The following is a 72089-nucleotide window of genomic DNA, read 5'->3' as shown; positions in this document are numbered from 1 at the left end:
GCTACTGGTCTGAGGAGGGATTTGGGCTATGGGTTCTACAAATTTTTAGTACGAACACTACAGCGGCCAATTCTAGGTCGTGGGTAGGGTAATTCTTTTTGTATTCTTTTAGTTGACAGGAGGAGTATGCAACAACCTTACATGTTGCATTAACACACATCTTAGTCCCTTCTTGGACGCGTCACTATAGATTATGTACCCTTTTGAGCTTTCAGGTACTGTGAGTATCTGGGTTGTTACCAATCTCTCTTTTAGGTTCTGGAAGCTTGCCTCACGAGCATCATTCCATATAAATGATACCCTTTTCTCGTTAACTGTGTTAAAGGCGAGACTATCCTAGTGAAGTCCTGCACAAACCATCGATAGTATCCTGCTAGTCCTAAGAAACTCCGTACTAATTTTATCGTAGTTGGGCGTTCCCACTTTGCGACCGCTTCGACCTTAGTGGGATCTATGGATACTCCGTCCTTTGTCACCACTTGTCCTAGGAAAAAGACTTGTCGTAACCAATATTCACACTTTGAGAACTTCGCGTATAACTTGTTCTCTCTTAAGGTGGCAAGGACTTTTCAGAAGTGTTCCTAGTGTTCCAAGTCTGTTTTTTAGTACACTAGGATGTCATCAATGACCACGATCATGAAAGTGTCTAGACAGTCCTTGGTTAGGCCAAATGACATCACTACGAACTCATAGTGATCGTACCTTGTCCTAAATGCTATCTTTGGTATGTCTTTTTCTTTAATCTTTATTTAATGGTAACCTGACCGCAAATTTATCTTAGAAAATATCGTTGCCTCTCTGAGTTGATTGAATAAGTCTTCCATTTGAGGCAGAGGCTATTTGTTCTTTATGGTTCTCTTATTTAGCTCTCTGTAATCGATGCATCGATGCATCGATCCATCTTTCTTCTTAACAAACAACACTGGTGCACTCTAAGGGGATACACTAGGTCGAATGAACCCTTTATTTAGTAAGTCTTGTAAATACGCCTTGAGTTCCTTCAACTCTGTTAGCACCATGTGATAGGGTGCTTTGGAAATAGGCCCAGTTCCTAGCTTGTGTTCGATGACGAAGTCGATCACTCAAGAAGGGGGTATTCCAGGTAGATCGTTCGTTAATGCATCTGAAAACTCGTTTACTATTGACACGTTTTCTAGGGTCTTTTCTTTTCCTCTTACGTCTACGACACATGCTAATATAGCTCATCCGCCTTGTTGGACTAACCTATTTGCTTTCATCATCAAGACTACCTAGGGGGTAATCCCGGTACTCGTGCCTTTAAATTTAAAGGTAGGTCCCGCCAGTGGCAAATATGTTACTTCCTTTTTACAACAGTCTATACTAGCATGGTTTTCGGCTAGCTAATCCATGCCTAGTATGACGTCGAAGAACATCAAGTTCACTACCATCAGGTCAATGCTTAGAGTTTGGTTCCCTATGATTACTTGGTCATTTTTACTCTATCCCTAGCTACTATTTCTAATCCCAAAGGGGTGCTTACAGACATTTCATGCAATAAGGGTTCTAATTCAAACCCCATCTGTGATCCTTCTTGAGGTGAACTCTTTTCAGCCTCACCTCGTCCTCTACCTCTAATAGGACATCGTCCCCTTCCTTGTCTTACTCTTTCGCGTGGTTTAGGCAGCATGGTTCAAGAAACCAAGATAGCATTTCTTAAGTCTAAGGTTCATCACTATGCATATATATTATTAAAAATACATATTCTAAAGTCTCATATTGCAAACAAAATCACTCAACATACAACAAATCACATCATACTCTATAATAAATACATGAAATATCACAACAATTTCAGTAATATCACTAGAAAAATGCATGCGAGTTCGAAAATGTTTCTCTTTTCTTATCTTATGCAAGACGTACTTGATGGTGACAGGACATCGATGTTGGGACCATGGAATGTGCCAAGCCTACATCGTAGGCTAGTCTACAGAATCTAAAACCTAGAGCTTTGATATCAACTATAACGACCCTAAATTTCCACATACTTAGAGTTGCTACTAACGTCTCATGTTCATCTATAATGTGGAAATATAATTCTTACATGAACATCATTTATAACCTAAACTTTGAAAAACGCTTAAAACAACTTCTTATCTGGAAAATACAGTCATGGTCTTCCATCTAAAGAGGAGGGAAGAGAGATAGGAGAGAAATCTAGAGCTAAAAAGGTGGTTTGTTTTATGACCCTCAAGAAAATAGAGTGTTTGTATCAACAAACACTACATTCTTAGAGGAAGACCACGTAAGAAATCATCAACCTCGTAGCAAACTAGTATTAAGTGAGATTTCTAAAGAAGCTACTGATAAAACAACAAGAGTTGTTGATCAAGCTGGTCCTTCAACAAGAGTTGTTGATGGAGCTGACACTCCTGGTCAATCACATCCTTCTCAAGAGTTGAGAATGCCTCGACGTAGTGGGAGGGTTATAACTCAACCCGATCGATACTTGGGTTTGACAGAAACTCAAGTCATCATACCTGATGATGGCGTTGAGGATCCATTGACCTATAAACAGGCAATAAATGATGAAGATAGAGATCATTGGATTAAAGCCATGAATCTTGAAATGGAGTCAATGTACTTCAATTCAGTCTGGGAACTTGTAGATCAACCAGATGGGGTAAAACCTATTGGTTGCAAATGGATCTATAAGAGGAAACCAGACCAAACCAGTAAGATACAGACCTTTAAAGCTCGGCTAGTAGCAAAGGGTTATACCCAAAGAGAGGGGGTGGACTATGAAGAAACCTTCTCTCCTGTTGCTATGCTTAAATCAATTATAATACTCTTGTCTATTGCCACATTTTATGATTATGAAATTTGGCAAATGGATTTTAAGACAGCCTTTCTAAACGGCAATCTTGAAGAGAGTATCTATATGACTCAACCAGAGGGGTTCATTGAACAGGATCACGAGCAAAGGGTTTGCAAGCTTAAAAGATCCATTTATGGGTTGAAGCAAGCATTACGATCCTGGAATATAAAGTTTGATATTGCGATCAAATCTTATGGCTTTAAACAGAATGTTGACGAACCTTGTGTTTATAAAAGGATAGTCGACTCTACAGTAGCTTTCCTGGTGTTGTACGTTGACGATATCCTACTCATTGGAAATGATGTGGGATTTCTGACTGACGTTAAGCATTGGCTAGCTATACAATTCCAAATGAAAGATTTGGGAGAGGCTCAGTTTGTTCTTGGAATCCAAATTGTTCGGAATCGCAAGAACAAAACACTAACATTGTCTCAGGCATCGTACATCGACAAAATGTTGATTCGATATAAGATATAGGACTCCAAGAAAGGATTATTACCTTTCAGGCATGGAGTTCATTTGTCGAAGGAACAAAGTTCTAAGACACCTCAAGAAGTTGATTCTGTTGGGTTTTATGTCCTAAAACTCATAGTTTGTAAACAAAAACATATTCTATTTTCAATAAAGTTATTATTGTTGTTTATTCAGTAAAGATTGTTATTGAATAAAGTGAACTTTACGATCATTAATCTAAATCCAATAAACTAAGAACACTTTGGCTATAGTTTGATTACTTGAACTATATGTAGAGACATAAGAGTGGATCAAGTTCAAGTATATAGTCAAAATGATCTATAGTATAAGGATAAGACTGAGTACCTTATTCTGGGGACACTATGGATGTGGCCCACTTTTGTATATGATATAAACAATGTGATCACTAAATTGTACATGTGGAGACATGTGAGTGGGGGCATCCTATGCAATGAGTATTGCATAAGATCGGACCATGAAGAAAACCACTCTCACTTTATAATGTCGTTTACTGTTGAGACTGTTTTTCTTTTCATTCGATAACCTAGGTAACTCGGTTTTAATCCTGAGCTAACCATGAACTCCTGTTTATTCGGAATTATCCTTAGATTTTCATGGGTGAGAGTGGCTCTAGTTCGCCGACTCAATAGGCCTCCCATTAAGCACTGACTCTAGGTCTTGAACAAGGGGCCCCACTCTCTCATTGGCCTGAGAGGGATTCGGTTTACTGGTTGGACCACAAACCAATTGTTCATTAGAGGATCAGTGAGACATAAGGAACAAGAAGTAACTTTAGGGGTAAAACGGTAAATTGACCCATCTCTAGTTACGAACAACCTGTGAAGGATCGACTTACTAATCATGGTTATATCAAATGGACAGAAATATATCTATAGTGAGGGGAGTGCTACTACTAGGCTATAGTGGAGTGTCCTAGTGGTTAACGAATGTTGATTAACAAGGTTAATGAGTTTAGCCGGTTAATCTTGGATCGTTGGAGCCCATGATCTATAGGTCCATTAGGTTCCTCTGCAAGCTCAATCGGACTAAACCATAGAACAGTGTGACGAGTATGTTCGAGGTGGTTTGAAACTGGTTCGTGAAGAAACTTGAGCGACAAAAGGTTAGTATTCAAACTCATTGAGTTTTAATGCTTTTGAAACATGCTAGCTAATTTACTATAATTGATGTACTTAGAGTGCCTAAGATCCAAATTGCTTCCGCATGTGTTATATTAACATCATCACAGTTGTAATGAAAACTTTATGGTTATAGAAACTAGACACCCCAAGGATTGTGTCAAAGAAAATTTGAAGCAATTAGGATACCAATTTCTCGAGAACGGAGGTCCCGTACGTCAACTACGAGGTAAGTAACCATCTTAGACTTTTCTTAAGAAATACTTGTAGGAATTGCTTGAATTTTTATATAAACATTAAATCAAGTATGAATTAAAGATATATGAAAGAAAAATATCAAGAACCATGAGTTAAGACCCTCAACCGATCAAATTTCTTGAGATTTAAGTAACATCAAAATAACCCACTAAATGAATTCCGGCCCAACTTTTAATTCTGAGCATACTATGGTATGTTAAGACTATATATGCAATTTGATAGTCATTGCACAAAGTTGAGTAGTTAAACCAAATAACGGTATAAAATGACCATAATGCCCTTAAGGCAACTTACCTTCGGTTCATGATCTAAATGGCCTCTGAATGCTATGAAACTTTGTAGTAGGCCCCCTTTTTTTTTTCTTTTTTTTATTATTATTCTTTTATTATTTTTTATTATGATTGATGACATTGGAACATTTTCCGAGGTCAAACCAAGAATTAGGTGGTATAATGACCAAAATGCCCCCATGACCTTTTAAAGTATTTCAAGGTCTAAACCCCTCTAAATGACTTACAACTTCTTACAAAGCCTATAAGGGCATAAAGATATTTTCAAGATTTCAAGTGGTTAAAAATGAGAAGCTTTGATACCATGCTAAGAATGAGAAACATAATTGGGATCGAAAGTCCAATTTTCATTTATGTTCATGTTTAAATAGGATACAAGCAACCAACTAAATCGTAGAAATAAAAGAAATCCATAATCTCATTGTTTCATTTTTTATTCCCAATAAATATATTTATTTTCAAGCACGAGTTTTTGCCGGTAAAAAAGAAATCAAATGGATTCAAGCGAGCTTTTCATAACGTATCAATAAGTAGACCCATGCTTCGAGTTGTTTCATGCTATAAATAAAAGCGAACACTCAAGAAATCCGTCGTACAGGCTAAATGATGTTGAGAAGGCTAGTGACATTGATCCACAAGACTAAATGAACTAATTGGTTCTATAGGATATACTATAAATAAAAATTAGTACATTCCCCCATCCACTAACAACCAATTTCTAAAAGAGAGGAAAAATCCTAACTGATTATTTCTCTACAAACCTTAGAATTTACATAAGGTTGACAACTACCATCATATCAATCAACCAATATCAATGTTGAAGACTGAGAACCAAGAAAAATACTATACAAGCTCTACAACTACCAAGGTAAGAAAAACATTAGGTAGCACTCAAGAATAAGGGACCAAGGTCCTTAAACTAAGAAACTCAAGACCTCCCACGGTATATCATGTTCTTGTAGGTACCACTCAAGAATAAGGGACCAAGGTCCTTAAACTAAGAAACTCAAGAAACTCTTAAGACCTCCCACGGTATAGCATGTTCCTAACTTAGACTTCGTAGCTTTCAACGTATGAAGCCTTGAGTGTAGATATTGAGACTATGCCGCTTGGAACGTATGAAGTGCAATGATTGACTTGTTTGTAATGATTATATCAATTGATACAACTTCTCCTACCGTGCATAAAAGTGCAACTCTAAATATATAGTTGAGTGACCTATAGTTAACAATAAAAATTTATTAATTAAACGGTTTAATTATTTAATTTTGGGTCCTTGAATCTTATAATCTATATGTTCATAAGGTCTCTTTGATAACTCATATGCTCATTACACTAAAAGGTTCACTTTAGTTAAAAGAAAAATTAAAATTTAGTATATTAGATATATTAAATATAAAGAAGAAAATAGATCTAATTTAAAGTGTTCAAATAAATATTTAATATATTAAATACAAATAGAAAAAAATATATTTAGTTCAAAGTTTTTATTGAATATATTAGATATATTAAATATAAATAGACAAAATAATAATAATAAACATAAAAGCAAAAAATATATTTATTGTATCACACTTCCATTCTTGGCTGAGAATCTCCCGATTATACCCCGACCATAACTCCGCATCATTTTTCAACATAAATGATGCACATGTCACCTTTTGATCATCGAGACAGTTCATTAATAAGAAGATTGTCTTAATTGATGATTGCCACAATTGTGTCTTTGTTGGGTCTCGTGAGGCACCATTAAAGGTACGAGGATCTATCCCTTGAAATCCTGTATACAACACTTCTCGCAATGACTGCGTACTGTTGGTCTGCTGGGTGGTCACCACCATTTGCATCCGAACCTAGAATGATTCCCACATTATGGTAGTCATGGGGTCCATTCTAAGCGTCGGTGCCACTAGGGGTGGCACTGCTGTGTCGGTTTGAGTTACTGATCCTTCACGAGGTGGACTCCCTCTACCTCTACCCCATCATCTAACAAGGGGTCATCTTCTTCCCCTACACCCTCTTCCACGTCCTCTAGGTGACATGATCTATAATCAACACGTAATTACTCTTAAGTGAGGATCTCTCGGTACAAAAAATATGTCATACACTATATTATTATAAACACACAACTGATTCAACAATAACACACTTGACAATAACATTCAATATCTTTTTTTATTATTTTACGTATGACGTACTTTATGGCGACAGAGCATCAGCGGTGGAACCATGGAATGTACTAAAACTACGTCGTATGCTAGTCAACAGAATCTGTAACCTAGAGCTTTGATACCAATTGTAATGACCCTATTTTTCTACTAAAATAGAGTCGCTACGATATGAATGACCTGACCTGACCTTTTTTTGCGAAAACATTCATTTAAATAATTCATAACACACTAGATGACTTTCACCCATTCTCATATATGGTAAGTAGATGAGTAGTTTCCTTTAGTGTTGATTTTGAGATTTGAACAATGGAGCCCACCCTTCTTACGTGCTCAAGAGGGACTTAGTTTATGATTGAATCTTAGACAAATGGTTTATTAGAGAATTAAGGGCATTAAGGTGAAAGATATAATTAGGGGGTATAACAAACTTTTGACTCAGTTGTAATTACCAAAAAAATTGTGAATGATTGACTTGCTTGTAATGATTATATCAATTGACACAACTTGTTCCACCGTGCATAAAAGTGCAACTCTAAATATATAGTTAACGAATGAAAATTGATTAATTAAGACCTTAATTTAGTTAAAAGAAGAATTTGAAGGGTACAAATTAAAATTTAATCTAAGAAAATAGATCTAATTTGAAGGGTTGGAATAAATATTTAATATGTTAAATAAATACAAATAGAGAAAAATATATTTAATTTGAAGTGTTTATTTAATATGTTAGATATATCAAATATAAAAAGATAAAAAATAAAAAATAAAAAATAAAAAATAAAAAAACTTAATCTGAACAGTTCACATTTATATTTAATACATTAACTAGATTAAACATAAAAGCTAAAAGTAGGTTAATTGTATCACACTTCCATCTTGGCTGAGAATCCCCCGGTTATTCCCCCGACTATTAACTCTGCATCATTTTTTAGTATAAACGATGCACAAGTCACCTATTGGTCATCCGGACAGTTCATTTATAACAACTCAAAATTTTCTACTTAAATTAAGGTCGCGACTGTATACATATCATAAATATTGAATGCGGAAATACTTCATTTAAACTTTCATGAATCATAACCTTCAGCTTAAAACACAGTCATCGACTTACGTGTTTCGAAAACACCTTTAAAAACAACACAACAAAAGGCTAAATAAAATCAATGAACGTTTAAATTAAAAACATCCTATCCTAGTCTAAGTCTAAGAAAATAAATACGACTACTCTATGCATGTGTCATAGTCTCCAGTTGCGATGCCGTCGTCAGCCGTACAGGAAGCCTTGTCTTAATCTGAAATAAAGGTAGCATGTGGGTTGAGTATTTTAAGAAATACCCAGTAAGTGACCCTACTATTAGGGATTAAATGCAAGAACATGCGAATGCAATGACGGACCTATCATTTAAATCCATTTTTCGACGGTACTGTCCTAACGGGTAATTTGGATGTGTATGATATACTCTACACATAGCCCATACGTTCAAGTATGGACTCACCAGTCAGTTCGCACACCGTTGGGCCACCTTCCTTGTGAGGCGAGCATACTCCGGAAGCTCCTTAGGCTAGACACCCGTTAGAACTAGTAACCGTCACGACAACATTAGGTTAACCATAATGATCGTACCCCTACCTGACCGTCGCAGCATTATGATAAACATAATGATCATTTTCCTGCTTGGTCATCGAAGCATTATGATAACCATAATAATCATATTCCTGTCTCATAACGTATTCGTCCGTACTATCGTGAAGGGTAAAGGGTATCCCCCAATGCATGAGAACACAATAATGCATGAAGTCCCAACATTTTTTCATTTTCATTATCATTTAATACAACCCCACTAGCGTTCCGTACATCCCATATCATTTTTCATATCACTTATCATATCTTTCATGCATACGCTGGGGTTGTATTTCATGCTAGTTCGTCGTTTGGCATGCCAATCATATCATATCATTCAAATTACATAAGTGTGTCACAATCATAACATTTCGTGCTTCCAAGCATAATAATTTTCATCATATACGTATCATGCCATAACATATCGCATCACAATATTCATATTATAAACATGTCAATTTTATCACATATCTTACCATAACATATTTCATATCGTCTTTATATCATATCACAATATATATACATCAATGATTCACATGTCGTATCATAATCATAACATATCGTAAACACTTCGTGGTCATATCGTTCCCTAACTTATCATAGCCTTAACATTCTTATACCTATCACAGTCATGTCGTTACATAAACGTACCCTGACGTTATCGTTCTATCAATCTATCATAATCCTATCTCTTTCTACACATAACCTAACTATATTCTTTTATCAACCACTCATATCCATAGTACTTCAAGATGTAACCTAACCTTCACGTTTCATGAACAAATCTTACTTCTATCGATTCACAATTAATGCACACATATCAGTATATATGACACGTGCAGAACCACGGGCATGTGTCAACATCAAATATAACCATGTCAATAGTAAGGTCACTTACCTCGTTAGCTTAAGTTGTTGTCACGAATATATCCTTAATGAAAGTTCGATTATGTCCCTTGAAATCCAAGTCAACCTATGTGAGCTCATGACATCAGTTTCAAGTTTGAACCCAATAAAATTATTTCTATAATTTAGATTGGTCCATGGTTAAAAGTAAATGTTAGGTACCTAATAATTATATTTTTATTTTTATTAAAAATCTTATTTTCTATGATTTTGTATAAAACAATTGATAGAGTTATTTCAAGTTATTTTGGGTCTGTCTTTACTTTTCTTTCTATATTTAGTTTAAGTTTTTTAATACTGGAATCTTCCTTCTTTTTTGTGTGAAAAATTCATTTAAATAATTCATAACACGATGCCATGGACTTAAACATTGGCAATAAAACCTTAAAAAAAATAACGAAAAATAAACAACGTGAAATTTATATAAAACAAAAAAAGAATAAAACAATGTCCTAATCTAACTTAAGGACTACAAAATAAATAAAATGCAACTTATCGTAACACAAGTTCCATGGTCTTTAATGTGACGTGTGGGCCGTGTGTAGGAACCCCTGTACTCAATAAGTGGCCCGACTATTGGCGTTATGAAATGAAGTCACATGAAATGTAGTCATCAACTGTACAAGAGTTCATTTCATTCTCTTGAAGGCTTTCTAGTTCAGGCTAAATTAGATGTGTAATACTTCTCTACACATGGCCCACACCTACGAACGTGAGCCCACTAGGCAGGCTCGCACGCTCCCTAGGCCTACTGGTCTGGCTAGCACTCGCTGAGAGTTGTTGCTGGACACCCGTAGGGAATAATGATTGTCGTAGCATTATGGCGAATAAGATGATCACAATCAGTCTCATGAAGTACGCGTCCGTGCTCATCATAATGGGGCAGTATCTCGATACACATGAACACACAATTATGCATCAAGTCCCCATACTTTCCATTACGGTATGATAAGTAGGAATTCAAACATAAAAGTATAAAAATATATATTTATATTAATGTATTTGCATAAACTTTAAAAAATGATTGCATAGCGCAGTGGATTAGCGCGTTTGACTTCAGAATAGAAGGTTGAAGGTCGTGGGTTCGACTCCCATTCTAGTCAACATAAAACTACATTATAGTCACTTACGTGACTCCTCATCCACTCACTTTAACTTGCAATTACGGGACCTAAGCCTCCTTTCATTCTCTAGTAGCTCTCAGTGGGGGACACCCATTATTAAGGGGGTACAAGGTCACAAAAATTTTTTTCTAGCAAACATATCATATCATTTTTCATATCATTTCTCATATCGTTTTATTTACGAATCTGAGTCATACCGTTATAGGAACGTATAGCATCCTAACCATATCGTTTTATTTACGAATCTGAGTCATACCGTTATAGGAACGTATCCTAACCATATTGTTCTATCATGCCGATAGTAAGGCCACTTACCTGATTAGCTTAAGTTGTTGTCACTAATTTAAAGTTCAATTCTATCCTTTGAAATCCAAGTCAACTTATGTGAGCCCATGACACCAGTTTTAAATTCGAACTTTTACAAAATTATTCCTTTAATTTATAATGATTATGTTAGATTTCACGTGAACATTATAATATTTGCATGAATAAAAGTCCGAGATATTTAAAGTTCAATTTTTTTTTTGCTGGGTTTAGTTCTTTTCACCCTATCTCCATTTTTCTTTTTATATTTAATTTTAAATTCTATTTATTGAATCTTTCCTCTTTTTTCTATTAGTCTTGGTCTGTATTTTATTTTTTCCTCGGGTTATTTTCTTTTCTCCCAGTATTTAATTTTAATTTTTAATTCTTTTGTTTTATGTGGAGCTCTTTTCACTAAATCTCCATTTTTTTATATTTAGTTTTAATTTTTAATTGTTTTATCGTAGAGTTTTTTTTTTTCACCAAATCTTTGTCTTTATTTTCTTTTCTCTCCATATTTAGTTTTAGTTTTTAATTCTATTAATTGAATCTTATCTTTGTATTTAGTTTTAGTGTTTAGTTCTATCCACTGAATCTTCTTTACTTCTAAATCTGATTTCTTTTTTTCGTTTAATTTTGTTTAGCAGTTTAATTCTATTGGATGAGAGTCCCACAGCTAATTTAGGGAATGATTATCGGTTTATAATCAAAGAATACTATCTCCATTCGTATGAGGCCTTTTGGGAAAGCTCGAAGCAAAGCTTATGCTCAGAGTGGACAATATCATACCATTGTGGAGAGTCATGTTCATCTAACATGGTATTAGAGCCATTTTATTCTCTCTCTAGCATAACTGATAGTTGGAGTAGGGGCTATTTTTTTATTCTTTCTCTAGCTTTGTATTCGAATCTTTTCTAATCTATTTTTTTATTCTCTCTAGCATAAATGATAGTTAGCGTAGGGGTTGAAGAGTGATATTTGAGGAAGGAGTCCTAAGATATCAGTGAAGGAAGGGAAGGGTTAATTATTTATTTATTTCTTTATTATTGTTATAATTATTATTTTTTGTAAGTTGTTACAATTAAAGAGTTGGACCTATTGCTCAAAATAACAATGAAAGCCTTCAAATATTGCACAATTAATTCTAGAATAACAAAAAAATTTAAAATTCTAATTTTATCATTCTTTTTACTCCTGGATTTTATAACATTATATCATAATATAGAACAAAATTTGCACATCATTTAGTCTTGTGGTATAGTTGGTTATCATGTTAGTCTAACATACAAAGGTCTTCGTTTGTTCGCTAGTAATATTGTTCTTTCTCATGTGGTTGAATGATTTTATGCATAATATTTTAAATATAGGATATGAATAGATAAAACGATAACTTGGTCTCGCCATTTTATTTTGGGTACACTGCAAAGCCTATGATATCTTTGTTGACTCGAAATAGAGTAGACGAGTCAAACTGTATTCTTATGTATATGAACGAATTTGTTAACACCAATTTAAAAATACTCAAGAATAAAATTGAAAATAAATTGTTTATTTAAATATTGAATTGTATTATATTCATATTAGGAAATGTCCATAAACAAGAGACTTCAAAACAAAATCGAAGAGAAAAGTGATTTAAGAGTATTTTTGATTTTTTTTTTAAATTATGAGTATTACAAAATGTTTGAAAGTTGAATTGTATTTTCAAACAAGATATTAACGGTTTCATCTCACTAACAATAAACTTATTTTTTATTTATTTATTTTTTATTATTATTATTTTTGAAGAATATTGATGAAACATTTCAGGGTTCTAAGGATATTTTGTTTAAACACTAAAATTTATAATTATTAGCTATTCTTTTGATCATGGACATTATGGACATCTAGTTGTTGTGGTGTAGTGGTTATCACTTGTTAATTCTACAAAATCTTTTTTTGGAATCCCATTCTAACTAAAATGGTTCGCTATACCAAATTCTATGACATTGATGCCGATGGGAAACATTTTTGTTCATCCAAGACTCATACCCTGAGAAATTTGTGTAACGCTCACTATATAGAACTTTAAGTTCGATTAAGAGTTTGTCCAATTATTCCCTTTAGAATTTATTTAGACCATTACAAACTAGTTTAAAAACCTTCTCGAAGATCTAGTTCATTAAATTATACAAGTTGTGGGTATTAACGAGTTAAAATACCTCACAGTCACTCATAACTACCACATTGAAACTTAAAAGAAAATCTTTGAAACATTATCTTTCTTCAACTCCTATACTTAAGAGAACTTTCTTCAACTCCTATCTCTTGACTTTTGTTACCTTAATTTGTTCCTTATATTTAATAAATAAATGCACGAGGCTTCATGCATTCCCCGTGACATAGTCTTAATATTTGCATCCAAAGCTTCATGTGTTCGGTGCGATACAATTTACATACCTATGTCCAAGGATTCACGGGTTCCTTGTGACATAGTTGAAGTACCTACACCTAGGTGTTCATAGTTTCCTACGACGTAGTCATTGTCGTAAGACCATATTGCACTACTCATCGGGAGGTCTTTAAAATATCTCGGGTTCTCGTTCAAGAGTTTTTTTGTTAAGTCTTGAAATACAACTAAAGAAAAATTCTTAACAAGTACACCCTAATCCATATGAGTCATAAATATTTTTCTACATGCATAAATCTTTCATATGTATCTTGTCACTTAGTACTCATAAAAACCTTGATTCCTTATCAAGTGTCTTGAGGGGTAGTTACATACTTTTTCTCTTAGCTCATATCCCTAAGTTGTTATAATCTCCTTAAAATCTTTCATACTTACCCTTATTTTGTAAAGGAGTCTCAAAAATTTTCGTAGTATTTTGAGTATTTAAGATCTTGAAAACATCTTAGAATTCTTATAGGGATATTTTTGTTATTTACCACTGCAAATCTTGGTTTAAATCCTCAACATATTTTAATGGCCTTGTAACATAAGTCTCATTCAATTAAATGTCATTTAGGGGTCACTTTGCTCCTAAGCCAGCTATATATAATTATAGGGGAATTTTAGTCATTTTACACGTACCCTTGGTTTAGCCTTTTATCATAATCTAATTATTATCAAATTTGATACATAACCTTATCATATCATATCATATTGAGTCTTCTCCTAAAATTTCATGAAAAATAGAATCCATTTAGTATGATTGTGGCTTAGGCACATTGTAATCAATTTCAACCTCAATTTAGTATTGGAGAACTTAAATACTTACCTCAACCTCAATTTCAATTTTCTCACTTTCTTCTAGATGACTTGCTTTCTTCTGTCAACAAGATCAATAGTTTAATCAGTTAGTGTTAGGCAGGGTGGTTTTCTACATCTCACGACTTCCTGAGCTTAGCTCACATTAAAGTCATTTATGTCATTCATAAATGAGTTTAGGTATACAATGTTTCAACTTTTACTGTGTTAGCTCTTTTTTTTTTTTTTTTTTTTTTTTTTCACACCGATACTTAAATTTCATATTTACATACTTCATAGTGACGAAATTTCCTTTCGACACTACCACTTTTAATATCTGTAGCAGACTATAAGATGCTGTCATCTCTCAAGTTTTCTTGGTCGTTTTCATTTGAATATATTTAATCGTCAGTATACGTTGATACATTTTTCCCATCTCTATGGTAATAACACTGCATATTTTAACTATGTTCAAGACATCTGACATAAATACTAAACTCTAGCTCCCCATTCATGGTACAAACCTTACTAATCTAAACACTATCAATATTAATTAACATTCATATTCCATGCTGGGTAAATCATACCAATTCTGTATTAAAATAAACATATAACTAAGTCAATAATAATACAGTCAATGGTGTCAAAATTTAATTAGGAGTTCTAGTTGATAATGACCAAGCAGTAACAACATATGAAATCAACAACATTTCCTTTTCTTATCTTATCCATGACATACTTGATGATGATCGGGGGCATAAGATGTGGGACCATGGAACATGTCAAGCCTATCTCGTAGGCTAGTCTACAGAATCTATAACCTAGAACTCTGATACCAACTGTAACAACCCTAGATTTCTACTAACCTAAAGTCGCTATCGTCATCACGACATACTCTCTTATGCGGAAATAAATCTTTAAAACTTTATCATAAAATACTGTCATGGACTTGCGTGTTCGAAAATATATTTAAAACAACATAACCAAATATTGAATAGAAAAAATAAACATTAAAAGTAAAAACACCGTGTACTAACCTAAAGTCTAAGAAATGAAATACCATTATCCTATGCATGTGCCATGGTCTTTACTTGTGATGTCGTCGTCAGCTCTACAGGGGTGTTTTGCCTTTACCTGTAATAGAAGTGGCACACGACTTGAGTATTTTAGGAAATACTCAATAAGTGACTCCACTATTAGGGTCACGGAATGCAAACACATGCAACTCATGCTTAGGGACCTATCATTAAAACCATCGTAGGGGTGGCTTCTAGTCTGGATAAAATTGGATGTGCGTGCAAGTGTGAGTCTTCAGGCGGTTCGCACGCCCCCTAGACCCATCATAGTCGAGCTGGTTGTCCATAGCCAGACGTCCGGAGGTCAGCAAATCTCGAGTGTCTTGCGAGGCATGATCATGATCATCGCAACATTATGTTAGAAATAATGATCATTTTCTTGTCTCATGACGTACGCATTTGTAACATCGTAAAAGGAGACATTCCCTGATGCATCTAAAAAACTCCTTCCATTTTCCTTCATATCATATCATTTTTCAACATTGTCTTTAAGACATGTATCGGGGTTGAATACCGTATCATTCCTATCATACATCATATTATGTCGTACCATGCACATAACATGTCCTTCAACATATTATATCATAGAAATATCATATCATAGACATGATGTCATAGACATATCACATCATATCATAATGCATGTCTCATCATGTATTATATCGCCGAACGTATTACACCATAACATAAATCACATCATCAGCACATCACATGTAATGGTCCTAGATTTTTACTAACCTAAAGTCACTACCATCATCATAGTCTATGCTCTTGTGTGAAAGAAACATTTAAAACATCATCGTGAAACATAATCTTTATCTTAAAATATTACTTCAACTTAAAACACTGTCATGGACTTACGAGTTTGAAAACATATTTAAAACTATATAAGAACAATAATAAATAAAGCAAGTAAAAATTCTAATGAAAAACATCCCATACTAGTCAAAGTCTAAGAAAAGAAAATATTACTATCCTATGCACGTGGCATGGTCTCTGATTGCAATGTCGTCGTCAATGGTACAGGGGTGCTTTGCCTTTACCTAAAGTAGAAAGAATGCAAACATGTGTAACTAATGATCTAGGACCTATGGTTAAAACGGTCATGGGGTGTCCTCCAATTTAGACAACATTGGATGTGTAGTACTTCCCTACACACAACCCACACGTGCGAGCTCGATCCCAGGCAGTTCACTCATTGATGCTCTGTCACCATTATATACACAATGCATAAGATTAAAAAAGGAAAATGTCATGATGATATTTATTGTGATTGGCTCTATGTTTTAAATGTTATGTAGCATGAAAATTGACGAGCTTTAATTATATTATATATTGCAGCATGATGCTTGATTTAATTTCGCTATTATATGCTTGCAATGTTGTATGAATTTTTTTTTTGTGTACTATGATATTGTATTGTTAGTAAATGATAGACCTAAATAGAATTATCTTGATTTTTAGAACCATGTCACCTAGAGGATGTGGAAGATTAGATGTAGAGGAAGAGGTGAGGCTAAAGAGAGCTCACCTCGAGAAGGAAGAACATACCTTTTATATGCAATGACGCATGTGAGGCCAGCATCCAAGACCTAAAATAAAGACTAGTGTCAACTCCAATGCTCATGTGATCATAAAGCTCGGAGGGATACGTAATCTACAACGATGCATCTAAAAAAAGATTAGGGTGCGTGTTGATGCAACATTGTAAGGTTGTTGCTTATGCATCACGCCAATTGAAAGAATATGAGAAAAACTACCCTACGCACAACCTAGAATCGGCCGCAGTAGTATTCGCAATTGTAACGACCCGAAATTTTCTACTTAATTTAAGGTCGCTACTGTATACATACAATAAACATTGAATGCGAAAGACTTCATTTAAATTCCATAAAATATAACCTTTAACTTAAAAACACAGCCATGGACTTACGTGTTTCGAAAACATCTTTAAAACGACACAACAAAAGACCCGAAATAAAATAAATAAGCGTTTAATTTTAAAACATCTTATTCTATCCTAAGTCTAAGAAAATGAATACCACTATCCTATGCATGTGCCATGATCTCGAGTTGCGATGCCGTCGTCAGCCGTACAGGAATGTCTTGCCTTAACCTAAAAAATGTAGTAGCACATGGCTTGAGTATTTAAAGAAATACTCAGTAAGTGACCCCACTATAGGGTTAAATGCAACAATCACATGCAATAAAATGATGTACCTATCTTTCGTTTCGTTTCATTTCGTTTCGTTTCGTTTCGTTTCTTTTTCGTTTCGTTTCGTTTCATTTTCCCTACGGTGTAATCCTAACAGGTAATCGTGGACGTGTACCATATACTCTACACGCAGCCCATACGTGCGAGTATGAGCTCACCAGCTAGTTCGCACACCGCTGGGCCACTGTCCCTAGCTGGTAGGCATGCTCTAGGGGCCCACCGGGACCCGTTAAAACTAAAACCGTCACGCAATGCTATGCAGGGCATAACGATCGTTGTCCTGCCATTTGGATGTACGCGTCCGTACCCTCGTGATGGGATAGGGGTATCCCCCCAAATGCATGATCACACAATATGCATGAGGTCCCACTAATCCTACAGTCATCATTTAATGAACATAACCCCGTGTCACGTTGTCATGCTTACATGTCATTCTCATTCTCATTCTGTTACATATCATACATATTCCTAGCAGGGTTATGTATCATGCAATTTACCGTATTTCATGTCATACAATTCATTCAGTTACATTCCAATACTCATACAACAAGCCATAATCGTGCAAGGGTCACACATCGTCACATGCATTCATATCACATCAACTAAGCAACATAAATAACATACATTCACGTTCACATGATTTTGTACTTAAGCACAATAATCTAGCATACAATGTATCATATCATAACCAAGTCATAACGTAAACACTTCATAATCATATCGTTCTCTAACTTACCATAGCCTTAACGTTCCTATACCTATCACAGACATATCATTACATGACGTACCTTGGTCATATCGTCACAAGAACGTACCCTAACGATATCGTTCTATCAATCTATCACAAACCTATCCCTTTCTACCCATAACCTGACCGTATTCTTTCATCAATCTCTCCTATCCATAGCACTCCGGTATGTAACCTAACTCTAACATTTCATGAACGTATCTTACTCCTATCGTTACATTTCGTTTTGTGCATCCTTCTCGTACCCTATCTTTAACATCTCCTAGAGCACATCGTACCATAATTATTATCATACAATCCACATATAATAACATAACATAACATAACATATAGGAAGCATATCGATCTTCAGACAATTCACACATATCAATATATATGACACGTGCAGAACCACAGGGCACGTGTCAACATCAAATATAACCTTGCCGATAGTAAGGTCACTGACATGGATAGCTTAAGTCATTGTCCCGTATATATCCTTACTGAAAGTTCGATTCCGTCCTTTGAAATCCAAGCCAACCTATGTGAGCCCATGATATCAGTTTCAAGTTTGAACTCTATACAATTATTTCTCTAATTTACCTTGTTGAAATTATGATATGTACTATTAGACAGAATTTAATGGAGTTTCATGCCCTCTGATATCTCCTGTTATAGTTTTAAACAAATCTTCCCTCAATCTTCCCTCCTCCCTCATGGTAATTATTTTCATTCCCATTCTGTAAATAGATTCTCAGTTTTGTAAACATCTGTAAATAAATATGACTCTAATTCTATATTTATTTAATTTGGCCACTATCTTACAAATTTATGGATCTGCCAGCTAAAATTATATTGATTCTAACCTTATTTCCTATAACTTCCGATGCTAAAAAGAAATCTAATTAATTGAACATGGGATCTGATTATTACATACGGTAAGATAGGAAAGAATATTTAATCCTAAATTAATTTCTTATAAGCATAACTATAAAGGAAAAGGAGTTCTCAGATAGAATTTTACCGTAATAACTGACAAAGATCTCTAAATCTGCAATCTATTCAAATACTTCTTCTCAAATCTGAAGATGGTTGTTTTCTGTTTTTTTTTTTGTCAGGTTTTCTTTTTTTTTTTTTTCTTTTTTTTTTCAGCTTAGATGGGCAGAGGAGAGATAATTGTGGGAAAGAGGTCAGTGGAGAGAGATGGGGAAAGATTTATTTTTTTATTTTTTTATTTAATTAATTAATTAAATTTATTTTTTTATTATTATAATTTTAACTATTTTTATAATTATTTTTATTCTTTATTTCTTTATTTATTTTTGGGCTATTACAGCAATATAGATATGGTGACACTCCCTGTACCGAGAAAAGACCCAAATTACACAGACCACCAATAGCCTAAAATATTTCTTCACCCAAAAAAAATTTCGTTGGTTGGAATTAGTGAAGGACTACGATATAGATATCCAGTACCACCCTGGAAAGGCAAACGTAGTCAGAGATGCCCTAAGTTATAAAACGGCACACTCGTTCGTCCTCATCACTGGAGAGTTAAAAGTACAAGCCATGTTAGTTTGTTAAAAAAGTTTTAGTTGCTATTTTTAGGTTACAGTGGACGTAAAAGGAAAAGAGAAAACAATGGATACGGTATCCATAGTAAACGAATTTCCAAGTGTCTTCCCAGAGGATTTACTAGGAGTTTCCCCTTTACGAGCTGTAGACTTCGGGATAGAACTCAAACCAGGAACTGGACCTATCTCTAAAACACTATACCACATGGCTCCAATAGAATTAAAGGAACTAAAATTACAACTACAAGACTTACTATAAAAGGGTTTCATTCGACCTAATTTATTTTGTTGGTGTGTGCCGATGTTGTTTGTGAAAAAGAAAGACGGGTCGATGCGCCTATGTATTAACTATGAGGAGTAAAAAAAGAGAACAATAAAGAACAAAAAAAGAGATCATGTTGAAAAATATGAATCTAGGTGCGGAAAGAGTGAAAGAAGTTAGAACGCAGACTCTTTGGCAGGAGTTTGAAGCGTTGAGGATGGGTGATTCAGAAAGTATTGATGAGTATTCAGGAAAACTCACCATTATTGTCAACAAATTGAGAGGGCTCGACAATACTGTGGATGATATCGAAGTAGTTAAGAAACTTCTACGATCCACCTCTGCAAAGTTTCTTCAAATCACTTCAACGATTGAGGAGTTCAGTGATCTCAAAACGAAATCCGTTGATGAGATTATTGGATCACTCAAGGTACATGAAAAAAGGTTGCAAGGGTTTGAAGAAAAGGATGAAACCGTTCTCCTCACTCATGCAGAATGGAAGGAACGAGAGAATGCAAAATCCTCAAAGAAAGAATGGAAGGATCAAGGCAGTTCCAAAGGAGGCAGGGGACGGGGTCGTGGAAGATGGAGAGGTCGTGGGAGAAGTGACTGGCATCGAGGAGATGAAGGAGAGTCGCAAACTCAAAAGACGAAATTTGACAAAAGTAAAATTAAACGTTACAGGTGTCAGCAAATGGGATACTTTGCATCAGAGTGTTCCACAAAAGACGAACAACTCAACTTGATAGAGATGCAAAAGGATGAGGAGTCTTCATTGCTGATGATAGAGGCGTGTGAAATTAAAACCACACATGACAAAGACCCTGATTTTGTGATGTTGAATGAAACTCTAGTGCCGTCATCAGCCAATATTGGAACTAAAAATTCCTGGTACCTAGATACTAGAGCAAGCAACCATATGTCATGAGAAAGAAGGGTGTTTCATGAGCTCGACACATCTGTTGTTTGAAAGGTACGCTTTGGTGATAACTCTGCAATAGACATTTGTGGTCGAGGAATAGTGCTCTCAAATTTATCAACGCCAGACAATACCTCAAATGCATCATTGTCAAGCTCATCGATGCCGAAAAAATTCAGGTCTCTAGAAGATATTTATAGAGAACTGAACGAAGCAGAGGAGGAAGCAGTGGACCTTTGTCTTCTTTCTATAGAGGAACCAACTTCATATAAGAAAGCTGCTAAGAATGAAAACTAGAGGAATGCCATGATGTCTCAAATTCTCTCCATTGAAAAGAACAGAACGTGGGAACTCACAAATTTTCCGAAGAATCATAAAGTAATCGGCATCAAATGGATTTTTAAATTAAAGAAAAATCCAGATGAAGAAATCATGAAACATAAGGCGAGACTCGTGGCAAAGGGATATGTACAGCAGTTTGGTGTAGATTACAGTGAAGTATTCCCACTAGTGGCCAGGTTAGAAACAGTGAGATTAATTCTTGCCTATGCAGCCTTTAAGAACTGGGAAGTACATCATATGGATGTAAACACAACTTTTCTGAATGGCGAGTTCGAAGAGGAGGTGTATGTTGCTCAACCAAAAGGGTTCGTTAACAAGGAAAATCCAAACATGGTGTTAAAACTACGTAAAGCCTTGTATGGATTAAAACAGGCTCCGAGAGCCTGGAATTTTAAACTTGATCAATGTTTGCAGTCACTTGGTTTTGTTAGATGTCCACAGGAATATGCTCTCTACAAGAATATTAATGGAGTTGAAGCAATGATAATCGGCACATATGTGGATGACTTAATCATAGTCGGCTCAAACAAACAAGTTATAGCCTAGTTCAAGGAAGAGATGCACTAGAAATTTGAGATGAGCGATCTTGGACTTTTGAGCTATTACTTGGGTATTGAGGTACGACAAAGTAGTGAATCAATCACTTTATGTCAGGCCATATATGCAAGAAAAATCCTAGAGAAGCTAGGAATGGGGGAGTGCAATCCTTGTTTGATTCCCATGGAACCAAGAATGAAGATGAGCAAAAATGGGAATGGAGAACCTGCGGTTGATAAAACACTTTACAAAAGTTTTATTGGAAGCTTACGCTATCTGGTTAATACCCGACCCGACATAGCCTACTCAGTTTATGTGATGAGTAGATACATGGAGGCACCAACAACTTCACATCTCAGAACAGTAAAACAAATATTGAGCTATATGAAAGGTACTCTAAGTTTTGGCTGTGTTTATAAGAAGCTATCGAATGTAGAGCTGGTAGGATTTAGCGATAGTGATATGACTGGGGATATTGATGATAGAAAGAGTACAACTGGAGTGTTGTACTATTTGGGAGTAAATCCAATAATCTGGGTATTACAGAGGTAGAAGGTGGTGGCTTTGTCATCATGCGAGGCTGAGTATATAGCCGCAACTGCTGGAACATGTCAAGGAGTATGGTTGGGCAGGATTTTGAGTAACATCAGTCAACTGCAAGTAAAACCCAAGCTTAATGTTGACAACAAGTCAGCTATAGCGTTGGCGAAAAATCCTGTTTACCATTATCGAAGTAAGCACATTGATACCAGGTTCCACTTTATTCGCCAATGTGTACAAACTGAAGCTATTGAATTGGAATATGTGAACACAGATGAACAGTTGGCGAATATTCTGACAAAGCCGTTAGCAAGACACGGTTCCTGGAGATAAGAGAGAAGATTGGCTTGAAGAAAGTAGTTTCAACATAGTTAAACAAGTTTAGATGAGTGATTGTTGGTTATAAACTTGTTTTTTTTATATATATATTTTGCTTTATAAGTTTTTTTTTGTTAAAAAAAAAAAAAATAGTGGTTAGTATTTATTTTATTTCTGTTGCTTATTTCTCCATGAAAAAAGGCTGGAGATATTGAAAGTAGTGGAAGGAATGGTGGAGTGCTTGCTCATTTGTAGTAGAAATGGGTAAAATTTTTATTATATAAGGAAAATGGTGCAAGTTCTAAACACACCACAAAAAGAAGAAAATTAATTTGTGTGTCTTCGCTTCTTCTCCCATTCTGTTACTTTTTTTCTTTCATCCACAACGATAGAAGTCATCACTAAATGGGAACACTCAACTACAGTTACAGAGATATGAAGCTTCCTAGGGTTAGCAAGCTACTATCGAAGATTTGTCCAAGACTTCGCTAGAATAGCCTCGCCTCGCGTTTGACCCGAATCCATTCGATTCGTCTTCCTTACCCAACTCAGCGCGATTCTCTAGTGTCCTTTTCTCTCTCCTTGTTGCACAGTTTCAATGCCACCTTCTTCATCTATCTTTCATCATCTTCTTCTTCTCTCTCTCAAAAAGTTTCGTGATTGTTGGACGCTTGTGGAGGTAGATAAGAAATTCTTCCAAAAGTTTGATTTTTCGAATTCCCTCTTCGAGGACGACGATGCACGTTGTGAATCCTCTTTGGGGAATATACTAAGGTCGGTGAGGTCTTTCATGGTTGATCTATTTGGTTAAAATGTGGGGTTGAGGGTTTCGACATCACGAGTTTTCCTGCTGGAGCTTTTCTTCAGTTTTCTCCTTCTCACGAATTTTTTCCGTCTCTTCTTTGGTTGTAGTTGTTCTAAGTGGTTTAGGTGTTGAAAAATAAACTTAAATGCAGGAGAGAGAAGAAAAAAAATTATGATTTTTTGTTTGTTATTTTGTGAAAAAGACCATCACGAAATTTGAGAGGGGTAAGGCTTATGGGAGAGAGAAGAGTGATGGCACTAAATTTGAGAGGGAAAAGGGTTATGGGAGACAGAAAAATGAGGAAGATACTGCTCAACTTCGCCTTAGAAAAACTATAAAAGGGGTCTTATGTATAGTGTAAAATGTCTAGAGAATAAAAGAACAAGAGAGAGAAAAAACAGAGAGCAATTTATTGTCTGAGTTATTGTGTAATAACCTTTGGAGAACTTCTTTGTCTCCTTGTCTCTCTCCCCTTTCGATACCCCTTTTAAAGTTTCATGAGAGTTATCTAAATGAGTTATATTCAAAGCGAGCATTTTTTTTCTCAAGTTGGTATCGGAGCGGCTTTATTTTTCTACAAATTGGTATTAGAGCAATTTCAATTTCAACAAATTGGTATCAGACCAATTTCAATTTCAACATTGGGGAGGTTGTTGACGTTCATGTGGCGATGGTTGAAGGTTGAAGGAGGCGTTGTGAGGCGTCGGGGAACACAATTTCGTACGGTTCACGGAATTACCAGCGACTAAGTTTTTTTTTTATATTTCATATTCGTTACATTATTTACCCCTAAAAAGAACTTTCGTCCTCAAAATTTTCAAACTCTTGTACTAACTGGGGGTATTATTCTCTTATTTCATCCTCCTACACCACCGTATCCCCCTTGATATGGTTGCTCGGACACAACACCAAAATGAACGTAATGTCCCTGGTTTGGTAACACATTCACTTCTTGGGTTAAAATTCTATTGGTTTTCATCGTAACTCAAATTTTCATTGAGTGGGAGGGGCTCGTAATCTATTATGTGTATAGGGCCTGTCATGTATTTACTCGACATCTACACGTGAATTACCTCATGTACTTCTGAGAGGTAGGGAGGTAGGGCTAACTTATACACTAAATACCAATTCACTCGAAAATTTTGACAGGTCCAATATATCTAGGACTTACTTGCCCTTACGTCTGAACCTCAAGAAGCCTCTCATGGGTGCTATCTTTAGGAATACTTGGTCCTCTACCTCAAAGTCTAAGTCTCTACGTCTTACATCGACATAACTTTTTTTTTGTCTACTTTGAGCGGTACACATTCTCGATCAAATTTTTTGGATAGTCGCATTGGCGACTAGGTCTAGCTCGGGTCCTACTAGCTTTCTCTCACCTACCTCATCCCAACATTGCAGAGACCTGCACCATTTCCCATAAAGGGTCTCGAACGGTGTCATTCAAATAGTGGCTTGAAAGCGCAACTTCCCTTAAAGTCTAATACGCAAGATCATAGAATGTCCCCTAAGAATTGGTGCTCAGTTTGTCCATCTGTTTGGGGGTGGAAGGAGGTGCCAAAGTCGAGCCGAGTACCCAACGCGTTTTGAAGTCTGGGCCAAAACGCTGACGTAAAACGTGGATCTCGATTCGACACTATAGACACTAGAACTCCATGAAGTCTTACTATTTCTTCACATACAGTTGTGCCTAGTTATCAACTATATATGTGCCTTTTTTAGGTAAGAAGTGTGCCCACTTGGTTAACCTTTCGACAATGATCCAGATCGTTGTATAGCCTTTAAGGGTTTCGGGTAATCCTACTATGAAGTCTATTGCTATGTTTTCCCACTTCCACTCCGGTATACTTAAGGGTTGTAACATCCCCACTGTCTTTCGTCTAGGAGCTTTCACTTGTTGAAAAACTAAGCATTTGCTCACAAACTTGGTCACGTCCATCTTCATGCTCTTCCACAAGAAATGTTGTTTTAAATCTTGGTACATCTTAGTACCTCCTGGGTGCATGGAAAATGGCAAGGTGTGAGCTTCCGTCAGTATCTCTTTCCTTAACGACTATTGCTAGGACACATAGGCGTCCCTAATACAATAGTCCTTCATCTGAGGACTTTGAGAATCCGTCTACTGGACTTTCGTCTAGCTGGCCTAGGACTTTCTGCACGTTAGGATCCTCTCGTTGGGAGGTAATAATTCTCTGCTTAAGAGTAGGTTGCACTATGAGTCTGGCCAGCTGTGCTATGATTCCCTCGCTCGCTACAACTATGCTGGCTTGCTCAAATTCTATTTGTACCCTTACTTTCCTTGTAATGAGGGCCGATGAGTAGGCCGTCTTTCTACTCTAAGCATCTGTGACCACGTTTATTTTTCCAGGGTGGTACTGGATATCTACATCGTAGTCCCACCAATTCTAGTCATCTTCTCTGCCTCATGTTTAACTCTTAATAGGTGAAGAAATATTTTAAACTCTTGTGGTTGGTAAAACATTGAGTTTTCTCAACATACAAGAAGTGTCGCCAAATTTTTAGTGCGAACACTACAACGGCCAACTCTAGGTCGTGGGTAGGGTAACTTTTTTCGTATTCTTTTAGTTGACGAGACGGTATGCAACAACCTTACATGTTGCATTAACACACATCCTAGTCCCTTCATGGATACATCACTATAGATTACGTACCATTAAGAGCTTTCAGGTACTGTGAGTACTAAGACTGTTACCAATCTCTCTTTTTGGTTCTAGAAGCTTGCCTTAGAAGCATCATTCCATATGAATGAAACCCCTTTTCTCGTTAACTGTGTCAAAGGCGAGGCTATCCTAGTGGAGTCCTGCACAAACCATCGATAGTATCCACAAGTCCTAAGAAACTCGGTACGGATGTTATCGTAGTTGGGCGTTCCCACTTTGTGACCGCTTCGACCTTAGTGGGATCTACAGATACTCCGTCCTTTTTCACCACGTGTCCTAGAAAAAAGACTTGTCGTAACCAATATTCACACTTTGAGAACATCACGTATAACTTGTTCTCTCTTAGGGCCGCTAGGACTTTTCAGAATTGTTCCTGGTCTATTTTCGAGTACATTAGGATGTCATCAATGAGCACGATCGCGAAAGTGTCAAGACAGTCCTTGAACCCTCGGTTCATTAACATTATTAACACAGTTGAAGCATTGGTGAGGCCAAATGACATCACTACGAACTCATAGTGATCGTACCTTGTCCTAAATGGTGTCTTTGGTACGTCTTTTTCCTTAATTTTTATTTAACGGTAACCTGACTGCAGATTTATCTTAGAAAATATCGTTGCCTCTCTTTGTTACTCTAGGTAACACATACTCGTGGATATTTATATTAATATCATTTTCATGCTCTTAAGGTTGTGTCGTATGTCGATCTAACGACATGATGAAATATGGCACTCATCATCATATAGCATGCTCAATATGGAAAATATCATCATATTAAGGTAAACGTCACACAATCATCATGCTCATCATATTGTCATAAAGTGCATCAAGCATATCAAGTACGTCATTCATCGAAATATATATATACTACGCACATCATAAAGCATCATAACTCATACATCATCATATCTCGTACATCATCATAACTCATACATCATCATACACTAATATATGACATCATATGATACAACTCATACATCATTATATACTAGTATATGGCATCATACGATACAACTCATACATCATCATAACTTATCATCATCATATACTAACATACGACATCGTAAAACACAGTTCATACATCATCATAACTCATACAATTTTTAGCCTATCCTATAGTAAGGCCACTTACTTGGTTGGCCTTGGCTCAAGTACTCTCTAATTAGCTAAACATAAGCTCTCGTTCCTTGAGAGCTGCTTCCTACGGTGCCAGAGTTGGTTTCCTACCACACCGTTCACCACCTTCCATTAGTATATCACAATTAAATTACTAATAATTTAATAAATATGAAATACGACTCTAAAACGACCTCGATTACCTTAATTGGGGCCGAAAATGGATCTAGGACGGTTGAAACAGTGGAAACTGGGCTAAAACGGCAGTGGAGAACCGAAGCGTCGTTGGAGCGTCCAAACCGCTAAAGCCGAAGGGTTGCTTTCATAGCAACTGGACACGTGGCAGCACCAGAGTAGCCCATGTCGATGTAGGCGTCTCGGGTCGAGGTTCGGTTTGGGTTGGCTCACGGTCGCGTTTATAGCTAGGCTACTGACTGAGTTTCTGTTCACAGATTCGGCTGCGAGTGAGTTAGGCTGCGGGCTGGTTTGGTTGGGTCGAGGGAACTTGGGCCTCGGGTTTGTAGAGGCAAGCACGGATCGCGGATTGCGGGCTGGATTGACATTTGGCTACTGGTCCGAGGAGGAATTTGGGCTTTGGGTTCTACAAGTAGGCTGGAGACGGGTCACAGGCTAAACGATTAGGCTACAATGGGTTTGGGTCTCGGGTATTGGATTCGCGTCTGACCTAAATCCATTCGATTCGTCTTCCTTACCCAACTCAGCGCGATTCTCCGGTGTCCTTTTCTCTCTCCTCACTGCGACGGTTTCTGATGCCAGCTTCTTCATCTCTCTGTCATCATCTTCTTCTTCTCTCTCTCACAAAGTTTCATGGTTGTTGGACGTTTGTGGAGGTAGATCATAAATTCTTCCAAAAGTTCAATTTTTCAAATTCCCTCTCCGAGTTCGACGATGCACATTGTGAATCCTCTTTGGGTAATATACTAAGGTCGGTGAGGTCTTTCATGGTTGATCTATTTGGTTAAAATGCGAGGCTAAGGGTTTCGACGTCACGGGTTTCCCAGCTAGAGCTTTTCTTTAGTTTTCTCCTTCTCTCGAATTTCTTTTCGTCTCTTCTTTGGTTGTAGTTCTTCTGAGCGGTTTGGGGAGGTTGTTGACGTTCGTGTGGCCATGGTTGAAGGTTGAGGGAGGCATTTTTATGGGTTGGGGAACACGATTCCGCGCTGGTCGTTGAATTACCGGAGACTAAGTTTTTTTTTTTTATTATTTCGATTTGTTACATTATCTACCCCTAAAAAGAACTTTCGTCCTCAAAATTTTCAAACTCTTGTACTAATTGGGGGTATTATTCTCTTATTTCATCCTCCTGCACTCACCGTGTCCCCCTTGATATGGTGGCTCCGACACAACACCAAAACGAACGTAATGTCCCTGGTTGGGTAGCACTTTCACTTCTTGGGTTAAAATTCTATTGGTTTTTCTCGTAACTCAAATCTTCATTGAGTTGGAGGGGCTCGTAGTCTATTATGTGTATAGGGCTCGTCATGTATTTACTCTACATCTACACGTGAATTACCTCGTGTACTTCTGAGAGGTAGGGAGGTAGGGCTAACTTATACTCTACATACCAATTTGCTCGACAATTTTGGCAGGTCCAATGCATCTAGGACTTATTTGCCCTTACGTCTAAACCTCAAGAAGCCTCTTATGGGTGCTACCTTTAGGAATACTGGGTCCTCTACCTCAAACTCTAAGTTTCTACGTCTTACATTGACATAACTTTTTTTTTCTACGTTGAGCGGTACGCATTCTTGCTCAAATTTTTTGGATAGTCTCATTGGCGACTAGGACTAGCTCGGGTCCTACTAGCTTTCTCTCACATACCTCATCCCGACATAGCGGGGACCTGCACCGTTTTCCATAAAGGGTCTCGAACGGTGTCATTCAAATAGTGGCTTGAAAGCGCAACTTCCCTTAACGTCTAATATGCAAGAACATAGAATGTCCTCTAAGTTTTGGCGCTCAATTTGAACATCTGTTTGGGGGTGGAAGGAGGTGCCAAAGTCGAGCCGAGTACCCAATGCTTTTTTAAGTCCGAGCCAAAACGCTGACATAAAGTCTGGATCTCGATTCGACACTATAGACTCTAGAACTCCATGAGGTCTTACTATTTCTTCACATACAGTTGTGCCTAGTTATCAACTATATATTTGCCTTTCCAAAGTAAGAAGTGTGCCCACTTGGTCAACCTATCGATAATTATCCAGATCGTTGTATAGCCTTTAAGCGTTTTGGGTAATCCTACTATGAAGTCCATTTCTATGTTTTCCCACTTCCACTCTGGTATACTTAAGGGCTGTAACATCCTCGTTGTCTTTTGTCTAGGAGCTTTCACTTGTTGAAAAACTAAGCACTTGCTCATAAACTTGGTCACGTCCCTCTTCATGCTCTTCCACCAAAAATGTTGTTTTAAATCTTGGTACATCTTAGTACTTCTTGGGTGCATGAAAAATGGCAAGTTGTGAGCTTCCGTTAGTATCTCTTTCCTTAACTCCTCTATTGTCAGGACAAATAAGCGTCCCTGATCCAATAGTCCTTCATCTGAGGTCTTTGAGAATCCGTGTATTGGACTTTTGTCTAGCTGGCCTAGGACTTTCTGTACGTTAGGATCCTCTCGTTGGGAGGTAATAATTCTCTGACTAAGCGTAGGTTGCACTGTGAGTCTTGTCAACTATGCTATGATTCCCTCGGTCGCTATAGCTATGCTGGCTTGCTCAAATTCTCTTTGTGTCCTTACTTCCCTTGTAATGAGGGCCGAAGAGTAGGCCATCTTTCTACTGAAAGCATCTGCGACCACGTTTGCTTTTTCAGGGTGGTACTAGATATCTACATCGTAGTCCTTCACCAATTCTAGTCACCTTCTCTGCCTCATATTTAACTCTTTCTATGTGAAGAAATATTTTAAACTCTTGTGGTTGGTAAAACTTTGAGTTTTCTCTCCATACAAGAAGTGTCGCCAAATTCTTAGTACGAACACTACAGCGGCCAATTCTAGGTCTTGGGTAGGGTAATTCTTTTCGTATTCTTTTAGTTGACGGGACGAGTATGCAACAACCTTACATGTTGCATTAACACACATCCTAGTCCCTTCTTGGACGCGTCACTATAGATTACGTACCCTTTTGAGCTTTCAAGTACTGTGAGTACCAAGGCTGTACCAATCTCTCTTTTTGGTTCTGGAAGCTTGCCTCACAAGCATCATTTCATATAAATGATACCCCTTTTCTCGTTAACTGTGTCAAAGGCGAGACTATCCTAGCGAAGTCCTGCACAAACCATTGATAGTATCCTGCTAGTCCTAAGAAACTCCGTACTGATGTTATCGTAGTTGGGCGTTCCCACTTTGTGACTGCTTCAACCTTAGTGGGATCTATGGATACTCCGTCCTTGGTCACCACTTGTCCTAGGAAAAAGACTTGTCGTAACCAATATTTACACTTTGAGAACTTCGCGTATAACTTGTTCTCTCTTAGGGTGGCTAGGACTTTTCAGAAGTGTTCCTAGTGTTCCAAGTCTGTTTTTTAGTACACTAGGATGTCATCAATGAGCACGATCACAAAAGTGTCGAGACAGTCCTTGAACCCTCGGTTCATTAACATTATTAATACAGTTGGAGCATTGATGAGGCCAAATGACATCACTACGAACTCCTAGTGATCGTACCTTGTCCTAAATGTTGTCTTTGGTATGTCTTTTTCTTTAATATTTATTTAATGGTAACCTGACCGCAGATTTATCTTAGAAAATATCGTTGCCTCTCTGAGTTGATCGAATAAGTCTTCCATTCTAGGCAGAGGGTATTTGTTCTTTATGGTTCTCTTATTTAGCTCTCTATAATCGATGCATCGACGCATCGATCCATCTTTCTTCTTAACAAACAACACTGGTGCACTCTAAGGGGATACGCTAGGTCGAATGAACCCTTTATTCAGTAAGTCTTGTAAATACGCCTTGAGTTCCTTCAACTCTGTTAGCACCATGAGATAGGGTGCTTTGGAAATAGGCCCAGTTCCTAGCTCGTGTTCGATGACGAAGTCAACCACTCAGGAAAGGGATATTCCAGGTAGATCATTCGGAAATTCATCTGGGAACTTGTTAACTATTGACACGTTTTTTAGGGTCTTTTCTTTTCCTCTTACGTCTACAACACATGCTAATATAGCCCATCCGCCTTGTTGGACTAACCTATTTGCTTTCATCATCAAGACTACCTAGGGGGTAATCCCGGTACTCGTGTCTTTAAATTTAAAGGTAGGTCCCGCCAGTGACAAATATGTTACTTCCTTTTTTCAATAGTCTATACTAGCATGGTTTTCGGCTAGCTAATCCATGCCTAGTATGACGTCGAAGTCCATCATGTTTACTACCATCAGGTCAACGCTTAGAGTTTGGTTCCCTATGATTACTTGGTCATTCTTTACTCTATCCCTAGCTACTAAGTCTACCCCCAAAGGGGTGCTTACAGACATTTCATGCAATAAGGGTTCTAATTCAAACCCCATCTGTGATCCTTCTTGAGGTTAACTCTCTTCAGCCTCACCTCATCCTCTACCTCTAATAGAACATCGTCCCCTTCCTTGTCTTACTCTTTCGCGTGGTCTAGGCAGCATGGTTCAAGAAACCAAGATAGCATTTCTTAAGTCTAAGGTTCATCACTATGCATATATATTATTAAAAATACATATACTAAAGTCACATTATATTGCAAACAAAATCACTCAACATACAACAAATCACATCATACTCTATAATAAATACATTAAATATCACAACAATTTCAGTAATATCACTAGAAAAATGCATGCGAATTCGAAAATGTTTCTCTTTTCTTATCTTATGCAAGACGTACCTGATGGTGACGGGACATCGACGTTGGGACCATGGAATGTGTCAAGCCTACATCGTACGCTAGTCTACAGAATCTAAAACCTAGAGCTTTGATATTAACTGTAACGACCTTAAATTTTCACATACTTAGTATCGCTACTAACGTCTCATGTTCATCTATAATGTGGAAATATAACTCTTACATGAACATCATTTATAGCGTAAACTTTGAAAAACGCTTAAAACAACTTCTTATCTGGAAAACACAGTCATGGTCTTCCATCTAAAGAGGAGGGAAGAGAGATAGGAGAGAAATCTAGAGCTAAAACGTCGTAGATCGAGTTGCCCAACAAGTCAATTCTCTGCTTTTTTGGGTGAGCTATAGATTGAGAAGAATTTATAAATATTAAAGCCACACACTTAAAGACTTTCGTTCAAACAAATTCATTTAACTAGAGAGAAGTATTAGTTTTCCAACGAACTTTGGAGGCAAATAACTTAGGCTACAATTCACGAGAAGGTATGAAGTCAATGTCAAGATCTTCCTTGTAACACCATTTTTAAGTTTCATGAAGAAATCAAGGGGAGCAATACCATGATTGGAGCTGGCGAGATTGATGCCACACACTCAAAGATGTTCGTTCAAACCAACTCATTTAACTAGAGGTAAGTATTAGTTTTCCGACGAACTTTAGAGGCAAATAACTTAGGCTACAATCCACGAGAAGGTATGAAATCAATCCCAAGCTCTTCATTGTAACACCATCTTTAAGTTTCATGAAGAAATCAAGCGGAGCAATGTCATGATTGGAGCAGGTGAGAGGCGTTTTAAAACGGCGGCGCTATTGGACATGCGCGTCTTCTTCTTAAAAGAGGAAGAGGATGATGACGTGGCCAGTTAAGTTGAACCCGCCATGTCAAACTGAACCGTGACCCTCCCTATATTTTTCTTAATTTTAATCCTCTTCTAGACCAGTTGTCATGAAAACTTTATGGTTATAGAAACTAGACACCCTAAGGATTGTGTCAAAGAAAATTTGAAGCAATTAGGATACCAATTTCTCGAGAGCGGAGGTCCCGTACGTCAACTACGAGGTAAGTAACCATCTTAGACTTTTCTTAAGAAATACTTGTAGGAATTGCTTGAATTTTTATATAAACATTAAATCAAGTATGAATTAAATATATATGAAAGAAAAACATCAAGAACCATGAGTTAAGACCCTAAACCAATCAAATTTCTTGAGATTTAAGTAACATTAAAATAACCCACTAAATGAATTTCGGCCAAACTTTTAATTCTGATCATACTATGGTATGTTAAGATTATATATGCAATTTGATAGTCATTGCACAAAGTTGAGTAGTTAAACCAAATAACGGTATAAAATGACCATAATGACGTTAAGGCAACTTACCTTCGGTTCATGATCTAAATGACCTCTAAAAGCTATGAAACTTTGTAGTAGGCCCTTTTATTTTTTTTATTTTTTTAGTTATTATAATTGATGACATACTAAGTCTAAAAGGTATTGGAGCATTTTCAGAGGTCAAACCAAGAATTAGGTGGTAAAATGACCAAAATGTCGTATGCCCTTTTAAGGTATTTCAAGGTCTAAACCCCTCTAAATGACTTACTACTTCTTACAATGCCTATTCATAAGGCATAAAGATATTTTCAAGATTTCAAGTTGTTAAAAATTAGATGCTTTGATACCATGCAAAGAATGAGAAACATAACTGAGATCGAAAGTCCAATTTTCATTAATGTTCATGTTTAAATAGGATACAAGCAACCAACTAAATCGTAGAAATAAAAGAAATCCATAATCTCATTGTTTCATTTTTTATTCGCAATAACTATATTTATTTTCAAGCACGAGTTTTTGTCGGTAAAAAAGAAATCAAATGGATTTAAGGGGGCTTTTCAGAACGTATCAATAAGTAGACCCATGCTTCAAGTAGTTTCATGCCATAAATAAACACGAACACTCAAGAAATCCATCGGACAGGCTAAATGAAGTTGAGAAGGCTAGTGACATTGATCCACAAGACTAAATGAACTAATGTGTTCTATAGGATATACTATAAATAAAAATTAGTACATTCCCCGGGACACAACCAATTTCTAAAAGGGAGGAAAAATCCTAAATAATGACCACTCTATAAAATATATTTCATAACTAATCTTATATCCTAAATCAAATTTCTTAATACAAGTTAATTAGAACAATTTTGAAACCTAAACCAAGTTAGAGCCTAAGAAACGTTTAAAGGGATTACTTCAAGTAATTCTTCCCAAAACTCAAGACTCTTCTATAATTATCTAAAGAACTCATTATGACTTCATGAAATTCTAAATGACTCAGGTATGTTACTAAGTTTTGTAGAGCTTAAAAATGCATGATACGACTTATGTTTCCAGAAATTACAAAACTTAGAATTTACATAATGTTGAAGACTGAGAACCAAGAAAAATACTATACAAACTCTACAACTACCAAGGTAAGAAAAACACTAGGTACCACTCAAGAATAAGGGACCAAGGTCCTTAAACTAAGAAAATCAAGAAACTCCTAAGACCTCCCACGGTATAGCATGTTCCTAACTTAGACTTCGTAGCTTTCAATGTATGAACCCTTAACTGTAGGTATTGAGACTATGCCGCTTGGAATGTATGAAGTGCAATGATTGACTTGTTTGTAATAATTATATCAATTGACACAACTTCTCCTACCGTGCATAACAGTGCAACTCTAAATATATAGTTGAGTGACCTATAGTTAACAATAAAAAAAAATTAATTAAAGAGTTTAATTATTTAATTTTGTGTCCTTGAATCTTATAATCTATATGTTCATAAGTTCTCTTTAATAACCCATATGCTCATAACACTAAAAGGTTCACTTTAGTTAAAAAGAAAAATTAAAATTTAGTATATAAGATTAAATATAAAGAAGAAAATAGATCTAATTTAAAGTGTTCAAATAAATATTTAATATATTAAATACAAATAGAAAAAAATATATTTAGTTTAAAAGGTTTATTGAATATATTAAATATAAATAGACAAAATAATAATAATAATCTCCGGTGTTCACATTAATATTTAATATATTAACCATATTAAACATAAAAGCAAAAAATATATTTATTGTATCACACTTCCATTCTTGGATGAGAATCTCCCGATTATACCCCAATCATAACTCCGTATCATTTTTCAACATAAATGATGCACATGTCACCTTTTGATCATCCAGACAGTTCATTAATAAGAAGATTGTCTTAATTGATGATTGTGGCAATTGATGATTGCCACAATTGTGTTTTTGTTGGGTCTCAGGAGGCACCATTAAAGGTACGAGGATCTATCCCTTGAAATCCTTCATACAGTGCTTCTCACAATGATTGCGTACTGTTGGTCTGCTGGATGGTCACCACCATTTGCATCCCAACCTAGAATGATTCCCACATCGTGGTAGTCATGGGGTCAATTCTAGACGTTGGTGCCACTAGGGGTGGCACTGCTGTGTCGGTTTGAGTAACTGATCCTTCACGAGGTGGACTCCCTCTACCTCTACCCCATCCTCTAAGAGGGGGTCATCTACTTCCCCTACACCCCCTTCCACGTCCTCTAGGTGACATGATCTATAATCAACACGTAATTACTCTTAAGTGAGGATCTCTTGGTACAAAAAATATGTCATACACTATATCATTATAAACACACAACTCATTCAACAATATCACACTTGACAATAACATTCAATATCTTTTTTTATTAATTTACGTATGACGTACTTGACGGCGACGGACCATCTGCGGTGGGACCATGGAACGTACTAAAACTACCTCGTATGCTAGACAACAGAATTTGTAACGTAGGGCTTTGATACCAATTGTAATGACCCTATTTTTCTACTAAAATAGAGTCGCTACGATGTGAATGACCTGACCTGACATTTTTTTGCGAAAACATTCATTTAAATAATTCATAACACACGATGTCATGGACTTAAACATACATAATAAAACCTTAAAACAAAAAAACTAAAAATAAACGACATGAAATTTGTATAAAACAAAAAACGATTAAAATGATGCCCTAATCTAACTTAAGGACTACAAAATAAATAAAATGCAACTTATCCTAACACAAGTTCCATGGTTTTGAAATTGGGGTTATGAAATGGAGTCACATACTGGTGGGACCTATCATTAAAAACATCATGTATAATACTTCTGTACACATGGCCCACACGTGCGAACGTGAATCCACAAGATGGGCTCGTACGCCTCCTAGGCCTGCTGGTCGGGCTAGCACTCGCTAATGCGCTATTGCTGGACACCCAGAGGGAATAGCAGTCGTCGTAGCATTATGGCGAACATGATGATCATAATCAGTATCATGGTCTACGTGTCCGTACTCACCATAATGGAGAAGTATCTCGATGCACGTGAACACAATTATTGATCAGGTCTCCATACTTTCTACCATAGGTGGAAATTCAAACGTAGAAGTATAAAAATATATATTTATATTAAAGTATAAGCATAAACTTTTAAAAATTACTGCATAGCATAGTGAATAATCATGTTAGTATATGTTATTAACTCTCGATTATCCTCTTTTCAATAAAGAACTCCCAAATCCATAGTGTCTTTCATTATCTAAACACCAGTTTTAAGTGGTTTTAACTCCCACCATATGGTCGATTAAAACTAACCATTATCTCATTTGCTTCTATTGAAAGGGTCCAAACATTATTTTCTGAGTTGTATAGTTGTCCGTAATAAGTAGTCAACTTTTTAGCAGCCAATATTAAGATTAAAGAGCTTGATGTATTGCTAAAAGTAGGATATAAATACTATTCAATCAATTCTAAAAAAAAAAACATAGAGATTTGAAATTCTAATTTCCACTATACTATTCAATCAAGTGGTTTTTTCTTTTTTTTTTTCTTTTTTCTTTTAGGCGGGTTTTATAACATTATATCATAATATAGAATAAATTTGTATTTATAAATTAGTATATCATAATGCTTTGATGTAGTTGGTTTATCATGTTAGTCTAACATATTAAAGTTTTCTAGTTCGAGCAATATATAGGATAGTGGAAAACTGTTATGAAAAATTCCTACGCCTATTTTTTAAAACATTAAAATTTATAATTTTTTTTTTTTGGAGAACAATTTTGCATAATTAAGCTTAGTTTTACATAAAATAATTTAAATTTACTCCTGCTATTTTAAACTAGTTAAGTCTAATTATACATAAATAATTTAAACTTAACTCTAAAAACTTAAACTAGTTAAAAGGTATAATTTAATTATATTTCTAATATTTTAAGATGGCTAAGCCTAATTATACACAAATAATTTAAGACTCTGAAAATTTAAATTAGTTAAAAGGTAGTCCTACTAACCTTAAACTCAAAATTCCTACTAACCTTAAACTCAAAATTTGAATTAGTTGACTACCTTTAAATGCTTTCGAATAGTTGAAATTAGAAGGAAAGGGGCGAGTTATGAGACCCAAGTCGGATTAGACAGAATGCTGACTTGAAGTCCTCAGAAAATGTATTCTCCGACTGGCTTCAAACCTTTCAAGTGGGATGATAAAATGAAGTAAGGTGTCTCCATTTTACACCGGAGGCCTACTTCTAACTTCAGGGATGTGGGACAATGTCAATTTTTTTCTTCTAATTTCTTGGTTATTACATCAAGTTAGTTAGATAAACTCAATCATGAACCAACTTTATTCATAAAATTTTCATTTATTATTTGAACCAAATCCAACCCAAATAAGTTCACAATCCAACCCAAACTATAGAGTTGAGTTGATCGAATTTTTCTGATCATCGAGTTTTTTGAACATCCCTATTGTGTATTATATTTAATATTGGTCAATTTATGCCTAATAAAAATCATTTTAAATTGACATGTATATTTATATAACCTTGGTTGGTATGTTAAGAAATAGGTCAACCTTTCAAAGTGAAGGGAACAAAGACATGTGAGTGGGATAATCCTATACCATTAGTTTGTATAAAACTGAATCGCTAAATATTTAATCTCTATTTATAAATTCATTAATTGAGAAGATTAATATTTCACAGATGATCATATGTGACTTGATTTTAATTTTTAGTGAGTTATGAACTCTTGTCTATGAGGGTTATCCTTTTATTTGTATGGGTGAGAATGACTTTCGTAACCTAATTATTATGCATGCCATTTTCAGTACTTGACCAAACGGGAGATGGGAACATAATTTCACGAGATGACTTTCACCCATTCTCATATATGGTAAGTAGATGAGTAGTTTCCTTTAGTGTTGATTTTGAGATTTGAACAATGGGGCCCACCCCTCTTACGGGCTCCAGAGGGACTTAGTTTATGATTGAATCATAAACAAATGGTTCATTAGAGAATCAGTGGTATTAAGGTAAAAAATATAATTAAGGGGTATAACGAACTTTTGACCCAGCTGTAATTACGAAAAAATTGTGAATGATTGACTTGCTTGTAATGATTATATCAATTGACACAACTTGTTCTACCGTGCATAAAAGTGCAACTCTAAATATATAGTTTACGAATGAAAATTGATTAATTAAGACCTTAATTTAGTTAAAAGAAAAATTTGAAGAGTACAAATTAAAATTTAATCTAAGAAAATAGATCTAATTTGAAGGGTTGGAATAAATATTTAATATGTTAAATAAATACAAATGGAAAAAAATATATTTAATTTGAAGTGTTTATTTAATATAGTAGATATATTAAATATAAAAAGATAAAAAAAAAAAAAAAAAAAAAACTTAATCTGAACCGTTCAGATTAATATTTAATACATTAACTAGATTAAACATAAAAGCTAAAAGTATGTTTATTGTATCACACTTCCATCTTGGCTGAGAATCCCCCGGTTATCCCCCGACTATAACTCCGCATCATTTTTTAGTATAAACGATGCACAAGTCACCTTTTGATCATCCAGACAGTTCATTTATAACGACTCGAAATTTTCTAATTAATTTAAGGTCGCAACTGTATACATATCATAAATGTTGAGTGCGGAAATACTTCATTTAAACTTTCATGAATCATAACCTTCAGCTTAAAACACAGTCATGGACTTACGTGTTTCGAAAACACCTTTAAAAATAACACAACAAAAGGCTAAATAAAATAAATGAATGTTTAAATTAAAAACATCCTATCCTAGTCTAAGTCAAAAAAAAAAAAATAAATACGACTACTCTATGCATGTGCTATAGTCTCGAGTTGCGATGCCGTCGCCAGCCGTACAGGAATGCGTTGCCTCAATCTGAAATAAAGGTAGCACGTGGCTTGAGTATTTTAAGAAATACTCAGTAAGTGACCTCACTATTGGGGGTTAAATGCAAGAACATGCGAATGCAATGACGAGACCTACATTTAAATCCATTTTCCTACGGTACTGTCCTAACGGGTAATTTGGACGTCTATCATATACTCTACACATAGCCCATACGTGCAAGTATGGACTCACCAGTCAGTTCGCACACCGCTGGGCCACCTTCCTTGTTAAACGAGCATACTCCGGAAGCTCCTTAGGCCAGACACCAGTTAGAACTAGTAACCGTCACCACAACATTAGGTTAACCATAATGATCGTACCCCTGCCTGACCGTCGCAGCATTGTGAAAAACATAATGATCGTTTTCCTGCTTGGTCATCGCAGCATTATGATAACCATAATGATCGTATTCCTGCCTCCTAACGTATTCGTCGGTACTATCGTGAAGGGTAAGGGGTATCCCCCAATGCATGAGCACACAATAATGCATGAAGTCCCAATATTTTTTCATTTTCATTATCATTTAATACAACTCCACTAGCGTTCCGTACATCCCATATCATTTTTCATATCACTTATCATATCTTTCATGCATACGCTGGGGTTGTATTTCATGCTAGTTCGTCGTTTTGCATGTCAATCATATCATATCATTCAAATTACATAAGTGTATCATAATCATAACATTTCATGCTTCCAAGCATAATAATTTTCATCAGATACGTATCATGCCATAACATATCGCATCACAATATATTCATATCATAAACATGTCAATTTATCACATATCTTACCATAACATATTTCATATCGTCTTTATATTATATCACAATATATATACATCCATCATTCACATGTCATATCATAATCATATCATATCGTAAACACTTCGTGGTCATATCGTTCCCTAACTTATCATAGCCTCAACATTCTTATACCTATCACAGTCATTTCGTTACATCAACGTACCCTAACGTTATCGTTCTATCAATCTATCATGATCCTATCTCTTTCTACCCATAACCTAACTATATTCTTTTATCAACCTCTCATATCCATAGTACTTCAAGATGAAACCTAACCTTCACGTTTCATGAACAAATCTTACTTCTACGATTCACAAATAATTCACACATATCAGTATATATGACACCTGCAAAACCACGGGCATGTGTCAACATAAAATATAACCATGTCAATAGTAAGGTCACTTACCTGGTTCGCTTAAGTTGTCACGAATATATCCTTAATGAAAGTTCGATTCTGTCCCTTGAAATCCAAGTCAACCTACGTGAGCCCATGACATCAGTTTCAAGTTTGAACCCTATAAAATTATTTCTCTAGTTTAGATTGATTTATTGTTAAAAGTAAATGTTAGGTACCTAATAATTATATTTTTATTAAAAAGCTTGTTTTCTATGATTTTGTATAAAACAATTGATAGAGTTATTTTGGGTCTATATTTACTTTTCTTTCTATATTTAGTTTAAGTTTTTTAATACTCAAATCTTCCTTCTTTTTTTTCTTTATTTGTATTTACTCTATTGCCTTTTAATTATGTTCACATGTGTTCCAAATTTCGAGTGGATCCCTATTTTCAAATCTTTCCTTATCTCCTTGTTTCCTTTTGTTTGACATGATTAACGTTTAGTTTCTAACTCAAACCTAAACCATTGTAATGATTTAATGAAGATCTAACTACAGTAGGGTGATTTCAAAAAAAAGAAATAGGATAAGAGAAATGAAGATTTAATATATACCTTAATGACCATATCTATCTTCATGTAAATCTATCTATAGGTGAATCTCAACTAGGTAAGAGCCGTTCTCATTTTTTCATCAGTAAATCTAACAATTGTTGTTTTTCTGTTCTTTTTTCCAACGGTGACTTTCTCGGCAAAGGATGGGTTGAGGAGAGATAACTGAGGAAAGAGATTACTTAGGAAAGACATAAGAGGTTAGTGAAGAGAAGTGGGGGAGGGTTGTTTCTTCTTCTTTTTGTTTATTTATTATTATTTTTTCATAACATAATCTTATTTTATAATTATTTTTAGTTGTTTATTTGTTTATGATTTTTTTAGACTATTATATCATTCATAGGAAAATTGTCTCAATGGACCATTTTGACAATTGTACCTTTGTTGGGTCACCTAAGGCACCATTAAAGGTGTGAGAATCTATCGCTTGAAATCTCGCATACCTCGCTTCTCGCGGGGATTGCGTACTGTTGGTCTGTTGGGTGGTCACCATCGTTTGCATCACAGCGTAGAATGATTCGAAAATCAGGGTCGTCATGGGGTCCATTCAAGTAGCCGGTGCGTCGCTGGAGGTGGACTCCCTCTACCCCTACCCCGTCCTTTAACAGGGGTCGTCTTTTTTCCGTACGCCCTCTTCCACATCCTCTAGGTGACATGATCTATAGTCAACACATAATTACTCATGATAGACAAATGACTCAGTCAACAATAGAACACTCAACAATAACATTTTTTTTTTCTATTTGATATGCATGACATGACCTTTTTGTGTGAAAAATTCATTTAAATAAACACGATGCCATGGACTTAAACATTCACAATAAAACCTTAAAAAAAATAACGAAAAATAAACAACGTGAAATTTATATAAAACAAAAAAAAGAATAAAACAATGTCCTAATCTAACTTAAGGACTACAAAATAAATAAAATGCAACTTATCGTAACACAAGTTTCATGGTCTTTAATGTGACTTGTGGGCCGTGTGTAGGAACCCCTGTACTCAATAAGTGGCCCGACTATTGGCGTTATGAAATGAAGTCACATGAAATGTAGTCATCAACTGGACAAGAGTTCATTTCATTCTCTTGAAGGCTTTCTAGTTCAGGCTAAATTAGATGTGTAATACTTCTTTACACATGGGCCACACCTACGAACATGGGCCCACTAGGCAGGCTCGCACGCTCCCTACGCCTACTTGTCTGGCTAGCACTCGCTGAGAGTTGTTGCTGGACACCCATAGGGAATAGCGATTGTCGTAGCATTATGGTGAACAAGATGATAACAATCAGTCTCATGAAGTACGCGTCCGTGCTCATCATAATGGGGCAGTATCTCGATACACATGAACACACATTATGCATCAGGTCCCCATACTTTCCATCACAGTATGCTAAGTAGGAATTCAAACATAAAAGTATAAAAATATTATATTTATATTAATGTATTTGCATAAACTTTAAAAAATGACTGCATAGGGCAGTGGATTAGTGTGTCTAACTTTGGATTAGAAGGTTGTGGGTTTGACCCCCTTTGTAGTCAACATAAAACTTTTAGGGTCAACAACATTATATGAGTCATAGTCACTTACGTGACTCATCCACACACCCCTTACTTGCAATTACGGGACCTATCATATCCTACTAGGACCCGAGCCTCCTTTTCTTATAGGGCGAGCATTCTCTAGTAGCTCTCAGTGCCGGACACCCGTTAGGGGTACAAGGTCACAACAGTTTTTTCATTTTTATTATTGTTTAATACAATCCCGCTAGCGAACATATCATATCGTTTTTCATATCATTTCTCATATCGTTTATCATACTTTCATGCATACGTCGAGATCGTATTTTATGCTAGTCATATCATTTCTATATGCATATCTTAGTTCACGTCGTTTCATGAATGTATCCTAGTCTTACCATTATAGGAACGCATCCTAACCATATCGTTTTATTTACAAATTCGAGTCATACCGTTATAGGAACGTATCCTAACCATATCGTTCTATCATTCTATCATAATCATATCCTTTTCTATACATAACCTAACCATATGCTATGTCAATGATATCTTAGTCATATCGTTCCATTACATTTATCGCATCCTTCTCGTATCCTATCTCACAGATATCATTGAACACATGATGATGTACGAGTTATCATATCATTCACGTATCATAACGTATACATAACATATCATAGTCATATCGACTCATAAACAATTCACACATCCATATCGTTCTATCATTCTATGATAATCATATCCTTTTTTATACATAACCTAACCATATGCTATGTCAATCATATCTTAGTCATATCATTCCATTACGTTTATCGCATCCTTCTCGTATCCTATCTCACAGATATCATTGAACACCTGATGATGTACGAGTTATCGTATCATTCACGCATCATAACATATACATAACATATCATAGTCATATCGATTCATAAACAATTCACACATATGAAGTTTATGACACATGCAAAACCACAGGGCACGTGTCAGCATCAAATATAATCATGCTGATAGTAAGGCCACTTACCTGATTAGCTTAAGTTGTTGTCACTAATTTAAAGTTCGATTCTATCCTTTGAAATCCAAGTCAACCTATGTGAGCCCATGACATCAATTTTAAATTCGAACTTTTACAAAATTATTCCTTTAATTTATAATGATTAGGTTAGATTTCATGTGAACATTAGAATATTTGCATGAATAAATGTCCGGGAGTATTTTATATTATATTATATTTATTTTTATATATATATGGAAGTTACTGATATATAAAAGAAATTAATAAAGTTATTTTATGTTACATTATTATGTACTTGTCCTCACTTATTTCTTTTGCTTTATGCTTTATGGTTTAGTTCTTTTCACCCTATCTCCATTTTTCTTTTTATATTTAGTTTTAAATTCTATTTATTGAATCTTCCCTCTTTTTTCTATTGGTCTTGGTTTATATTTTCTTTTCTTCCCGTATTTAATTTTAGTTTTTAATTCTTTTGTTTCATTTGGAGCTCTTTTTACTAAATCTCCATTTTTTTTATATTTAGTTTTAATTTTTAAGTATTTTATCCTAAATCTTCAATACTTCTAAATCTTATTTTTTTTTCGTTTAATTTTGTTTAGCAGTTTAATTCTTTTGGATGAGAGTCCCACAACTAATTTAGGGAATGATCATCGGTTTATAATCAAATAATACTATCTTCATTCGTATGAGGCCTTTTAGGAAAGCCCGAAGCAAAGCTTATGCTCAGAGTGGATAATATCATACCATTGTGGAGAGTGTGTTCATCTAACATGTATCAGAGCCATTTTATTCTCTCTCTAGCATAACTGATAGTTGGAATAAGAGCTATTTTTTTATTCTTTCTCTAGCTTTGTATGTGAATCTTTTATGATCTATTTTTTTATTCTCTCTAGCATAAATGATAGTTAGAGTAGGGGTTGAAGAGCGATATTTGAGGAAGGAGTCCTAAGATATCAGTAAAGGAAGGGATGAGTTAATTATTTATTTATTTCTTTATTATTGTTATAATTATTATTTTTTGTAAGTTGTTACAATTAAAAAGCAGGACCTATGGCTCAAAATAACCATGAAAGCCTTCAAATGTGTAATACTATTCAATTAATTCTAGAATTAAAAAAAAAAGATTTAAAATTCTAATTTTATCATTCTTTTTACTCCTCAATTTTATAACATTATATCATAATATAAAACAAAATTTCCACATCATTTGGTCTTGTGGTGTAGTTGGTTATCAAGTTTGTCTAACATACAAAGGTCTCCGGTTCAAGTCTCGATGATGCCACAGTTTGTTCGCTAGTAATATTGTTCTTTCTCATGTGGTTGAATGATTTTATGCATAATATTTTAAAAGACCTCACAGTCACTCATAACTACCATATTGAAACTTAAAGAAAATCTTTGAAACATTATCTTTCAACTCCTATACTTGAGAGAACTTTTGTTTCTTGAAGTGTATCTTTTGTCTTTTGTTACCTTAATCTGTTCCTTATATTTAATAAATAAATGCATGAGGCTTCATGCATTCCCCGTGACATAGTCTTAATACTTACATCCAAGGCTTCATGCATTCCCCGTGACATAGTCTTAATACTTACATCCAAGGCTTCATGTGTTCGGTGCGATACAATTTGTATACCTATGTCCAAGGATTCACGGGTTCCTTGTGACATAGTTTAAGTACCTACACCCAGGTGTTCATGCGTTTCCAACGACGTAGTCATTGTCGTAAGACCATATTGCACTACCCATCGGGAGGTCTTTAAAATATCTCGGGTTCTCGTTCAATAGTTTTTTGTTAAGTCTTGAAGTACAACTAAGGAAAAATTCTTAACAAGTACACCCTAATCCATATGAGTCATAAATATTTTTCTATATGCATAAATCTTTCATAAGTATCTTGTCACTTGGTAATCATAAAAACCTTGATTTCTTATCAAGTGTCTTGAGGGGTAGTTACATACTTTCTCTCTTAGCTCATTTCCCTAAGTTGTTATAATCTCCTTAAAATCTTTCATACTTACCCTTATATTGTAAATGAGTCTCATAAATTTTTTTTTTGAGTATTTAAGGTTTTGAAAACATCCTAGAATTCTTATAGGGATATTTTGGTCATTTACCATCGCAAAACTTGGTTTAAATCATCAACATATTTCAATGGCCTTGTAACATAAGTCTCCTCATTCAATTAAATGTCATTTAGGGGTCACTTTGCTCATAAGCCAGCTATATATAATTATAGGGAAATTTTAGTCATTTTACATCTACCCTAGGTTTAGCCTTTTATCATAATCTAATTATCATCAAATTTCATACATAACCTTATCATATCATATTGAGTCTTCTCCTAAAATTTCATGAAAAATAGAATCCATTTAGTATGATTGTGGTTTAGGCGCATTGAAATCAACATTCATGTGGACAATAATGATGGAGAACTTAAATACTTACCTCAACCTCAATTTCAATTTTCTCACTTTCTTCTAGATGACTTGCTTTCTTCGGACAACAAGATCAATAGTTTAATCAGTTTCCTTCATTACATTGTCCTCCAAGTCAAATTTTTTTTAAGCCTAGCTAAAGGTCCAATGATGCACTTTTTTGTCCATACATCTTCAAGGTCTCATTTTAACATTTTTTCATTCGTTATATGAAAAGGCAACACAACCAAAGGGGGCTTTTTTATATTTTTTATTTTTTTTAATATTGTGACTCCTCCCAAATCAATCTTAAATCATTCCTAAATTTAAGATATCTTAAAAATCTCAAACTCCCATCCATGTTTATAAATATTTATAAAACTTTGACCATGATCATAATATCTCATCCACAATGTGGCTCGATTGTAACTTTAAAAATTTTCAATTAGTGTTAGGCACGGAGGTTTTCTACATCTCACGACTTCCTGAGCTTAGCTCACATTAAAGTCATTTATGTCATTCATAAATCAGTTTAGGTATACAATGTTTCAACTTTTACTGTGTTAGCTTTTTTTTCTTTTTTTTTTTTTTTTTTCTTTTTTTTTTTTTTTTTTTTTTTTCACACCATACTTATATTTCATATTTACATACTTCATAGTGACAAAATTTCCTTTCGACAATACCACTTTTAATATCTGTAGCAGACTATAAGATGCTGTCGTCTATCAAGTTTTCTTGGTCGTTTTCATTTGAATCTATTTAATCGTCAGTATACGTTGATACATTTTTTACCATCTCTATGGTCATAACATTGCGTATTTTAACTATGTTCAAGACCTCTGACGGAAACATCTAACCTTTGTTAGAAAAATCATTTTCATGCATAAAATAACTCGTGAAGGATCATAAACAAATTGTTCATTAGAGAATCAGTAGTATGTAAGGTGAAAGATGTAGTTACAGGGGTAAAATAGACTTTTGACCCAACCGTAATTATGAACAACTCGTGAAGGATCGATTTGCTTGTAATATTTATATCAATCGACATAACTTGTCCTACAGTGCATAAGAGTGCAATAGGTCTATAGTGGAGTGATCTATAGTTAATGAAGGGAAATTGATTAATTAAAAAGTTTAATTAATTAGTTTTATATCATTGGAGCTTATAATATGTAAGTCCATAAGGTCCCCTTGTTAGCTCATAGTAATGCTCAAAGTGTAACGACCTTAAATTTCCACATACTCAGAGTCGCTACTAACGTCTCATGCTCATCTATAATGTGGAAATATAACTCTTACATGAACATCATTTATAATGTAAACTTGAAAAAATGATTAAAACAACTTCTTCTCTCGAAAATACAACCCTGGTCTTACATGTTTAAATACGAAATACTGACATTTAGAATTTAGAGAAAATAAAAGAAATACGAAGTAATTTAAAACAATGAAATGTATAACAAACTATTCTAACCTAAACCTTGAAATTTAAATATGAATCTACCCTATGCATATGCCACAATCTTTGCTCGCGATGCCGCCGTCCTCCATACAAGTGCGCCTTGCCTTTACCTAAAAAATAATGTGGCACACGACCTTAGTATTTCGAAGAATACTTAGTAAGTGGCCCCACTATAGGAGGTCATGCAAACGCAAACACATGCAATCATGATTTAAGGACCTATCTCTAACATCATAGGGGTGACCTTCAGTCTCGGAAAAATTGGATGTGAAGTACTTCCCTACACACGATTCACACGTGCGAGTGTGAATCCACAAGGCGCTCGCACATCCCCTAAACCCTCTGGTCAAGCTAATGTCATATGCCTCAGGAACACCCTCATCTGTGCACATTCGCACTCATCATCATATTGTGTGCGTCCACACTCATCATCTCTAGGGGAAGTAGCCCTATGCTTATAAACATACAACATGCATGAGGTCCCTCTAAATTCATCATAATATCTCTTCTAACACAACCCTCTAGTCGCATCTCTTTGTTACTCTAGGTAACACATACTCGTGGATATTTATATTAATATCATTTTCATGCTCTTAAAGGGTTGTGTCGTATGTCGATCTAACGACATGATGAAATATGGCACTCATCATCATATAGCATGCTCAATATGGAAAATATCATCATATTAAGGTAAACGTCACACAATCATCATGCTCATCATATTGTCATAAAGTGCATCAAGCATATCAAGTACATCATTCATCGAAATATATATATACTACGCACATCATAAAGCATCATAACTCATACATCATCATATCTCGTACATCATCATATCTCGTACATCATCATAACTCATACATCATCATACACTAATATATGACATCATATGATACAAATCATACATCATTCATTATATACTAGTATATGGCATCATACGATACAACTCATACATCATCATAACTTATACATCATCATATACTAACATACGACATCGTACAACACAGTTCATACATCATCATAACTCATACAATTTTTAGCATATCCTATAGTAAGGCCACTTAGCCTTGGCTAAAGTACTCCCTAATTAGCTAAACATAAGCTCTCGTTCCTTGAGAGCTACTTCCTACGGTGCCAGAGTTTGTTTCCTATCACACCGTTCACCACCTTCCATTAGTATTTCACAATTAAATAACTAATAATTCAATAAATGTGAAATACGGCTCTAAAACGACCTCGATTACCTTAACTGGGGCCGAAAATGGATCTAGGATGGTCGAAACAGTGGAAACTAGGCTAAAACAGTAGTGGAGCCACCGAAGCGTCGTCGGAGCATCCAAACCGCTCAAGCCGAAGGGTTGCTTTCATAGCAAATGGACACGTGGCAGCACCATAGCAGCCCATGTCGATTTGGGTTGGCTCACGGTCGCGTTTACGGCTAGGCTGATGATAAGAATCACGGTGTTCCAAAAGATTAAAAAAACTATGTCAACAATAAAATTCGAACCTAAGCACAAAGAGCAGTGGAGCCACCGAAGCGTCGTCGGAGCATCCAAACCGCTCAAGCCGAAGGGTTGCTTTCATAGCAAATGGACACGTGGCAGCACCATAGCAGCCCATGTCGATTTGGGTTGGCTCGCGGTCGCGTTTACGGCTAGGCTGATGATAAGAATCACGGTGTTCCAAAAGATTCAAAAAACTATGTAAACAATAAAATTTGAACCTAAGCACAAAGAGCTCAATTGATTACACGTCTGCCGCATTAGCCACTCAAGCACATCAACGTTTGTTAGAAAAAACTATGTTTAATTTGATAAATTATGTAAAAGTCAAATGGTCAATTTGACTTATTCTTTGTGGAGATTAAAGGGGATCGGGAATAAATCCCGTCCACAAACATCTCGAATAAATCCCGTCCACAAACATCTTTTGTTGGGAGACTATAAATACCCACAATATGTTATGTAAAAATAAGATTCGTGGATGAATGTAATTCAGATCTCAAATTGAGACGTTTCCCTTAGAAATCCGAGCATCATATTTTCCATTTCTAAGTTTCAAGCAATTCTTGTAGTAGAATTGCACCCGAGCCATTCAATCAAGCCTTGATCAAGTTAGATTGTGTAGTGACTCGATTTAGAACATGGTTTCCAAATCTTGCTTCTAGATCTTCGATCGTAAGAGGTAATCTAATTCTAGCCTTATCTCTTGGTTGATCCAAATTTCGTATAAGGAGGTGTTAATTACTTTGATTCAAGGGTTCTTGCTTCAACATAAGCTTGGATCGTTGGGTTGAGGATTAGGGTTGCCTTATCAGCTGCTGACTGGGTTTCTGTTTACAGATTAGGCCACGAGTGAGTTAGGCTGCGGGCTGGTTTGGTTGGGTCGAGGGAACTTGGACCTCGGGTTTGTAGAGGCAAGCACGGGACGCGGGTTGCGAGTTGGATTGACATTTGGCTATTGGTCCGAGGAGGGATTTGGGCTTTGGGTTCTACAAATTTTTAGTACGAACACTACAGCGGCCAATTCTAGGCCGTGGGTAGGGTAATTCTTTTTGTATTCTTTTAGTTGACGGGAGGAGTATGCAACAACCTTACATGTTACATTAACACACATCCTAGTCCCTTCTTGGACGCGTCACTATAGATTACGTACCCTTTTGAGCTTTCAGGTACTGTGAGTATCTTGCTGTTACCAATCTCTCTTTTAGGTTCTGGAAGCTTGCCTCATGAGCATCATTCCATATAAATGATACCCCTTTTCTCGTTAACTATGTTAAAGGCGAGACTATCCTAGTGAAGTCCTGCACAAACCATCGATAGTATCCTGCTAGTCCTAAGAAACTCCGTACTAATGTTATCGTAGTTGGGCATTCCCACTTTGCGACCGCTTCGACCTTAGTGGGATCTATGGATACTCCGTCCTTTGTCACCACTTGTCCTAGGAAAAAGACTTGTCGTAACCAATATTCACACTTTGAGAACTTCACGTATAACTTGTTCTCTCTTAAGGTGGCTAGGACATTTCAGAAGTGTTCCTAGTGTTCCAAGTCTGTTTTTGAGTACACTAGGATGTCATCAATGACCACGATCACGAAAGTGTCTAGACAGTCCTTGAACCCTCGGTTCATTAACATTATTAATATAGTTGGAGCATTGGTGAGGCCAAATGACATCACTACGAACTCATAGTGATCGTACCTTGTCCTAAATGCTGTCTTTGGTATTGTCTTTTTCTTTAATCTTTATTTAATGGTAACCTGACCGCAAATTTATCTTAGAAAATATCGTTGCCTCTCTGAGTTGATCGAATAAGTCTTCCATTCGAGGCAGAGGGTATTTGTTCTTAATGGTTCTCTTATTTAGCTCTCTGTAATCGATCCATCTTTCTTCTTAACAAAAAACACTGGTGCACTCTAAGGGGATACGCTAGGTCGAATGAACCCTTTATTCAGTAAGTCTTGTAAATACGCATTGAGTTCCTTCAACTCTGTTAGCACCATGTGATAGGGTGCTTTGGAAATAGGCCCAGTTCCTAGCTCGTGTTCGATGACGAAGTCAACCACTCAGGAAGGGGATATTCCAGGTAGATCATTCGGAAATACATCTGGGAACTTGTTAACTATTGACATGTTTTCTAGGGTCTTTTCTTTTCCTCTTTCGTCTACAACACATGCTAATATAGCCCATCCGCCTTGTTGGACTAACCTATTTTTCTTTCATCATCAAGACTACCTAGGGGTAATCCCGGTACTCGTGCCTTTAAATTTAAAGGTAGGTCTCGCCAGTGGCAAATATGTTACTTCCTTTTTACAATAGTCTATACTAGCATGATTTCGGCTAGCTAATCCATGCCTAGTATGACGTTGAAGTCCATCATGTTTACTACCATCAGGTTAACGCATAGAGTTTGGTTCCCTACGATTACTTGGTCATTTTTACTCTATCCCTAGCTACTAAGTCTGCCCCCAAAGGGGTCCTTACAGACATTTCATGCAATAAGGGTTCTAATTCAAACCCCATCTGTGATCCTTCTTGAGGTGAACTCTCTTCAGCCTTACCTCGTCCTCTACCTCTAATAGCACATCGTCCCCTTCCTTGTCTTACTCTTTCGCGTGGTCTAGGCAGCATGGTTCAAGAAACCAAGATAGCATTTCTTAAGTCTAAGGTTCATCACTATGCATATATATTATTAAAAATACATATTCTAAAGTCACATCATATTGCAAACAAAATCACTCAACATACAACAAATCACATCATACTCTATAATAAATACATGAAATATCACAACAATTTCAGTAATATCACTAGAAAAATGCATGCGAGTTCGAAAATGTTTCTCTTTTCTTATCTTATGCAAGACGTACCTGAAGGTGATAGGACATCGACGTTGGGACCATGGAATGTGCCAAGCCTACATCGTAGGCTAGTCTACAGAATCTAAAACCTATAGCTTTGATATCAACTATAACGACCCTAAATTTCCACATACTTAGAGTCGCTACTAACGTCTCATGTTCATCTATAATGTGGAAATATAACTCTTACATGAACATCATTTATAGCATAAACTTTGAAAAACGCTTAAAACAACTTCTTATCTGGAAAACACAGTCATGGTCTTCCATCTAAAGAGGAGGGAAGAGAGATAGGAGAGAAATCTAGAGCTAAAACGTCGTAGATCGAGTTGCCCAACAAGTCAATTATCTCCTTTTTTGGGTGAGCTGTAGATTGAGAAGAATTTATAAATATTAATGCCACACACTTAAAGACGTTCCTTCAAACCAATTCATTTAACTAGAGTGAAGTATTAGTTTTCCAACGAACTTTGGAGGCAAATAACTTAGGCTACAATTCACGAGAAGGTATGAAGTCAATCTCAAGCTCTTCCTTGTAACACCATTTTTAAGTTTCATGAAGAAATCAAGGGGAGCAATGCCACTTTTTGGAGCTGGCGAGATTAATGCCACACATATAAAGATGTTCGTTCAAACCAACTAATTTAACTAGAGGTAAGTATTAGTTTTCCGCGAACTTTAGAGGCAAATAACTTAGGCTACAATCCAAGAGAATGTATGAAGTCAATCCCAAGCTCATCCTTGTAACACCATCTTTAAGTTGAATGAAGAAATCAAGGGGAGCAATGTCATGATAGGAGCAGGTGAGAGGCGTTTTAAAACGGCAGCGCTATTGGACATGCGCGTCTTCTTCTTAAAAGAGGAAGAGGATGATGACGTGGCAAGTTAAGTCGAACCCGCCATGTCAAACCGAACCGTCACCCTCCCTGTATTTTTTTTAATTTTAATCCTCTTGTAGACCAGGTTGTTGGGTTTTATGTCCAATAACTCATAGTTTGTAAACAAAAACATATTCTATTTTCAATAAAGTTATTATTGTTGTTTATTCAGTAAAGATTGGTATTGAATAAAGTGAACTTTACGATCATTAATCTAAATCCAATAAACTAAGAACACTCTTGCTATAGTACGATTACTTGAACTATATGTAGAGACATAAGAGTGGATCAAGTTTTGTATATGATATAAACAATGTGATCACCAAATTGTACATGTGGAGACATGTGAGTGGGGGCGTCCTATGCAATGAGTATTGCATAAGATCGGACCATGAAGAAAATCACTCAAACTTTATAAAGTCGTTTACTGTTGAGACTGATTTTCTTTTCATTTGATAACCTAGGTAACTCGGTCTTAATCCTGAGCTAACCATGAACTCCTGTTTATTCGGAATTATCCTTAGATTTGCATGGGTGAGAGTGGCTCTAGTTCGCCGACTTAATAGGCCTCCCATTTCAGGGGTAAGACTGGGTGAATAGCTGGGGACGTGGGGTGCAAGATGGAATTCACTCCTACCCACTTTTAGGGATAGAAGAGAGGTAGTTCCCTTAAGCACTGACTCCAGGTCTTGAACAAGGGGCCCAACCCTCTCATTGGCCTGAGAGGGATTCGGTTTAATGGTTGGACCACAAACCAATTGTTCATTAGAGGATCAGTGAGACATAAGGAACAAGAAGTAACTTTAGGGGTAAAATGGTAAGTTGACCTAGGTCTAGTTACGAACAACCTGTGAATGATTGACTTACCAATCATGGTTATATCAAATGGACAAAAATATATCTATAGTGAGGGGAGTCAACTACTAGGCTATAGTCGAGTGTCTTAGTAGTTAACGAATGTTGGTTAACAAGGTTAATGAGTTTAACCGGTTAATCTTGGATCGTTGGAGCCCATGATCTATAGGTCCATTAGGTCCCTCTGCTAGCTCATATCGGACTGAACCATAGAACAGTGTGATGAGTGAGTTCGAAGTGTTCGAATTCAAATTAAGGAATATGCGCTACATATATAGGATATATTTAACCGCATTTTTGTTTTATTTACGAATTAAACAAAAAGAGAGAATCTGAGATATTTAAATAAGATTTAAATATCTTAATCAATTATGTGTCGGAATTGATTGGGATTGGCATTTGAATTAATATTAAATATTAATTAAATAGTTTAATTAATCATTTAATGTTACTTTAATTTGAAATTCATTATTCAAATTAATTGTTGAATTAAAATGAAGAAAGTCAAAATGTTGACTTCATTTAATCGAAAAATCCATGTTAGTGGAATTTTGAGGTGTCAAAATTTTGTTTAACCAAACTTGCATGCTTGCCAAATAAACCCCACAAGTTTGAGTGGAAATTTGAGTGTCAAAATTTGGTTAACTCAAACATGCATGCTTGCCACATAATCCCAAACATTTGAGTGGAATTTTGAGTGTCAAAATTTGGTGATCTCAAATTTGCATGAACATGAAAACATGACTCTTTAAATAGAGTGATCATGATACATGGAAGGTCTTCTTCTTGGTGAAAAACCTTGAGAAAAACCTCTCACAAACACTCTCTTCATATATACAAAATTCCTCCCAAGTTTAGTCACTCACCGGATTCCACAATCCCGTTTCAAGGCCGGAGGATAGTGGAGAAGACACTAGTGGTGGTTTGAAACCGGTTCGTTAAGAAACTTGAGCGACAAAAAGTTAGTATTCAAACTCATGCTTTTGAAACATGCTAGCTAATTTACTATAATTGATGTACTTAGAGTGCCTAAGATCCAAATTGCTTCCGCATGTGTTCTATTAACACCATCAATTGGTATCAGAGAAGGTTTTATGCACTTTATTTACATTAATTTGATCATGGTGGGTACCATTTCATGAATGAAATTTTGTGGTTGCTAAAGTGGATGGTTTTGGTTTTGGCATTTTTTTTATGCTTCCATTTGATACAATTATTGTAATAAGCCTAATGTGTATGGGCTTTAATGAATGAAGAAAGGTCTGTAATTTTTATGGAGTCATTAGAGTTCATTTTAGGTTGTAATTGATCGAAAATGGAAAAGATAGCAAGCTGAACCGAAGAAGAAGATGGAAGAGGCGGTTTGGGTGTTTTTGCTACCTTTGGGGTCCGGTTCAACGTTTTTAAGGGTTGGTTCACCTAGTCGTGGACCTGGGGAGCGGTTCAAGTTATTTTAATTATTAATGAATAATTTAGTTAATTGCTTGTTTTAAAATGCCAAAACCAATCCACTTTAGTGTGTTTAATTAATTATGCATTATGAATGTATGTTTTAATTTAATAGAAAATTTATATGCATAAAGTATGTCATATAGATTTAAAATCCCACCATAGGCTAAGCATGTTTCATGCATTCCAAGTATGTTATAAGTGTTATAATGTATAGTATGCATGTTTAGGGTTCCATGAGTGATAGATATAAATTGTTATATTATTGCATGGAATGGATGATTATATAATTGTTATATAAAGCATGTTAGATGCATGTTATAGGTTATTTTCAACGTCATAAAACAAGATAGACGTTAAAATCTATAATAAAGATAAGTGCATGCTCACTTAGGGTTAAGAACCGAGCACGATCAATTTTAATAGTTAAAATAGGTTGATTACAAAATTGCAGTTACGAGAAAGCTCACCTGGCACGATCTTGTCTAAGGCTGAAGGTACTTAAGTTGACAGTTTACGAAACACCTACTACCCGGAGATCGGACCAGTACTTGAGCTTAGTTAGCCCAGTTTTATGAGCATGCTTAAGTGATGTAAGATTTAGAAAAATCACGTAGACTTAAGTTATATTTAATTAGCCGGAATATACTTAAGTAATGAGTATACCCAACCATCTAAAATACTTAGTGGGAGGAAAAAGGTGTATAAGATACATCATTTTCTTTTCATGCTCTCTGTAAAATTCACACAGTGAGATTCATGCTCGGCCTCGTGTTGCCCTGGGAGAGTCCTCCATTCGGAAGGTATATGCATGAGTCAATAACAAGGTGAATAGAGAAAGTATTACAGTAAGTGGGAGAAGGAAGTATATCAAATACGTCCTATGGTCTCCACCACTAGGCTGCACCGTGAGATTCCCATATTCCACCTGCATGTTGCCCTAGAGCAACTACCCATTCAGAGGGTCGTAACATGGGAGTCGAAACAACGCAAACTCAAGAAATGGATAGGATTTCTTAGGTCCATTTCCAACTTTGGCTTTTTCATTCGATAGCATTGTTGGGACCGATCTATGAGGTCTGAAAATGGCGGGTCACACTTACGAAGAAATACTAAGAGTTGGTATATTCTTGAACAAAACAACGATAATTAAGAACACTATAGGAACAAGAGTTATTCTGGGATTAGTGTTTAAGTCACTAATGTCTTGGTTTAGTGAATGAGTGATTGACTGCCCCTCGGTAGCAGTTGCTCTAACTCACTAAAGTATCGTTGCAAATTAATAATGATTTGGATACATTATTACATTTGCTAAAACTGATTTGATTAAACAGGATTAAGTCAAATCACTAATAGAATTTTCTTTATATCACAGCATGACAATCTCAATAGTACAATTACTCGCTTCTGAGAAATTAAACGGCGACAATTATGCAACTTGGAAATCAAACCTAAACACAATATTGGTCATTGATGATTTAAGGTTTGTTTTAACTGAGGAGTGTCCTCCAAACCCCAGCTTAAATACAAACCGAACAGTTCGGGATGCGTACGACAGATGGATAAAGGCAAATGACAAAGCCTGAGTGTACATTCTAGTCAGCATATCTGATGTTTTGGCTAAGAAACACGATGTTATGGGTACTGCTAAAGAGATTATGGAATCTCTAAAAGGGATGTTTGGACAACCATCCTTCTCCCTTAGACATGAAACCATAAAATACATTTACAACTGCCGTATGAAAGAAGAGACCTCAGTTAGAGAACATGTCCTGGACATGATGGTCCATTTCAATGTGGCAAAAGAAAATGAAGTTGTCATTGATGAGAAGAGTCAAGTCAGTTTTATCATGATGTCTCTTTCGAAGAGCTTCTTCCAGTTCCGCACCAATGTGGTAATGAACAAAATATAACATAACTTGACTGCTCTTCTCAATGAGCTACAGACTTATCAGTCCCTCTTAACGAACAAGGGACAAACAGGAGAAGCAAATGTTGCTATTTCCATGAAATTATTACGAGGATCATCCTCAAAAATAAGTCTGGACCTTCAACTTCTGAAAGTGTTTTGATGAAGAAGAAGGGTAAAGGGTAAAGGGAAAAATAAGATTCCTACTAACCGCAAACACATGGTTCAAAAAGCAGATAAAGGAAAATGTTTCCATTTAACGAAAACGAGCACTGGAAGAGAAACTGCCCAAAATACCTTGCAGAGAAGAAAGACGAAAAGACACAACAAGGTAAATATGATTTACTCGTTGTATAAATATGTTTAGTAGAGTATGAAAACTCAACTTGGATACTAGATTCAGGGGCGACTAATCAAATTTGTTCTTTTTACCAGGAAACTAGCTCCTGGAGAATGCTTGCAGACAGCGAGATAAGACTCAGGGTTGGAACAGGAGAGGTTGTCTCAGCAAGATTAGTAGGAAATTTAAAGTTGTTTTTTGGAGATAGATTCATTATATTAGATAATGTACTTTTTGTTCCTAAAATGAAAAGAAATCTAATATCTATCTCTTGTTTATTAGAACAATTGTATAAAGTATCTTTTGAAATCAATGAAGTGTTCATTTGCAAAAGAGGTATTCATATTTGTTCTGCAAAACTAGAAAACAACTTATATATGTTAAAACCGAGCGAAACAAAAGCTATTTTAAATACCGAGATGTTTAAAACAGCTGAAACTCAAAATAAACGACAAAAGATTTCTTCTAATACCTATCTTTGGTACTTAAGACTAGGCCACATTAATCTCAATAGGATTGAAAGATTGGTTAAAAGTGTTATGTTATGGAGCCTGATACTTATTTATAGCTTGGTCAACGGTTATATCAAGTAAAGCTATATTTGGTAAAGCTATATATAGTAAAGCTATATATGGTAAAGCTATATATGGTAAAGTTATATCCGGTAAAGCTATATATGGTAAATAGCTATATATAGTAGATGGCTAAATCTGATAAAGCTATATATAGTAAACTATACCATATATATATATCTGGTCCGGTAGAGCTTTGAAAATGTACTTTTCTATTCTCTATACTCTCTCTTGTTGTACATACCTGAAGTCATCGATAAAAAAGAAGAATCCTTTTAGCCAGAGTTCTCCTTGCAATTTTCTCTATCACATTCTTTGTGTTCATCTAGATCGAGCGTGTGCGTTGTTGTGTGATCCTAACAATTGGTATCAGAGCTAACGACTGATATCGATCCTAACAACTGGTATCAGAGTTAACGACTGATATCGATCCTAACAACTGGTATCAGAGGCAGGCGGAAGTCAGAGTCAGGCGAAACTCGCCACGATCTGTGAAGATGGAAAGTTCAAAGATTGGAATTGAGAAGTTCGATGGATCCGATTTCGGTTTCTGGAAAATGCAGATTGAAGATTGTCTGTACCAGAAAGATCTTCACGAACCTCTGTTGGGGGTGAAGCCGGATACCATGACCACGGAACAATGGAAGCTCAAGGATCGACAAGCCTTGGGGCTGATCCGGTTGACGCTATCGAGAAACATGGCGTTCAACATTATTAAGGAGAAGACAACGTCAGGTCTGTTGAAGACGCTGTCGAATATGTACGAAAAATCGTCGGCTATGAACAAGGTGTATTTGATGCGGAGATTGTTATGAGTCCTTGTGAGAACTGCATTATGAGCAAACATAAACGAGTTAGCTTCACAAAGATTGTTAGAGAATTGAAGAAAAGTACCACGCCCTAAAACGTATAGTTTGTAATAAAAACATATTCTATTTTCAATAAAGTTATTATTGCTGTTTATCAAGTAAAGATTGTTATTGAATAAAGTGAACATTACGATCACTAATCTAAATCCAATAAACTAAGAACACTCTGGCTATAGTATGATTACTTGAACTATATGTAGTGAATAAAAATCATGGGACCTCGTGCATGTATGTATGTCATGTGTATCAGGATACTTCCCCGTTATGTTAAGTTAGTACGGATGCATACCTTCGATATATATGTTCGACATGTTATCATGAAGACCTTTTCTTTTATGAGGGTCCAGTCACGTGTATTGTGTTGTGCCCGACAAAGTCCGGCCTAAGGGGCACGTATACCAATCCGTCTGAAGGGTCCATGTATGCGTACGTGGGCCGTGTGTAGAAAAGTACCATGCATCCAACTCTGCCAAGAATTGAAAAAAGCCTAAGGTCATGCTATGGTTTAAACGATAGGTCACAGTCATATATTGTGTGTGATTGCATTACTAACCGAATAATATAACTTTACACGATATAAGGTGTTTGCCTCACTAGTTGTGTTCGTATATCCCAACACCATTTTCGCATTTATAAAGAAATTTAAGAGGACCCTCTTGTAATTAAATATTATTTTGTATTTAATTTTGGTGTTGTTTATCTTCCTTTAAATTTATATTTTATCGAATTTTCATGTTTTATTTTATGTTACTTTTCATTTTTTTTGTTTGCTTTTTCATATTTTTAGTTTTGGTCCGAGATCCAAATTCTTGAAAATCGGACATCAAGAAAGATTGTGGAACTACAATGTAATATGTGAAACTTTTAATAAGATATATGGAAATCCAAGGATTGTGCCTACCATCCTATTCTAAGATCGATGTGAAGATGGCAGAAACATGAGCTTTTAATACCTATTTTAGATTTTATTGTTCCAAACTCTCTCTCAGATTGGTCCGTAAAAATCATCATTTTTTTTAGTTTTAATATAAAAACTATATTACAATTTTGAAAACTTGTATTCATATACAAATATAATATTTTGTTTTTCTTCATAATTTAAAATTTTGGAGAACAACAATACACTTCGTTACGAAATAAATTTCATAAAAAAAAAACAACATTTTTGTGTTATTCCATTATTTTTCATTGGTTCCGGAAGGATAATTCCACCAAAAGGAGATAAATAAAGCTTCTCTAACTTTTATAGTTCCACTTGTGAATCAATTCATCAACATTAGCAAGAAAGTTTCTCAAGTAAATTCCATCATCTTTAGCCGTCCAAAGACAAGTTCCTACAGTTCCACGTTTGCACCTATCACGGAGCCATAAGTGTTGCGTTTCAGGCCAAAAAATTTCAAAAGAGACATATGCTTGTGGCGTCTCCAATTTGCACCAATAGAGGGTTGATCCCCAAAAGCTAACCTTGAAGTTCCACTGGTAATCATCTCCATGATTAAGCAAACGATGATACCCCAAGTCATCGTCTTTAGACTGACAATGCACAAGCAACCCAAGTTTGCTTAGCCCATTAACCACATGAATGTAATATCTAGAAGGTCCTGGTGGTGGTAACGCGACCCTTGGAACCTGAGCCCCAACTAAAGCCACCGTGAAAAGAAAGAAAACGACAATATTCTTTATCATTTCCTAATCAACCTTTAGCTTAACTACCAATTTGTGTTGGACATGTGAATAAATATACGTACTTATAGTACATGCAAGAAACTATGTAAATGCATGCTATGGTTGCAAGAAAACTCAATCATTTAACTAATTTCCGTTATGCAACACAATTTAAGGTTAATTTTGGGATAATTTGAGAGATTTATTAGATTTTCAATAACAAAATTCCTTGAATAGATAATAGTTATTAGCCCAAGAATAATAAATATTTCATTGATTTTTAAAACACTCTCATAAAATGGACAACAAAATATGAATACTTCCCGGTAGAAAATATAAAATAGAGAAAGCAATTCATAGATTACATATGGTATAGCACCCAAGTCAGTCAAGGTATTAAATTCCCGATTTATTTTTTTAAGTTGAACTTTCAAACTTTTTACGAGGACCTTAGAAATTTTAGGGTGAGGTAGAACAGATAAGTTCAAAAAATTCTAGAACTATAGTTTCAAACAGGAATTGCGCAAGACTTCTTTCGCAAGAATTACTCAATGCCTGTTGGGAGAACCGTTATGGGGTTTTGATTTCATCATGTCACACCCTGAATCTCTAGGATGTTGGGTTTTATGCCCTAAAACGTATAGTTTGTAAACAAAAACATATTCTATTTTCAATAAAGTTATTATTGTTGTTTATCAAGTGAAGATTGTTATTGAATAAAGTGAACTTTACGACCACTAATCTAAATCCAATAAACTAAGAACACTCTGGCTATAGTATGATTACTTGAACTATATGTAGTGAATAAAAATCATGGGACCTCGTGCATGTATGTATGTATGTCATGTGTATCGGGATACTTCCCCGTTATGTTAAGTTAGTACGGATGCATACCTTCGATATATATGTTCGACATGTTATCATGAAGACCTTTTCTTTTATGAGGGTCCAGTCACGTGTATTGTGTTGTGCCCGACAAAGTCCGGCCTAAGGGGCACGTATACCAATCCGTCTGAAGGGTCCATGTATGCGTACGTGGGCCGTGTGTAGAAAAGTACCATGCATCCAACTCTGCCAAGAATTGAAAAAAGCCTAAGGTCATGCTATGGTTTAAACGATAGGTCACAGTCATATATTGTGTGTGATTGCATTACTAACCGAATAATATAACTTTACACGATATAAGGTGTTTGCCTCACTAGTTGTGTTCGTATATCCCAACACCATTTTCGCATTTATAAAGAAATTTAAGAGGACCCTCTTGTAATTAAATATTATTTTGTATTTAATTTTGGTGTTGTTTATCTTCCTTTAAATTTATATTTTATCGAATTTTCATGTTTTATTTTATGTTACTTTTCATTTTTTTTGTTTGCTTTTTCATATTTTTAGTTTTGGTCCGAGATCCAAATTCTTGAAAATCGGACATCAAGAAAGATTGTGGAACTACAATGTAATATGTGAAACTTTTAATAAGATATATGGAAATTCAAGGATTGTGCCTACCATCCTATTCTAAGATCGATGTGAAGACGGCAGAAACATGAGCTTTTAATACCTATTTTAGATTTTATTGTTCTAAACTCTCTCTCAGATTGGTCCGTAAAAATCATCATTTTTTTTAGTTTTAATATAAAAACTATATTACAACTTTGAAAACTTGTATTCATATACAAATATAATATTTTGTTTTTCTTCATAATTTAAAATTTTGGAGAACAACAATACACTTCGTTACGAAATAAATTTCATACAAAAAAAAAAAACAACATTTTTGTGTTATTCCATTATTTTTCGTTGGTTCCGGAAGGATAATTCCACCAAAAGGAGATAATAAAGCTTCTCTAACTTTTATAGTTCCACTTGTGAATCAATTCATCAACATTAGCAAGAAAGTTTCTCAAGTAAATTCCATCATCTTTAGCCGTCCAAAGACAAGTTCCTACAGTTCCACATTTGCACCTATCACGGAGCCATAAGTGCTGCGTTTCAGGCCAAAAGCTTTCAAATGAGACATATGCTTGTGGCGTCTCCAATTTGCACCAATAGAGGGTTGATCCCCAAAAGCTAACCTTGAAGTTCCACTGGTAATCATCTCCACGATGAAGCAAACGATGATACCCCAAGTCGTCGTCTTTAGACTGACAATGCACAAGCAACCCAAGCTTGCTTAGCCCGTTAACCACATGAATGTAATATCTAGAAGGTCCTGGTGGTGGTAACGCGACCCTTGGAACCTGAGCCCCAACTAAAGCCACCGTGAAAAGAAAGAAAACGACAATATTCTTTATCATTTCCTAATCAACCTTTAGCTTAACTACCAATTTGTGTTGGACATGTGAATAAATATACGTACTTATAGTACATGCAAGAAACTATGTAAATGCATGCTATGGTTGCAAGAAAACTCAATCATTTAACTAATTTCCGTTATGCAACACAATTTAAGGTTAATTTTGGGATAATTTGAGAGATTTATTAGCTTTTCAATAACAAAATTCCTTGAATAGATAATAGTTATTAGCCCAAGAATAATAAATATTTCATTGATTTTTAAAACACTCTCATAAAATGGACAACAAAATATGAATACTTCCCGGTAGAAAATATAAAATAGAGAAAGCAATTCATAGCTTACATATGGTATAGCACCCAAGTCCAACAAGGTATTAAATTCCCGATTTATTTTTTTAAGTTGAACTTTCAAACTTTTTACGAGGACCTTAGAAATTTTAGGGTGAGGTAGAACAGATAAGTTCAAAAAATTCTAGAACTATAGTTTCAAACAGGAATTGCGCAAGACTTCTTTCGCAAGAATTACTCAATGCCTGTTGGGAGAACCGTTATGGGGTTTTGATTTCATCATGTCACACCCTGAATCTCTAGGATGTTGGGTTTTATGCCCTAAAACGTATAGTTTGTAAACAAAAACATATTCTATTTTCAATAAAGTTATTATTGTTGTTTATCAAGTGAAGATTGTTATTGAATAAAGTGAACTTTACGACCACTAATCTAAATCCAATAAACTAAGAACACTCTGGCTATAGTATGATTACTTGAACTATATGTAGTGAATAAAAATCATGGGACCTCGTGCATGTATGTATGTATGTCATGTGTATCGGGATACTTCCCCGTTATGTTAAGTTAGTACGGATGCATACCTTCGATATATATGTTCGACATGTTATCATGAAGACCTTTTCTTTTATGAGGGTCCAGTCACGTGTATTGTGTTGTGCCCGACAAAGTCCGGCCTAAGGGGCACGTATACCAATCCGTCTGAAGGGTCCATGTATGCGTACGTGGGCCGTGTGTAGAAAAGTACCATGCATCCAACTCTGCCAAGAATTGAAAAAAGCCTAAGGTCATGCTATGGTTTAAACGATAGGTCACAGTCATATATTGTGTGTGATTGCATTACTAACCGAATAATATAACTTTACACGATATAAGGTGTTTGCCTCACTAGTTGTGTTCGTATATCCCAACACCATTTTCGCATTTATAAAGAAATTTAAGAGGACCCTCTTGTAATTAAATATTATTTTGTATTTAATTTTGGTGGTGTTTATCTTCCTTTAAATTTATATTTTATCGAATTTTCATGTTTTATTTTATGTTACTTTTCATTTTTTTTGTTTGCTTTTTCATATTTTTAGTTTTGGTCCGAGATCCAAATTCTTGAAAATCGGACATCAAGAAAGATTGTGGAACTACAATGTAATATGTGAAACTTTTAATAAGATATATGGAAATTCAAGGATTGTGCCTACCATCCTATTCTAAGATCGATGTGAAGACGGCAGAAACATGAGCTTTTAATACCTATTTTAGATTTTATTGTTCTAAACTCTCTCTCAGATTGGTCCGTAAAAATCATCATTTTTTTTAGTTTTAATATAAAAACTATATTACAACTTTGAAAACTTGTATTCATATACAAATATAATATTTTGTTTTTCTTCATAATTTAAAATTTTGGAGAACAACAATACACTTCGTTACGAAATAAATTTCATACAAAAAAAAACAACATTTTTGTGTTATTCCATTATTTTTCATTGGTTCCGGAAGGATAATTCCACCAAAAGGAGATAATAAAGCTTCTCTAACTTTTATAGTTCCACTTGTGAATCAATTCATCAACATTAGCAAGAAAGTTTCTCAAGTAAATTCCATCATCTTTAGCCGTTCAAAGACAAGTTCCTACAGTTCCACGTTTGCACCTATCACGGAGCCATAAGTGCTGCGTTTCAGGCCAAAAGCTTTCAAAAGAGACATATGCTTGTGGCGTCTCCAATTTGCATCATGTCACACCCTGAATCTCTAGGATGTTGGGTTTTATGCCCTAAAACATATAGTTTGTAAACAAAAACATATTCTATTTTCAATAAAGTTATTATTGTTGTTTATCAAGTAAAGATTGTTATTGAATAAAGTGAACTTTACGATCACTAATCTAAATCCAATAAACTAAGAATACTCTGGCTATAGTATGATTACTTGAACTATATGTAGTGAATAAAAATCATGGGACCTCGTGCATGTATGTATGTAATGTGTATCGGGATACTTCCCCGTCAAGATCTCTTATACTCCAACATCGTGAAGAGTTTAACTATCTCCATGTCGGTCTTGTCCAAGTCGCGGTAAAACCATTGTTCAGACTTGGATTAGATATTCCAGTCCTTATCTCCTTACGAGATAAGAGACATGAAGATTTCAAAACAAAAGATCATTAATTTCTGCTTTGCAGAACGTTAGTAATTCTTTATTCATTTGAATAGGTCGGGCTTTTGTAGGAATATTTTTCTCCTCGAAAGCTTTGATATAAGGAAGATCAACAATATGTTGTTTCCTATTCCAAAATGCATTTGGGATATTTGAACAAACTTCTTTTTCTAATTGAGTTTGTAAAGTTTTGATTTTAAACTGGACAGTTTTGTTTTGAATTTGTTCTTCTATTCTTTTGAATGAAATTTCTTATTTCAAAAAAGAAATTTGTTTTTCTTTATAATTTAATACATTTATTGATTGAATAATTGTATTCTTTTGAAGGTTATTTATTTCGCTAATCCTTATGGCGGAAAGAAAGTTAAATTTTATCTTCTTTCCTAAGGCTTTTGATTCTAACCCTTTTTCAGTTATTCTAAAAGGATATAATTGAGTAATGAAAGGAGTACCTAGGATTAGTTCTTTTACTAGAAGGAAGGAATTTACGAAGCAAATTCCATCATTGCAAACATGAACTTTTGATAGTTTGTAATTAATTTTGAGTTTGTTGTTGTTAGCACCTCTAAGGCCCTCAGTAGTTTTTTCAAAATACTTTGTAGGTATTAAGCCTTCTTGAATGCAATTTTGATCGGCTCCAGTATCTATGAGAGCCTTTAGTGTGATTTTGAAATCATAAATTTTTAAGGTAACGAGAGCGTACCATTTTTGAAATTGAGAAGTGGTGATGGCTCCAACGAAGGAACTTTGAAAATCTTCTTCATCCAGGTTCGGTTGCGCCGTTTCCTTTTGTGCTGGCAGCCTTTCCTGAAGATTGAGAATTTCTTGACGAAGCGTATAAGATTCTGACCTGGTTTCAGATCTTAGCGCCTGTACCTCTTGTTTGAGATTATTAATCTCTCTTTGTAAATCTTGAGTAGTGAGTTCCCTCGGTTTTTCAAATCTTTGGAGAACAAATTGGAGTCTGTAGGGATTTCTTTCTTCCCTTTCAGTTGGCCTAGAGATTGTCTTCGCATCCCTAAGTCGTTGAGCAATCTTCTGTTGAATTTCTGGGTCTTGAACTTTTTCTACTACTTCGAGTAGAATTTCTTGATCCTTGGTAAGGACATTTATGCATCCTTCGCACGTCCTTTTTCCTTCTTGTTCTGATTCGTATTCTGTGCTAGAATATGAATCAGATTCTTCTTGGAGTTCGAGGATTTCTCCCTCGCTTGATTGCTCTGAGTCAGTTAGGGTCAGTCGTAATAGCTGATTTTTCAGCTCTTGATCTATATCCAACTCATTGATCTTTCCTTTGATTGGACACTTGTTAGCATAGTGTCCTTCTTCACGACATTTGAAGCAAGTTTGCTTTTTCTTTCCTCTATGGGTTTTTGTAGGAATATACTTCCTTCTTGAGTATGTTGGCTTCTGAGACTGCATGGGTTTACTCCGATATGTTTCTCTAGGCCTGTATGAATGATAAGGTTTTGGATGCGTCTTAACCTTCTTCCGTCTGGAGGTTGAGGGAGCTTCTATTCCCTTGCATCCATATTGATCGCAAAATCTACCAAGCTCTTTTCTGTTTGATATCGAAGAATTGAGCTTGTTTTGAATCTTTGACTCATTACAAAGTCTGAGTCCTTCTTCTATGATGAAGGATGCTATGGATCCGTATGACAAAGTTTGCCATGGAATTGTTCCATTGTACTTTGTCTTAAGACCATCTTTGATCCTCCTTGAGAAGTGTTTTGGTAGTCCATTGACGAAATTCTCTTTCCAGAATTCCAACGAACTATCTGTTCTAATAAGAACTTTGCTGAAGTACATGTCTTTGTACCACCTGAAATCACCTAAGGTAGGACATTTCAGATTCATGAGTATCTCAGCGGATCTCTCCTGGTATTTTAGAGGGTCGCCGACGAAGAATTCTATGAGGGTATATATGAGGGTGTTGACAGCATCCTCTACCCTTTCATGTTGTACCTCGGTCCTAGTTGATGGACCTTCTTTGATAATTTGAGTAGTTGGTCTAATGACATAGTGGTTTAATATCTGTTGGCGGGTTGTTTCGTCGAGATATTTGTCCCACCAATCCTTGAGTTGCCCGGTAAATCCGGTTACCAAAACTTGAGCTATCTGATGGTCGGATTTATGGCCTTGTAATTTATACGCGCCTGCGGCCATCATCATTTCATTTACAACATTCATTATCAGATAGTCAGACAATCAATCGATATTCCATTCATAGATTGCTAAACCATCGTAATGAGCTTGAGTTTGTAGTGTCTTTTCTTCGAACTGGATATCCGGAAAAGACGGTTGAGGATACCAGTTTTTCTGATTACTGGCATTATTTTGACTTCTTCTAGAGATCCTTTCAATTCGATTGTAGAAAGGTTCTTCTCTCTCGTTTGCAATCTCGTCTTCGAATTCTTGGTTCTCGTCGTCATTGTTAACGACATTGACAGATGAATCTTGAGGCGTCATGGCGGGATTTAATATCCTGTCTAACTTTTCCTCTATCTTGGCCATTGCAGCCTCTTCTTTTGAAATCCTTTTTGTAAATATTTCGAGATTTGCCGGTCTGAGTATTGGTATTGACTCATCAACCTTTGGTACAGAGCTGCTTGCCTGTTCTTGCTGAGTACCTGATTTCTTTGAGATTTTTCCCTCGATACTTTCAAGTTGAGTAGCGATCGTGGATAAAATCTTATTTGAATAATTGTTTTGATGCTGGATATTCTTGATATCCTTTAGGGTCGGATTACCCTTTTCTAGTCCTTCCGGAATATGTTTGAAAGGGCTAGCTTTGACCTTTTCTCCGTAGTAGTTGTCGAATTCGACTTCTTCTAACGGAGGATGTTTCGAATATACCTCGCCTCTTTTGGTAGTCTTCCAACTCCTCTGGGTCAAGGTGCATACCTGCAGAATATTTTCTTCAAACCATTCGAAGAATGGTATATTTTCTTTGATGGCTTCCATATGAGAATACCACTGAGCTCTTAATTCATTTCGCTCAGCCTCTTTGTAGGTTTGGAAGAAGGCATTTCTTTTTGAAGAGTTGGTAGTTGACATAAAATCTGCTTTCAAAAATTCTTTGTCTATCTGGAAATCAGCTGTAATGACATTTAGCTGGCTTTCGTAGACGGATTGAGTATCCATATCCGTATGGGTTGGAGACCTTGAGCCATCTTCATAGTGGATTGACGCCCTTTTTTGATCATAACTGACCTCTTTTACCTTTAAGGGGTCATACATTGATCTTGATATTCCTGAAGTACTTGGTCTAGAACTCAGGAATTCTTTTACTTTTGACTCTGACGAAGGTTCTTCGCTGAATTTTATTTCAACGCTTCCATCGTCATGTTCGATAATTTGGACTGGGTTTTGAGATTCTTTCCTCTTTGGAAGATTTGCATCTTCTATTTTCCAGAGAGTGCTTCTGGTTATTTGATCCCAAGAGAGTGTTTTTGGGACAGTCACTGATGATTTTCCAATATTTGCTTCTATGAGCATAGTCCATCCTTTTGGTGAGGATCTTAATGCTCTTGGAGAAATGTTTGTATTCATGAGCTTATAATAAACCCTGAATATAACGACTGAAGAATGGGTTTCAGCCTTGATGTTTAAATTTTTTGACTGTAAATCTAGCATGAGAGCTGATAATATGTGTGGGTCCTGGAGAGACAGAGTAAAGTTTGGATAACAATTGAAATAGACTGGTCCATTCTCTAAATTGGATTGAACCATTCCCAATAAAGAATTTGAGAAATCTTCATGTCTCTTATCTCGTAAGGAGATAAGGACTGGGATATCTAATCCAAGTCTGAACAATGGTTTTACCGCGACTTGGACAAGACCGACATGGAGATAGTTAAACTTTTCACGATGTTGGAGTATAAGAGATCTTGAAAAAAGATTCAGAGATTCCCTATTGCTATGAATTGGGATGTTCTTCTCTGAGAATTTGATGCATGATCTTTGAGTAAAATTGAAGGTTGAAATTTGGTAGATAGTTTTAGGATCTACCTTTGGAATAGTCCAATTTTTGAGTTGATCTTCGATTCTAGCAATCTGGTATTCTTGATTGATAGTATTTGAGATTGTGAGATTTTCTCCCCTTCGATGTTCATTTGAACTTTCTTCTTCATCGGTAGAGCATTTGAGATGGCTTGATTTTCTGAGCTTTCTAAGAAATTCGTTCATAAGATAGATAAGAAAAGAGTAGGATGATTTTTCTCTAAATTGTTCAATTGATATTCAAGAGAGAGCTATCGGCCGATCGATGCCCTCTTTACATTGATGAAGTCCCTTTATAGACTTCGAGTTTGTTCGTAAATTTGAAAAACGTCAACTAAGAGATAAGATTGAATCTAAGAGGACAGGACCCCTGCAAGATCTGTTTTCCTATAAGACATAAAGTAAACTAATAATTTAAAAGACTAATAATTTACCGACATTAGTAATTGGCATGTGAGCCTTTACTGTGTGGCTGACAAGTTGTCAATCTTTGTTTTGTCTCTGGTAAAGTTGTCAGGTTGTAGATAAGATTTTCTTCAGAATTTTTCATATGACTAAGCACCCAAGCTTGCCAACGGACTTACTGCGCTTCCCGCGTCTTACCACCTGGAACACAAGGGCTATTCGCTCAGCTATCACATACTCCAAATTCTTCTGAATTTTCATATCTTCCTCCTGGTTTCTGTGATATCGCTCTTAAAGATCGAGTAACTCCTCTTCCCTCATGAATAGAAGGCTCTGATACCATTTACAAATGCTTATTGCCTCCCATTTCAGGGGTAAGACTGGGCGAATAGCTGGGGACATAGGGTGTAAGAAGGAATTCACTCTTACCCACTTTTAGGGATAGAAGAGAGGTACTTCCTTTAAGTACTGACTCCAGTTGTTGAACAAAGGGCCCCCACCCTCTCATTGGCCTGAGAGTGATTCGGTTCACTGGTTGGACCACAAACCAATTGTTCATTAGAGGATCAGTGAGACATAAGGAACAAGAAGTAACTTCAGGGGTAAAACGGTAAATTGACCCAGCTCTAGTAACGAACAACCTGTGAAGGATCGACTTACCAATCATGGTTATATCAAATGGACAGAAATATATCCATAGTGAGGGGAGTGCAACTACTAGGCTATAGTGGAGTGTCCTAGTAGTTAACGAATGTTGGTTAACAAGGTTAAGAAGTTTAACTGGTTAATCTTGGATCGTTGGAGCCCATGATCTATAGGTCCATTAGGTCCCTCTGCTAGCTTATATCGGACTAAACCATAGAATAGTGTGACAAGTGAGTTCAAAGTGTTCGAATTCGAATTAGGGAATATGCGCTACATATATACGATATATTTAACTGCATTTTTGTTTTATTTACAAATTAAACAAAAAGAGAGAATTTGAGATATTTAAATAAGATTTAAATATTTTATTCAAATATGTGTTGATTGGGATTGACATTTGAATTAATATTAAATATTAATTAAATAGTTTAATTAATCATTTAATATTACTTTAATTTGAAATTAATTGTTGAATTAAAATGAAGAAAGTAAAAATGTTGACTTCATTTAATGGAAAATCATGTTAGTGGTATTTTGAGGTGTCAAAATTTGGTTTAACCAAACTTGCATGCTTGCGAAATAAACCCCACATATTTGAGTGGAATTTGAGTGTCAAAATTTGGTTAACTCAAACTTGCATGAACATGCAAACATGACTCTATAAATTGAGTGATCATGGTACATGGAATGTCTTACTTTGGGAAAAACCGTGAGGAAAACCTCTCACAAACACTCTCTTCATATTTACTAAATCCCTCCCAAGTTTAGTCACTCACCGGATTCCACAATCTCGTTCTAAGGCCGGAGGATAGTGGAGAAGACACTAGTGGTGGTTCGAAACCGGTTCGTGAAAAAAAAAAGAAGGAAATTTGAGCGACAGAAGGTTAGTATTCAAACTCATTGAGTTTTAATGCTTTTGAACATGCCAGCTAATTTACTATAATTGATGTACTTAGAGTGCCTAAGATCCAAATTTCTTCCGCATGTGTTATATTAACACCATCATAGGAAAAATTTTGCCAGTCAATGTTTATAAAATAAGAGGGAAATCAAAATGTGTATTAATATATGCCAAATTCATCTAACGAGAGAAGCGGGAATGAGATACATGATTCCCTAGGTCCATAATCTCTCTATTACTTCTAAACTCTAGAGTACCCTCTCGTCACGATCAAGCAATCTACTTGTAGTCTCTCATCACATCCTTAACCTAGCAGGGAACCAATTGTTTACTTTTGTCCCGAGTTTCCACACTCTTGATACAAAGGCCTGGGCTGAAAACTTAGCCTTCGCAATGGTACACGGTGGGGAAGAACATGGTGAGTGTTGGTCTGCTTGCATCCATGGGAGTATTAACTGGTGAACCCGTCCCACAGGCCATGAAGTAACCTATGGTGAGGGGGTGCTACCCCTCGGTACATGCCACCTAAACAAGTTACTCACATGATCAACGGCCTCTCATAGGACGGATCTTACGTGCAGGGTAACTACTACCTTGCATCGTGATTAATGTCCTAAAACACGATGTGTCCACAATGCAGTGTAGTCGATCTACCACTGAGTAACAAGCCTTGGACA

The 72089-nt window shown here is 35.8% G+C and overlaps 2 protein-coding genes across 2 annotated transcripts; both read right to left on the bottom strand.

Annotated features, from left to right (window-relative positions):
• Positions 1 to 60293: 60293 nt before the first annotated feature.
• Positions 60294 to 60743, bottom strand: LOC147784767 (S-protein homolog 1-like). Its single transcript, XM_087120966.1, has one exon. The coding sequence runs from the start codon at positions 60741 to 60743 to the stop codon at positions 60294 to 60296; it is 450 nt and encodes a 149-aa protein (XP_086977092.1).
• Positions 60744 to 62566: 1823 nt separating this feature from the next.
• Positions 62567 to 63016, bottom strand: LOC147784766 (S-protein homolog 1-like). Its single transcript, XM_087120965.1, has one exon. The coding sequence runs from the start codon at positions 63014 to 63016 to the stop codon at positions 62567 to 62569; it is 450 nt and encodes a 149-aa protein (XP_086977091.1).
• Between the last annotated feature and the right edge of the window lie 9073 nt (positions 63017 to 72089).

This window comes from Cucurbita pepo, unplaced genomic scaffold (assembly GCF_057944985.1).
Source record: "Cucurbita pepo subsp. pepo isolate OVF unplaced genomic scaffold, ASM5794498v1 scafford_27, whole genome shotgun sequence".
Lineage (NCBI taxonomy): Eukaryota > Viridiplantae > Streptophyta > Magnoliopsida > Cucurbitales > Cucurbitaceae > Cucurbita > Cucurbita pepo.
Note: the sequence above shows the minus strand (reverse complement) of the source record. Positions and strands in the feature narration are given on the sequence as shown.

Bases quoted from the DNA above. Each gene is read 5' to 3' on its own strand.
- LOC147784767 (XM_087120966.1), bottom strand. From the start codon at position 60,743: ATGATAAAGAATATTGTCGTTTTCTTTCTTTTCACGGTGGCTTTAGTT.
- LOC147784766 (XM_087120965.1), bottom strand. From the start codon at position 63,016: ATGATAAAGAATATTGTCGTTTTCTTTCTTTTCACGGTGGCTTTAGTT.